Source organism: Mesocricetus auratus, unplaced genomic scaffold (genome assembly GCF_017639785.1).
Source record: "Mesocricetus auratus isolate SY011 unplaced genomic scaffold, BCM_Maur_2.0 Super-Scaffold_100020, whole genome shotgun sequence".
NCBI lineage: Eukaryota > Metazoa > Chordata > Mammalia > Rodentia > Cricetidae > Mesocricetus > Mesocricetus auratus.
Window position 1 is genome coordinate 18,066,992 of NW_024429201.1, and position 72,089 is coordinate 18,139,080.

The window sequence follows — 72,089 nt, forward strand, 5'->3', positions numbered from 1 at the left end:
TGATAAATATGGATCTGTCTGCTGTCTCCTATATACCAGCATCCAGACACCAAATAATCTAATTTAAAAAATGGGCTACAGTACTAAATAGAGAATTCTCAGTAGAGGAGTCTAAAATGGCTGATAGACACTTAAGAAAGTGCTCAACATCCTTTGCCATCAGGGAAATGCAAATCAAAACAATTCTGAGATACCATCTTACTCCTCTCAGAATAGCTAAAATCAAAAACTCCAGTGACAGTTTATGCTGGAGAGAATGTGGAGAAAGGGGAACACTCCTCCACTGGTGATGGGAGTGCAGACTTGTACAGCCACTTTGGAAATCAGTATGGAGATTCCTCCGCAAAATAGGAATCAGTCTACCACAAGACTCAGCAGTTCCACTCTTAGGCATATGTCCAAAAGACGCAAATTCCTACAACAAAGACACCTATTATTATTTGTAATAGCCAGAACCTGGAAGCAACCTAGATGCCCCTCAACTGAAGAGTGAATAGAGAAATGTGATACATTTACACAATGAAGCACTACTTAGTGAGAAAAAAAAACAATGGAATCTTGAAATTTGCAGGCAAATGGATAGCACTAGAAGAATCCATCCTGAGTGAGGTAACAAAAAGACAAACATGGTATGTACTCACTCATATATGGATTTTAAACATGGAACAAGGAGCTGCCAGTCTACAATCCTACTGCCAGAGAGTCTGGGAAACAGGGAGGATCCTAAGAGAGATATGCATGGTAACCCAGAGAAGGGGAATGGGACAGAGTCTCCTGAGAGGATTGGGAGTGGGGGGGGAGCAGGGAGAAAGAGAGGGAGAGAAGAGGAGAGGAGGACATGAGGGAGCAGAAAAGTTGAGTCAGGGGAAAAATAGAGGAGAGCAGAATGAGACATAGCATAATAGAAGGAGCCATCATAGGTCTGAGGAGAGATCTGGCGCTAGTGAGATTTCCAAGATCTACAAGGATGACACCAACTGGCAATCTAACCAATAGTGGGGAGGCTACCTTAAATGCCCTTCCCCGATAATGAGATTGATGGCTACCTAGAGCCTTCATCCAGTGGCTGATGAAAACAGAGGCAGACACACACAGATAAACACTGAGCTGAATTCCTGGAACCCAGTAGCAGAGAGGAAGGAGTGATGAGCAAAGGGGTCAAGACTGGGCTAGTGAAACCCACAGGGACAGCTGACCTGAACAAGGGGGAGCTCATGGACCCCAGACTGATGGCTGAGAGGCCAGCATGGGACTGATCCAGACCCCCTGAATGTGGGTGTCAGTGAGGAGGCCTTGACAATCTATGGGGCCTCAGGTAATAGATCGGTATTTATCCCTTGCATACAAATGGATTTTGGGAGCCCATTCCACATGGAGAAATGCTCTCTTATCCTAGACACATGGGGTAGGTCCTAGGCCCGGGATGATATGACAGACTTTGGAGATCCCCCATGGAGGGCCTCACCCATCCTGTGGAGCAAAGTGGAGGTGGGGTAGGGGTTTGGGGAGTTGGGGGGGGACATGGGAAGAGGGGAGAGAGAGGGAGCTGGGATTGACATGTGAAGCAAGCTTGTTTCTAATTCAAATTAAAAAAACAAAAAGAAAGGATCCCCCATTTGGGTTTATAAGTCTTTCAGTGCCACACTGAGGATAGCCTTGTAGACCCCCTGTGGCCCCTCCCCAAAGGAGCAGAGGCCAGCACACTAAGGCAAGCCCTCTGCTCTAGAGGTCTGCTGCCTGGGCTCAGCTCTGTTCCTTACCTTACTGAGCCATAGCACTGCAGACAATAGGCAGCAGAGCTGACTCTGCCACCCACCTGACCCACACACATTAGCATTCTCACATATGTGGAAGCATGATCGGGACTCCCGAGAAATGTGTCAGCCCAGATCGTGGCCCAGACATCAAAGAAACTTCTTACTGCAGGAAAACAGACATGAAAATTGAAGTCGGTTTCAGGAAAAGTTGCACCCTTTGACATTGCCTTTTGTTTTCCTTATTTTTGTGTTTTTAATAACTCTGTCTTAGGATGCTAGGTCTTGATTATTAACTTGATATAATTTACAGCAGTTCTCAACCTGGGGGTCAAACGACCCTTTTCACAGGGGTGGTCTAAGACCATCAGAAAACAGATATTTGCATTATGATTCATAACAACAGCAAAATTACAGTTATGAAGTAGCAATGAAAATAGTTTTATGGTTGGGGGTCAACACAGCATGAAACTGCATTGAAGGGTCACAGCATTAGGAAGGTTGAGAACTGCTGATCTAGAAGACATATCTCTGAGTCCATCTGCCAGGGAATTTCTTGAAAGGACTAACACAAAGGGGAAGACCCACCCTCAGAGGGGGTGGTACCTTCTCATGCATATCCCAGATAAGAAGAAGCCCAAGGGAAAATAGGGTGCAGCAACCTGCCTGCACTTCTTCCTGCAGGAGCCTTGCTATTGAGGTTGACTCCAGCTTCTGAGACTTCCCACTGTGAACCCAGTCCCAGCAACTCTCTGGGAAGTCAGCCCTTCAGCACCAGACTGCAACTGCTGAGATATCCACCTTTGTAAAGTGGGCAGCTGCCAGGTTCTCAGCCTTTCCAGCATGTCCACAGCCACTGCCAGACTGTCTAGCCCTTAGTCAGTCAATCAAATCCCCCCTCGTTATATATTTATAACTAATATATAATAATATGCACACATGCACATTCTTGGTCTGTTTCTCTGGAGAAACCTCTCTAATAAAGTATATCTTCTAAATTATACCTCTTTAGTAAAATTAGAAAATACAGCTAAGAGAGACAGGAAGGAAAAAGGAACCCTATCATTTAGAGTTAATCACTATATTTTTACATTTGGCCTTCTAGATTTGTATTTATATTACCACACAAACTACTGTAATAAAAGTAAGCTCAGCTTGTATTTCATCATTATTATTGTGACTACTTTTATATAGACATATATATCCATACTTACAATTTTATAACATCCTCTTTAATGGCTGTATTTTAATCCACCAAATGGGATACACTACAATTTATCAGCAACTCCCTATTGACTCTTCCTATGGCTTGTAGTACTATTATTATGAAAGGGGTTTTGTAACAGGCTAACTTCAAGCATGGCATGATTCAAGCATGAAAGTGACATCATCAAGACTTAACCTATCTCCAAATTTTGAGTTTCCAGTGGACTACTTTTATCGTTACCTGGGATTCATGTGACAACATAGCCGCCTACAGTCCTGCCCTAAAATATCATGACTAAACTAGTGTCAGGGCACACATCCACGTAACTGGTTAAAGACACAGGCCATGCCTCACTGATTTCTGTGGTCAGAGAATATAATACTCCAATAGCTAAACCTCAAACACAAACACATCACTGCTTCCTGGGGATAAAAGCAATCTCATTCAAACTACATGAACATAAAATTGTGGAGGAGGGTGGAGGATAGATACTAAAGCCATTGCAACTAACTCTCTCAAAACACCTCTCTGCTTTTCTGTGATTATGCTGCATCCCCTCTTTAAGTCTCTGAGATCTGAAAAGTCAAACTGAATGACTGTCACTGAAACTGAGTAGCATTGGATCAGAGGAGGAGAAGGCGGAGAAGAGGAGGAAGAGAAGGAGGGGGAAGAGGAGGAAGAGAAAGAGAAGGAGAACAGTGAGGGAAGGAGGAGGGGAGGAGGAGGAGAAGGAAGAGGAAGAGGAGGAGGAGAAAGGAGAACAGTGAGGGGAGGAGAAGGAGAAGAAGAAGGAGGAGGAGAAGGAGAAGAAGATGATGATGATGATGATGATGATGATCACCTTATCCGTCACAGTCAATCTTTACAACCTCAGACCCAGAGGAAACCCTGCCAGGCATCCCACTCTGCTATGACCATTCCCTCCTCTTTGTCAGTGTTTATCATCTGTTCTATTTGCCCATTAATGATGTAACACTCTGTTTCATGCCCTAGATGGTTTTTAACTTTTTTTAATTCTACGTGTGTTCAGAAAATTTTCACCAATTATCCTTTCTTCTCCCCCTTGCCCTCCCTCTGGGCCTCTTTTTCCCAGCAAGTCCCTTTCCTGCTTCTGTGTCTTTGCGACTCACAGGGTTTAATTTGGGTTGCTTTCATGGGCATCGATAGTATGGGGTTACTTACTGGAGCATGGGCAGCTTAAAACTGGCTATACCACTGAAAAAAAATGACTCCTCTCCAGCAGTCATTAACTGCCAATAGTACCTCAGGGAGTGGGTAGGGCCTCTGGAGCCTCTTCCTACCAATGATGGATTGTTGACAGCCCGATTCTTCAGGAGGTCTTAACCAGGTAACCACAGTTGATATGAATTCGTGGGTAAAGAAGCCACATCATATTGAAAAGACAGTATCTCACAGTACTCTCCTGCATCCTCCAGTGCTGGGGAATATTCCTTTACACTGTGTGAATATATGTCACTGTGGTTGGTTTAATAAAGAATCTGACTGACCAATAGCAGAACTGAATAAGGTTAGGCAGGAGAGCCAGACTAGGAGAATGCTGGGAGAAAGATGGGTGTAGCCTAGAGTCACCAGCCAGACACAGAGGAAGCAGGAGATGAACATGCCATGCTAATAAAGACACTGCCATGTGGCAGAATGTAAATAAGCAATGTGGGTTAACTTAAAATATAAGAGCTAGTTATTAATAAGCCTGAGCTATTGAATGAGTGTTTGTAATTAATATAAGCCTCAGTGTATTTATTTAAGAGCAGCTGAGGGACAGTAAATTTCCACCTACACTCCAATTTTTATATTTCCTTCCACCCTTTCTTCTCCAATGTTCCCTACCCTCTTTTCAATATTTATGTGAAAACAGTGAAGTTAATTCTATATGAGTCTTGTTTCCCCGTAGTCTATAGCATTCAGAGTAAAAGGAAGGCAAGGAATGGTTCAGTGGGCAAAGCACATGGTACTTAGCATGAAGTTCAGATGTACCTGCTCTTCAGCACCCATGTAAACCTGGACATGAGAGCACAGGTCTGTAACCCCACTACTTTTGTGACAAGATGAGAAACAAAGATAGGAGAATTGCAGGAAAGCTAAGCTGGCATACACAGCAGTGAATAATAAGAGACTCCCATCTCAAATGAGATAGAATTCGAGGACTGACACTTGCAATTATCAAAGGTACACTATGGCATGCACACACACACACACACACACACACACACACACACACACAAACCTTTTAAGTTGTAAATAGACATTGATTTCAAGAGCTGGAGAGAGTCAGTGATTAAGAGTACTTGCTGCTCTTCCACAAGACCCAAGTCCAGTTCCCAGCATCCTCGTTAGAAGCTTACAACCACCTGTAATAGCTCCAGGAGAACTGGTACCCTCTTCTGACTTCTGCACTGTACCTATGTGCACAAACCCAACCTCAAATACATATGTATTATACATAATTTTAAAATATAAGATCATAAATAAAAAATAAAAGTAAAAAGAGAGAGAGAGAGCAGATTAATCAGACATGAAATCACCCCAGCCCTTAATCTCTGTCTCTCTCCTTTTCAGTCCCTACCATAGGATGTACTGCAGTTGACTCTCACCAGCTTCTAAAAGCTAATTGTTAAATAATGACAAACTTTTCAAGACATTTGCTAAATCACTGATAGCTTGAAAATGGTCATAGTGGGAATATTTACACTGCAGAAGTTGGCAAACATTCCTCTGTGCTCATTTCTAAGGCTCATCCTGCATGTATCTGATGTTTTAGTCCCATCAGAACCTGTGTGTTAGGAAGCAAAATAGGCTGAGGTAGGTTACAACCAAGAAGGATCCAAAGCCCATAACAAGAAGTACTGGGGATTACAATATGGTTCAGTAGGCGAAAGCACTTGCCACCAAGACCGATGACCTGAGTCTGATCTCTGGTACCAACATGAAAGAAAGATCTGACTCCTACAAGTTGTTTTCTCACTTACACTCATGTTGTGTCATGTACACACACATGCATACCTACACACACAAAATTATTTTTAAAAAAGTACCCACGTGCATATATGAGAAACAGCTTCGGATGCTAAGACTTGATTGAATATGTACACCAAATTTCATGTGTTGGAAATTTGCTCCCATGAGTTATATATTGATAGTATTTGAGAGCTGGGATTTTTGGGAGGACTCTAGATTAATTCATTTATGAATTAATGGGTTATATTATAATAAGAATGTCTTTATTATAAAAATGTACCCTGTGGTGTGCTTGCTGTAACACATTTATGGTATTCTCCACTATGACATAAGGTAGCAGGATGGCCCTCTCCTGATGCTGAACACGCCAGTGCTATGTTCTTGGACTTCCCAGCCCACAAAACCATGGGTTAAATAAACTTCTAGTCTTTGTTAACCACCTACTAGAGTGATTGAATGTAAAATGTCCCTCCATAGGCTCACATATGAGAACACGTAACACGTGGTCCCCTGTTGGTGGTGCTGAATAGAAAGATTGTGGACCCTTCAGGAAGTAGAGTCTTCCTGGAGAGAGTGGCTCACTGAAGGTGGACCTTGAGGCTTCCTAGACCTGCCCCATTCCTTGTTCACACCCTTGCTTCATCAGTTTGGATGCAATGTGACCAGCCAGCCTTCTGCTCCCACCCCCAACCTTCCCTGCCTACTGTCGTGTCTTTTCCTCCGTGACAAACTTTATCCCTCTGAAACTGGAATCCAAATGAATCCCTTTCTTCCTTAAATTGCTTTTTTCAGGACATTTTATCATAACAACAAGAAAATAAGACACTCAGTATCAGGTGATCAACAGAAATGAACTAAGACAGTGGGAAGAGGCCAGAGGCATTTCTTGCTTGACAGGGTCTTCTTGGTTAATGGCCAGGAAAGGTCTTTGATGATCAGATGATCCAGGCCTCCAGACTGTGCCATGGCTTTAATTCCAAGCCGGTGTCTGCAGGCTGTCCTTCCTGCTATTGCTTAGGCGTCTTTTGATTTTACTGCGGGCAGTTTTTATTCCCAAGCTGCACATATGGAACATGACTCTGGAGGCTCTGTGTCAGCCTAGACTGTCTTTATGCTTCCTTCATTTGAGGTATAGATTTTTCTCAATATAAATCTATCCCTTTCTCAAATCTTTGTTCAGTAATCTGAGACTTCACCATGCTTCCATATGCTCCATCATTTCCCTTTAAGTATATTCATGTGGAATCTTATCGGAGCCCTGTGAAAACTACAAGACAGAGGCCTGGAATATAGCTCAGTTGGTAGTGTTTGTCTATCATGCATGAGGCCCTCAGTTTAAACCCCAGCATCCCATAAAATATGGCATGGTGGCCCACTTGTGAAATCCCAGCACTTAAGGAGGTAGAAGCAGGAAGGTCAGAAGTTTAAGGTCACCCTCAGCCACATAGTAAGTTGAAAGTTAACTTGGGTACCTGAAACCTTGCCTCAAAAAAAAAAAAAGGCAGATATTGAGACCACTTGACAGGTATGGAGATAGACACCCAGACATTTACTTAGGCTCCCATCAGAACTTAATGGCAAAGCAAAGACTGGAACTCAGCACTCTAGATGCTTCATTCATTATTCACTCACTCAGTGATACTTAGTGATGTGCTTTAATGGATGTTAGTTCTTAGCTAATAAGATGTCACTTGGCTTTATTATAGCAGTCTGATTCCTAACTGCTGAGAAAAAAAAGACATACATACATACATACATATACACACACCCCAAACATATTCCATAAATATATACAACTATTATGTGTCAGTGCGAGAAAGAAGCTCAGTCCTTGGCCCTGTGCAAAAGGAACTACAACTCCTCTCACAGAGCTTGGGAGTACTCCACATCCAGAAAACCTGCTCTGCAATCCACAGGTAAACAGAAGCAACAGCAAGCCAGAAAGCTGTGGCAGTGCCAGGCTCCGGCTAATCCTGAGCCTGGATAAATATCCAAGGTGTTTTTAGAGTAGTGAGGCTACCAGCAATAGAAAGCAATTCTGACAACCTCGGGAAAAAGGGACTTGCTCAGGGGATGAAGGATAACCTAGCGAATCAAAGCACACTGGGAGACCAGACTTTAAACCACAGCAAGTCCAGGATATGGAAAACAGGTACTCTTGCCACACACCTAAACATTTTCAATGATGATGTCACAGAACCTGTGACCAAATTCCAGGGCACCAGTTCATGTGTGTTCCCACAGGGAAAGAAATAATCAGGTCTAGAGCAAAATTCGGGTGTTACTGATCTAGATAAGGACCCAGCATCACTCATGGCAAGAGCCATTAACATCTGTATGTTCTTTAGACCCCACAGATAGTAGTCGGCAAACTTCTTTCCCAAACAGAATCTTCTAAAAGGTCTCGTTGAGGTAGGCTACACAATTGGCTTTCTCTATCTTACAGGATCAAAGGTTTCAGAAAAGTTAAGTGTCTTTACTATATTCTCTTTCCTTTTTTCTTAAAAATCTTCAATTCAATTAGGATCCATTAAAAAATACAAAAAAAAATACACAAGTATTTCCAAAGTCCTTGCATCTTGGCCAGATCAATGCGATAAGCATCTGTTGCTCTGACCTCCTTTCTCTCCCAATAGCCTATTCTCCACACTCCAGCCACAGTGATCCTTGCTATTCATACATCAAAGCAGAGGACCCAAGTTCAGTTCCCTGCACCCACATCAGGCAGCCCACAACCTCTTATACTTCCAGCTTCAGGGGAGTGGTTAACCTCTGGAGGCACCTGCACTCACATGCACATACCCACATATATACATATTAAAAATAAAGTAAACCATGCACACACATTGCAGTGGTTCTTTTCATCCTGCCAACCTGGTCCCACAACTGCTCTCAGCCCCAAATGAACACACAGAGATTTATATTAACCATGAAACTGTTGGCCCATGTTTTGGACTTCTTATTGGCTAGCTCTGTCTTAGTTATTAACCCATTTCTATTAATCTAAGTATTTCCATGTGGTCTTATCTTACTAGAGAATGCCTTGTGCATCCTCTCTTCCTGGGCCCTACTTGACAACTCCGTCTGCCTACGTTTCCCAGAATTCTCCTCATCTTCCTGCCTGGCCAATCAGCCAATCAGTGTTTTATTCATCAACCAATAAGATGAACACACACACACACACACACACACACACACACACATACACACACACACACTAAAATACATCCGTCTGGCGTTCAAAGCCTTTCTAAATAAATGCTTCTGTGATCTAACCCATAGGTCCTTCTTCTACCTTGCCTGTTGTCATCCAATCACTGCCTCCCACAATCAACGTGCCCCTTGTCTGCTGTCATTCCACCAGCCATTGTGCTCCAACAACACTAGACTCCTTTATGGACTTCCACAGGCAGATATTGTCACTTAATGACAGACCCTTACCTTAAGAACTTCATACATACTGCTGGGGGCACACTTCCCTGGCTATCCAAAAGGCTCTGCCCCCTGTCCAACAGAGATCTTACTACCTGCATAAGTTAAACTGCATATCTTAAGGCTCTCTGATGTCGTATGAAAAACTTAGTTTAAATACAAGTACTGTAGACGGTAGACAAAGACAATACTGACAATTAGCTCAAGATGAGGTAAAGTAATCTGAACTAATTGGTTGCCATGGCATTTACCAATATTTATAATATTATACATTTATTTGTTTGTTCATAGACAAACTTCTCCTATAATGCTGTGTCTGGACACCAAGGCCTCCGTTTCATTCATTTCTGTATTTCAGAACTTAATACAGTGCCAAGTGCATCATTAGCCTTCAATTCACACCTACCCAATGACTGAATGGACAAATGAGTCCTTGTTACATGCTTAGCAATGTATTTAGTGTGTGCATGTGTGTGTATGTGCATACACGCGAGCTCACATGCATGCGTGTGTTTTAAACATCTAGAAAATTATACAATTTCACACTGGATGGAATTGATCACAGGTCTTACGGATGGTTAATCTGAGTTGTCACTATTAAGAAACTGGATTTAGATAAAGGAGAAACATGGTTATCTTGAAGATGATACTTTAGAAAGATGAGATCTATGTTGGGATTTAAAGTGTGGGTGGATTTTAAGTGAGAAAGAAGAAGAAGAAAGTTTTCTCAGGTTGTTAACATATAAATCAATGGGAATACCATCCCTGAGTTTCTCCTCCCTGCATAGCCTCCTGGCAGTTCAACTTGGGGTGTGTTGGGTTTGAAGTCACTGTACCACACATTACCTGTACTAGGAAATTTGAACTTGGAGCTTCATCTTGAGATCTAGAAGTGAAAATCTCCCATAGAAAGTTAATACTTGCCACAAACACTATCTAAGAAGTCACAGCTTCCCTAGACCATAGCCTATAACCCTAGAGCTTGTGCTTTCAGATAGATGATAATATTCACATTCTATTTCAAGCTCAACTTAGGAGCCACATTGCAAGAGTCGGTGTACACTCAGGCTGTTCCTTGAGGTTTGCATACCCAGTCTCCCCCAGGAGGGGCCAGCTGACCTGACATGTCAGACAGTTCTGGTTTATTCCTATGCTCCAGCATAGTTATTAATCATACCCCATTCACTCTCCGAATCGCCCCAATGTAAATGACAGATTAGTCAGTCTGTAATTCCCCAGATGAAAAACTGCCCAAATAGTCAATTTATTTAATGACCCATTCCCCAGATGACCACTTTACATAATGTCATTATTCCCTTTAACTTTCTACTGTAGTCAGTTTTTTATTTTACGTTCATAGCACCACTTTTAAAAATATTTGAACAGTGGCTAGGGAGTTAGTGCAGTCACTGAAGTGCTTGCCATGTTAGCACAAGGACCTAAGTTCAACCTGAAGAACTCACACCAGAAAAGCTAGAAGTGGTGGTGACACCAGTGTTGGGAGGCAGAAACAGACAGACCCCTGGAACTCGCTGAACAGACAGTCTAGCCCATGTTGCCATCTCTAAGCCACTAGGAGCTCCTGTCTCAAAAACCAAGATGTATAATAACATCCAAAGTTTCCCTTTGGTCTCCACACATACACACACCACCCACTCACACATGTAATACACACAAAAAGAAACAACAAAAAGGTAGGAACTAGAGAAGTGGTTCAGCAGTTTAGAGTTCTGGCTTCTCTTACAGAGGATCCCAGTTCAATTCCTAGCACCCACATGGGCAGGGGATCTGACACCCTCACACAGACATACATGCATGAAAAACACCAATGCACATGAAATAAAAATAAATCAATGTTTTTAAAAAGTCTCCCTGCTCTCTAACAGATGCTTAAGCCTCACTCAACTCCCAACCCTGCCATGACCCCATCCCTGCCACCCTGCAAACCTTCTCCAAGTAACACCGCCTACTACCTGTATAATACCCAATCACTGCTACCCAAAGACCATCCATAGAACCCCATGATCTGCCCACAGACTTCTAAGAATATAGAACAGGAACATAACTCAACAGAAAGTTTGCTATTGTGTCAGTAGTTGCACCCAGGCTGAGCTGAACTAGGACCACTTCTATAACACACTCACACATCAATACCCACCGAGTGACCCTAAGACCAAACCCAAATACCATCCAGCTGGTCCAAAATGGGTGTGAAAGTAGACAGACATCTAAATACCCAATAAATAATGAGACACCACCATTGACCTACTTCCAGATATGCAGATCCCATCATATACACGCAAGCATATATAACCAGGGCAATATGTCCCATCCAGAAATTAGTACTGTTTTAGTAATGCTCCCTAAGAAAACCATCTTAAATGGTAGATAAGACAATGAATTCAAATAGCAATTATAAAGGAACACAAAGAAGAAATGAAAGATGCTTGAAGGAAGATCACAAAAACATAAATAGTTGAATTAAACAAAGAAAAATCAAGACATGAAAACAGTATTTAATAAAAAAAATAGGAGAGTAACTATGGTGGAACTGTCTGGGAAAGATTAGGAACTATGGCCTCGTTCAAGGAGGTATGACATGGGAGGGATGTTGAGGTTTCAAAAGCCTACACCATTTCCAGTTAGTTTGCTTACTCTATCTGTCTGTCTGTCTGTCTGTCTGTCTGTCTGTCTGTCTCACCTTGTGGATCAGATACAAGCTCCTAGCTACTGTTCTAGCTCTACACCTTCTTGCTACCATGTTCCTCACCATGATGGCATGGACTCTAACCCTCTAGAACCATGAGCCTCAAATTAAATGCTTTCTTTTGTAAGTCGCCTTTGTCATGGTGTTTCTCCACAGCAATAGAAAATAACAAAGACAGTAACCGACAACTTTATGACTGGATTTTAGGCCCTCTCCAACAAATGGAATTCATGCCTGGCACCATTAACAGGGCTAAGATCCCATGGCTGTAGGTCATTTTCCCTATATTCTGTTTATGAATATAATACTAAATCACCTCCTAAAGTATTTCTCTTTATACACAGAGATCAGTGCATCTCTCAGTCCTCCTAAGACAAGCTTCTCTTTGTAGTAGATGGCAACTAAGACAGAGACGCACAACTGGCCAGTGTGCAGACAATAACACACTGCAGAGTGTTCATCCTTAAATGCATCATCTATATCAGGTCGTTCTCTCCCATGATTAGGGTATCAGGATTATAAGATCTGAGACAGTAGATGATTACAATGAGAAGATGCTTCCTGGACATGACAGAAAAGTCACACACACAAGCTCAAAGTAGCTGTGACTGAATGTACAAGACCTGTGCAAGATCAAGCCATACAAAATGCCAACGTGGTTAGGAAGAAGGTCACAAAGTTCTATCACTAGCTGAGCTGCTATAGGCAAGTTGATGACTGGTTGGAAAAGGAGGTGTCAGTTTTCTCCAGAGAGGTAGCCCCTGAAGTGCTACTCATGCCCCAGTAGACAGCCCTACACCCACTGAGTAGAACTCAGTGGGTTCATAAAAAAGGAACACATGAAATTGGGATGGAATAGTGGCAGTGTGAATTACAAGGGAGGGAATAGGGAATGAGTTTGATCCAAATGCATTATATGTACATATGAAACTCATAAACAATAAAACACAAATAAGTAAATAAAAATAAAATTTTTAGAAAAGAAATTTAAACCTCTCTGTTTTTCTCTCTGTTGTTGCCTCAATTTCTCCCTCCTCTGCCTCTAATTCTATCCCTAATCCTCCAGCAATAACAGTGGGGAGCAGGGCACAGAAAAACTAAATGTGTTCTCATGAATATATTCTCCTCATGAATATATCATTTTATGAATACATTCTTTATAAATGGTGTCTTCTTGCATATATCCCTAAATGTGAAGAGTTCATATGAACGTATTTCCCTTATGAATGATAATAACAAATATATATGTGTATATACATACGTATATGTTTATAACATATCTCCCTGTTTGAGTATTTACTTTGTAAATATATTTTCACCTCAGTCCTTGGGACCCTGTCTCTACCTCTCAGTTTTCCTTGATTCCTGTCCCCCAGGCTATTAAACCTGACTAGGAAAAGTCTGTCGAGAACCCCTCAAAATACTAATAAATCAAAATGAAAACCAAAACTAAGTAATACAGATGACATGAATTAGGTTTGGTGAATTAGTCTTTCAATGAATTGAACCATAAAATGAATTCACTCTCTGGGAATTGGCTTTTAACTAAGTGACATTTAGTGACCTTACCTATTGCCTTCCTAACCAGCTCATTTAAAATGGGACTTCTATTACCTACTCATGACCTCCTATACAACCAAAACTCTCTAACCGATAGACTTATTTCTTCCACAGTTTTATCAATATCAAAAATACTTATATTTGTTCATTGCTGTCCACTATTCCCACTTAGATTATCCACATGGGGGCCAGATGTCCTTGAGTTCTGTTCACCAGGTTTACTGGGCCCTATCACAATTCTCAAGAATGAGCAAGTACTCATAAATATTTGATGAATAAGTAGTCAAGAATGAAAGAAAGAAATAAAGAAAGAGAAAGAAAAAAAGAAAGAAAGAAAGAAAGAAAGAAAGAAAGAAAGAAAGAAAGAAAGAAAGAAAGAGCTTCTAGGGTCAAAAAGGAGAAAAACTGCATAGCAACCATTACCTCAGTTCAAACTAACATCATTCCAAACTACATACAAAAATAAACAGGTTAGCAAAAGAAAATTTAATAGGGTATAAAAGGAATAAGTTTCAAGAAATAAACAATTATAAACCAATTTTTAATCAGACTGAACCACCTCAGATGAGAATGCACTGAAGAAAACTTTATCCCAGATGTTACAGCATTGCCCGTTTATACAGCGTACTTGAGAGCAGATGGCATTGAGTCAGGATTTTACAAAGACTTTAATGGCTCTCTGTCAGCCCTTGGGCCATCATTTGCATAGGAAGCAGATATTGCTGGACTGCCAATGGTGACTGCCTATTACCCACTTGGACATGACCTCATCTTCATGTCTCCATTTTCCATTCTTACCACGTACAGTCATAACCTTCTGGGAAATTCTGTGCAGAAAACATAAAATGAAAACAAGACCAGATCAGTCTAAGCACTGTGTTAATTATGATTTGACTGACAAGTATCCTCATTCAAAATTCATCTCTAATCAGTCTAACACATTTGAGTGAGAGTGATGTGGATTCCCTTTCACCCATTTAATATCTCAAGTCAAAAGTTTACAGCAGTTGCATCAGAGCAATTATATGAAGGGAAGCCATTTTTAAAGATACATGTAATTTTATTCTGGATCTGCGCTGATTATGAATTAGGTTGTAGGACCTCTAGAGACACTTAAAATCACTATGGGAGAGAGCAGAGACATTTCACAATGAAAGAATAACCTCTTCCCCAGTTGGAAACAAATCATGCAATCCTCACAAGCATGCAAGCACTTTACTTACACTCCGACAACTTATCTGGGGCCTGGAGAAGGGGAGTATGTTCTTTATTTATCTGACATTTCCAATCATTGAGACCTAAAGAGCTCACTTCCTCAGGAAAAGGCAGAAGAGAAAGGGGCTGTGGAGTGGTGCATCACTACCCACTCTGGGAGCAAGAGTTGGACAGACAGACCCAGAATCTCAGAAGGCCCTGCTTTCTTCCTCTCTCCAGACCTCCAGAATTCCCAACCCAAAGTTCCAGGAATCAAGTCCCATCATTTTTGCAGCTATCAAAAATGTAACGGTTGAGCCAAGCCCTTAAGCATTAGCATATTCTTCCTTTGATTCTGGATGTCCTATTTACCGAGTTAGGGGAACAGGTGAATTACAAACATTTGAATAAAGTCTCCTGTGCCACCATTGCTGTTCAGATGGTTGCTGAGGGTACTGGTGTTTAGGTTTGCTTTGGGTTTTTTGTTTGTTTGTTTTGCTTTGCTTTGCTTTGCTTTTGAAACAGGGTTTCTCCTTATACCCCAGATTGGCCTTAAACTCAAACAAATCCTCTGGCCTCAGCCTCCAGCACTTTGTAATCCTAAATACTGGGATTACAAACAAGAGCCACTATATTCAGTGAAATGCTGTTTTGACAGTGTAATTCAAAATCCAGTGAAAAATAGAACTGGAGAGATGGCTCCATGGTCGCTCTTTCAGAAGACCCAGGTTCAATCCTCAGCACCCACACAGTGGCTCACATCTGGTCTTTGAAAGACACTAGGCATACATATGGTACACAGACATATATGCAGGCAAAACACCCACACACATAAAATAAAAATACTTTTTTTTTGGTTTTTCAAGACAGGGTTTCTCTGTGGCTTTGGAGGCTGTCCTGGAACTAGCTCCTGTAGACCAATCTGGCCTCAAACTCACAGAGATCCACCTGCCTCTGCCTCCTGAGTGCTGGGATTAAAGGTATGTGCCACCACAGAGATGGCTCAGGCTAGGCTCACAACCAAAAATATAAAATAAAAATAAAATCTTAAGAACACTAACAATTGGCTAAGTATGTTTAAGAGAATCGAAGAATAAAATAGAATGTATCTGTGTGTACTACTCATGATAAGCTCTGTTTTACTTGTGTAAGTGTATGCATATAGGATCTAATGTAAAGATATCATTAGCTAACACACATATAATCCTCACTATTTGCCAGGGACTGCAAAGTACTTTCACATGCATTAGCACATTCTATCTGCATGGGCATTCCATGAGGTAGAACTACTTTCACACCAGTTTTATAGTTGGAAGAACTGACACACAAAAAGCTTATGTAGTGTACCTAAGACTAGCAAATGGAGAGAGGATTTGGCTACACTCTATCCTCTTAATTACTGGACTATCCTGTTTTCTAAATACATTTCTTATACTGGGTTTTATATTTAAGAAAAGTTTGGTTAATATAAATTTAAGAGGATTATATATAATGTATATCCTATGTTAGTTCCTATTTCAAATATCCAAATAATGGTCACACACCAGACCACATGAGGTAATGTTTGACTCAAAAAATATGGTTCCAATGTCAAATATTCTAGTGTCACTAACAACACCACCCTTGCCTCCAACCATGAACTAAAGATCTCCCGCCTTGATCATCTGTCCCTGGAATGGTGTCACTTTTTACATGGAGCAATCTCAAACCCACAGTGCCAAAGTTAATAAAAAAATACATTTGCTTATATTCTGGAAAAGCCATTACATTATAAGGGATAAAATCTAAAGCTTTTGAGAAACTTGGTCTTTGAAGGGGGTGGAGTAGCTGTAGAATTACATCACAAAATAGCCATTGCAGAGTTTATTTTCCTTATCCTGATTTACAAAAAAACTGTGCTAACTACAATGAGATCACATAATTCAATGAAAACATCCTTAAGCTTCCAGTCATAATATCTGATCTTCATCCTACTCTAGTAACATAACCAGGGCAAATCATTTATTAATAACAGCTTACAATAGTTGAGATTTTATAAGTTCACATTCATGGTTTTTAGGTCCAACAACCACTCTGAGGAAGGTGCAGGGGACTATCAGACAGACAAATACCACACAATTCTGCTATCTGCTTGCCTCCCTTCTGTCCTGTCCAAAGACTTCCCTATTCCCAACAAGGAGAAGCAACCACGTGGGTCAGAGCTCAGAGCAACCACTCACTGGTGAAAGGTGAAACCATAACTTCACACTTCCTGGTCCCTCTCAGGAGAGCCCTCTGAAACTCTGCCTTCCTTATTGTGCATATCCTCCAAGCCTCTGCACATCCTCTCCACTCACTTGGGTCCCCTTGACAGCTCTGAGCTGACAGCTCTGAGCTCTGTGTGCCCCCGCTTCTCTGGGATGCATTCCTCCTAACCCGTGAGTCTCCCTCCTCCTTCAGAAGATTAAACTAGAGACACCTCATGCAAACATATATAGAGACATAGGGATTGATCCCTTAGCTGATGTCTTACCACACTGCCACGACCCTGGTCAAGCCCTAACGAGTGACTGAATGTGCATGAATACACAGCACAATACCCTCACCTCTGTTTCAACAAGTTCAGCAACGTCAATCATATCTGCCCTCCAGCTCCTTACAAGACCAAGCCTGTTGCATGCAGCTGGAATTACACCTTTGCTTGGCTTTTTCACCTTCCCTATTTTCTTCCTCCACTGCTGTGCAAGCTTCCCCTAAGGGCCTCTCCTTAATAAATCACTCGTAACTATCTCCTAACCCCCGCATCCACCTCTAGACATCTGACCTGAACCCTTGCCCCCACCACACCCTCTATTGCAGGCCTAAATCTTTTGAAAAGGCTGATCTCATCAATTTTCTCTCTAATATGTTTAACACATTCTTCACATGCAACTACTTTAGGGCAGGGACCACTCTACACCTATGGTGGCTGTCTTAAATCCAAAGATGAGAAGATAGGTGCCTCATGGAAGTCCTCTGGCCTCAGGTAGACTCTCAGCTTCCACCAGGGGCATTCTTTGTGGGAGTCCAGACTCACTGGTCAGCCATTGATACAGCAGGGCTTTGATATTCACTTAGTTACCATTGTCAAACAGCCCTTTCTGCTGGGAAATTTAAACAAAGGTTGGTAAATAGATATAGGTATCTCTGGTTACCAGGCCCTGTGACTATCATGGGCACAACAAAGATCTCACAGCTATGCTACAGGCTTTCAGACAGTCAAAGTCATCCCATCCATGTAGTTTAACAGCCAGAAGAGACCTTTGAGTTTTGTCTCCTGCTACTTTGATAAAGGTATTAGCCTTAGGCTACTGTAACATTTATCTGGGAGAAATCAAATAATAAAGAGAAAGATTTATCTTGTATCACAGCTTTGAAAGTTTCAGTTATCATTTGGTCTGCTGTTTGAGGGCCTAGATAAAGCAACACTTCATAGTGGGGCATAGATGGAAGCCACCGCTCAGCATCCAGGAGACAAGGAAAGGGATGGGAAAGGGCTGTGTCCAATATCACCTTCAACCGCATGCTTCCAATAACATGATCTCCTCCAACTAGGCCCCATATCTTGAAGTTCCACCATCTTCCACTAGCACCACGGTTTGGGGATCAAGCCCTTAACACATGGGTCCTTTGGCGCATTTCAGATCTAAACTATAGCAGTAATGAAGCCAAAACCAAGCACTTCCCCAGGGTCGCAGCACTGACAGTAAGTCTTTCTCTGAAATCTCAGCCCGTTGACTTGCTGTGGAGGATGTTGACTACAGAACCAGCCCACAGGCAGAGCAGAAAGGAGTAGAGAGTTCACCACTGTCGTTTCAAATCTGGCCTCTGAGGGTCTCTGGTTATCTCCAATTGATTGGTTTGAACTTCTTGATCTTCTACTCACAGAGAAAAACAGTATGAAGTATAAACTAACATTCACCATGTGTCCAGAGGAAAACTAACCAATACAGTGAATTCTTTAAGATGCTTTCTGTGTCACACTACAAGTACACCTAGCCTAGTATCTGCCACAACTGAGACAATTGGATCACCACTTTAGTTGATTCACTGAACCAAAAACTCATATCACACACTCAGCTATGACTGCAAAGACTCATTTTATATATGATGTTACCAAAAGATAATGAAATATGTAAGTGAATGTTCATAAGTACATGTATAAACTAAGCATACATTTATGTTAATTCATGTTATTTATATATGTCTAATTCAGTATATATGGAATTAGCTCACAAAGAATAATTTAGCCAGCAATAAAATTTAAGATATTTTTATATTTAAGAAATAGATTACAGGCTAGCCTTGTCCCTGAGGCATGATGGTGAAGATCAGAGTGAATAAATTTGGTCACATTGGGCACCTGGTTACCAGGGCTTCCTTCATGTCTGGCAACATGGATTTTTTTTACCATCAATGACCCCTTCACTGACCTCAACTACATGGTCTACATGGTCCAGTATGCTTTATCCACGGCAAGTTCAACGGCACAGTCAAGGCTGAGAATGGGAAGCTTGTCATCAGCAAGAAGGCCATCACTACCTTCTAGGAGTGAGACGCTGCCAGCATTAAATGGGATGATGCTGGTGCTGAGTGTGTTGTGGAGTACTGGCATCTTCACCACCATGGAGAAGGCTGGGGCCCACTTGAAGGGTGGGGCCAAAAGGGTCATCATCTGCCCCTTCTGCTGATGCCCCATATGTAAGATGGGTGTGAACTATAAGTATGACAACTCACTCAAGATTGTCAGCAATGCTTCCTGCACCACAAACTGCTTAGGCCCCCTGGACAACATCATCCATGACAACTTCAGCATTGCAGAAGGACTCATGATGGCAGTTCATGCCATAATTGACACCCAGAAGACTGTGGATGACCCCTCTGGGAAGCTGTGATGTTACAGCCATGGGGCTTCCCAGATCATTATCCCTGTATCCACTGGTGCTACCAAGGCTGTGGGCAAGGTCATCCCTAAGCTGAATGGGAAGCTCACAGGCATGGCCTTCTGTGTTCCTACCCCCAATGTGTCTGCCATGGATCTGACATGCTGCAAGGAGAAATCTGCCAAGTGTGAAGACATCAAGAAGGTGGTGAAGCAGGCATTTGAAAGCCCACTGAAGGGCATCCTGGGCTACACTGAGGACCAGGTTGTCTCCTGCAACTTTAACAGTGATGACCACTCTTCCACATTTGATGCTTGCGCTGGCATTGCTTTCAATGACAACTTTGTAAAGCTCATTTCCTTTTTATGACAATGAATATTGTTAGCAGGGTGGTAGCCAGCATGGCCTACCTGGCCTCCAAGGAGTAAGAAGCCCTGGACCACCCACCTCAACGAGGACACAAGAGCAAGAAAGAGGTCCTCTGGGGCTGAGGAGTTCCTGTCTTAATTTAGTCCCCAACACTGAGCATCACCCCCACAGCACCATCCAGACCCCCCAGAAGATAGGGAAGAGCTCCAACAGTCCTACTCTCTTGACAGTCCTACTCTCTTGACAGTCCTACTCTCTTGACAATCCTACTCTCTTGACAGTCCTACTCTCTTGAATACCATCAACAGATTCCACTGCATCCCACCCCCCAAAAAAGAAAGAAAAAACTGATTACATGCTAAAAATTTAAGAACTAACTTCATAGACAATCTTTCTATTTCATTGTGCATACCTCACTTACCAGCTTGTCCCCACTAGCAGCAAGACAATTGTGATAGTTTGAATGAGAAATATCCACTCTGGGCTTCTGTATTTGAACACTTGATCCCCACTTGATCCCCACAGGGCACCACTGTCCTGGAAAGTTGTAGAACCTGTAAGAGATAGAGTCTGAAGATCGCTGAAGGCAGGCTTTGCCATGCTTTCCCTGCCTATTGCCCCGCCTTTGCCTCCATGACAGACTCCATCCTTCTGGGACCACAGGAAAAATAAACCTTTCTTGCTTAAGTTGATTTTCTATCAGGTGACTTTATCACTGCAACAGAAAAGAAACTACTGTGACAGTGTAATCAAATGAGGGGAAATTCAATTGGGAAAATCACTAATTATTTTTGCTTAAAAGAAAAGAGCATTGTTAGTGTTTTCTTTATCCACAAACTAAGAACCCTGAGTACATCAGTTTGGAAGCTGTCCACTAAAGCAGTCTTCACACAAGTAAACTGTGGTACAGGATTGTATTGTACAATCTAATAACAGACAACTAGACTCCAACAATCTAGTCATAGAAGGATGGAAACCCTGAAACCAAGTTTAGAGATAAATCCCCAAAACACTAAAGACCCCAGAAGTATTTAGATTGGAATTCTAGAGTTCAGAAATAGTTCTTCTCTATAGGCAACTGTGAAATTTCTATAAAGGAATTTATACAGCACATGCACAAGTAGGGTGAGTTATTACTTTTAAATGGTTTCACATTTTAGAAGTATTTTATGTAATGTACATCAAAGAAGAACTGAGTATCTAATGATACTAGTAAAGGGTTGTTGGGGCATGGATCATTCAATTCCCAATCATGGGAAGCTGGGAAGGGTAGAAGCAGTCTAGAATCCAAGGTAAATATAACTAGAAAGTAACCCAGTGAGGCAAGACAGTTAATGTCCATAGGCCATGAGTGACCCCTCATGGCAAGCTCCCCAGTTCACACTGAGGATTAAAGAGATGACTAAAGCCCACCCCCTTTTTGACATGAAATACAACAGCATGAAGCAGACATTGGGAGAAAGAAATAATAAAAGTGTGACAAAGGGGCTCTTGTAAGGACAGGTGGGCAGGCCCAGGTGCCTGGGAAAGATGACCTGTCTGTCCTGAACAGAAGATTCTCACCTGCACCACCTAAGACAGTCACAGCTCTCTATCAATGGCTGTCCTGGATCACTAACTACTAGCCATCCCCAGGAATAGCAGGAGAATAAGATCAGGGCAAAACCACAAGCTCAATGAGATTACCACAAGTCTTCCATGGGCATTGTATGCGTTACTTTTGATTGCTATCACCTAAATCCCTGCCATAGACAAGAGAATGGAAGATTTGTGTGGGATCACGGTTCCAGAGATTCCAGCCCACAGCCCCTGGCTCACTTGATGCTGGCCCTGCAGTGAGGCAACAGGAAGCATGTGGGGGAGGCTGTCCACCCCATAGCAGAGTGAGCTATAGGATGTCCACCCCATAGCAGAGTGAGCTTTAGGATGAGGCCAGGGAAGTCAAGGACACACTCACAGTGGCCTGTTTCCTCCAGATAGGACTTATCTTTTATTACCTCCCACTTATACTATCACATTATGAATCCATCAAGAAATTAACCCAGGGCTAGCGAGATGTCTCAGCAGGTCATAGCACTTGCTGCCAAGCCTGACAATGTGAGTTCAAGACCCAGAACCTATATGGTGGAAGGAAAGAACCAACTCCAAAAGATGGTCAAGTTGTCTTCTGAGCCCCCCACACACTCACACAGATAAATGTTATCTTGAGCCCCCCCACACACACAGAGATAAATGTTATAAAGAAAATACATTAAATCACCGATTATGTTAAAGTGTTCAAGATCTAGTAACGTGCCAAAAATCTCATCAGCTGGCAACCATACACAGCACAGATGAGGGATATTTCATATTCAAACATAATAAACTGTTAGCCCCACTGGACAGATAGATGAACTGAGACTAAAAGTCAAATACTCTAAGCTCATTCCAAAGCTACCAAATTAAAGAACTAGGTAGGATTCAAGTCACCACCTAGATAACACTAAGGTCTATGACCTTCTCTACTCCTACCCCGTGTCCTCATGTAGTCTATGGCTAGTTACATCATGATTTGCCCTGTTAGATCTCCCAGAGAACAATGAGAGTATGGCATTCTCTCTGACTTATGATCCAATGGTTGACTGAGAAGCTTGGCTATAAATCACCAAGCAGGACTTAAGAACTTCTAGGTCCAAGGATTCTAAGACACACCCAGATCAGCTGCCCCAGATGTTCCTCTGTGGAATCTACCCTTGGGGGCCCATACACTGACCTGATCTGCAGCTTCCAAAGAGCTGAGAAAGCTTCTGGGCTTGCTGAGATTGGGATATACCTTATTCTAAGGTACTCTATAGTATATAAAATGGGAGGGGGTGGTTGGTTGGTTGGTTGGATTACTGAAGTCCCTAAATGGACCCACAAACCACCATCTGTCACATAGCACCCATCTAGCACAGACTGACAAATGACATTTCTGGGAGTAGAAAGAGAGCTACCCTACACATTTATTGGGATGATTTGAAACTATAAGTGTCCATGGGTGTGTTAAAAATCATATCAGGGGGCCAGAATGGGACTGATCTGGACCCCCCAAATGTGAGTGTCAGTGAGAAGGCCTGGACAACCTATGGGGCCCTGAGCTGTGGATCAGTGTCTATCCCTGGTATACAATCTGTCTTCATGTGCCTATAGCACAAAGAGAGATGCTCTCTCAGCCTGGACTCTTAGGGGAGTACCTTGACCCTACCAAGAGTAAAATGATAGACTCTAGACATCCCCTATGTGGAAGGATTTGGCAATAGGGTGGGAGGGAGGGTGGAAGGGGAGTGCGGGAGGAGGGGAGGGAGAGGGAACTGGGATTGACATGTAAAACAAGCTATTTAAAATTAAAATAAAAAAAATACACAAAAAAAATCATATCAGGGAACCCAGGCCCAAGAACTGAGGAAAGGGAATAACTCTCTCATCTGGACCCCATAAAGTAATGGACACCTCACACTACAATGGCATGGTCCTCCACCACTCATCATCTCGTAGTTAGTGAATGGGTCAAGGACTAAGGAACAGAGGACTCCCTGACTGTCCCTTAAGCTTCAGCTCAGCATGGTCCCCCACTGTTGGTGTGACCTCCTTGACTGCTTAGCCACCCACAAGTTCACCATGTGGACCTGTCTCGGAACCTGCTGGTTCCTGAACCTGATTCAGCCTTTTCCCTCACAGCTGAACCCTGCAGTTCACTCCCTGCTCCAGCTGCAACTTCCTTCCAGCGCTGGACTCCACATTGCAAGACTCTCGGAGGCCTGCTGCAGCTTCTTAGAGTGATTTTATAAACTGTACTTACACATATAGCTATGTGTGCGGTAAGAGTCCACATTAGTGATTAATACTGGAATAAAAGAACCTGCCTCAGTCAGATTACCGAGGTAGGCTGGATTATGTGACAAATTGTTGTCATTGAAACCACTGCACCTTGTGAATGTATTGTTAGTCAATACATTGTAGAAAGACACAAATGTGTCTGTCTATGTTTCTGGCATATTGCACTCATAACAGGCTTACAAGCCACTTTTAAATTAGCCAGGTCTATTAAGGTGCATCATGGATGCCAGTGTTTAATCTAATTTTTGTGAAGGTAACCCTTCAGTTCTCCTGAGAACACATCCAAGGACACATCCATGACATCCATGAAGCTGAGAATAACTCAGGAAATTTTTCGTTTTTTCATGAACGCTTATTCTGTGAAGGTCTTCAAACATCGTGGCACTTGAGGGAAAAGGCACTCAATAAACTACCCACCAGGTAAAATCATGTCAGAGGTAACAAGCACCACTGAGGTAAATGTTAAAGGCGAAGGAAGAGAAAGGATAATGGGCTGGGGAGACATCCATCTAAATGGAGTATCTGAGAAGGCTCCTCTGAGAAGGGCATGTGACTATAAGCACAAATCACCATCCTTTTTAAAGCTAAGACAGGTCTTGAGGTTCCTCCTGCCTTCATGAAAAAAGTCTTTCCCCCTCAAGGAATCCTTAACCTGTAAACACATTCAACAGGTAAGCTCTGTCATGTCCTGACTGGCTTTAGACAAAAACTAATCTCTCCCTGACAGCAGCAACCTGAGTATCACTGCCACGGCTATCCCTGCAGATCTGCATACCTCCTTACCAACTGCCCCCAAGAAGGGACAGAGATACCAAGCAGGTGTTTGAGCTTCCTAACGCAAAGTAAATAAAAGGGAATCTGGGGAACGCTGAGGTAGGATGGATGGCGGATTAGAAAATGCTTCCATGTGGCCCTGTGAATGAGAGTCAGATAATGGAGAATAATTCCGTTTCGAAGGGAGAATGATTGGAAGAAAATCAGAAGTCACAAAGGAGCAAACAGAACAGTCAGGAAGTACAGAGGGACAGAAAGGCAGTGCAGCTAAGAGCAGCAGAGCATGCAAGTCACCAGGGGGCGGAGGGCAACCAGACTCCTCATCCAAAGAAAGGAAGCTGGAGTCTTGATGAAAAGACTGTCACACCCACGGGACAGGCCCACAGTCCTCAAGCCTCTAGTCCTGGTGGAGGTTTCAGTGAAATGGTGACCCTCCAGGGTGATGGGTCTACAGTACAGAGAAGGTTCATTTTGTCACTGCCCAGCTGAGGGCTGTGGCTGGCTGTCACTTTGAGAGAGATAATCTATTATTTAAGACTGCCCCCACCATGAAACTGGGGCTAGAGGGGACTGGTGACAAGGAAGAAGCACCCATCAAAGGCCCTGACCTGTCAGAGCCCCAAGGTGAGAAAAAGCTAAATGCAAGCACATAGGCGGAGGGGGGGGGGCGCGGGGGAAGGCGGGGGGGGGGGGACACACGACACGACACCAGTACAAAGTACAGTCTGTAGGCTGTTGACTTAGTTAGGGTTCCTTTTGCTGTGTTGAAACACTATGACCACAACAACTTAGGAAGAGAGGGGCTTATTTGGCTTACACTTCCACATTGTAGTTCATCACTGAAGAAGTCACAACAGGAACTGAAACAGAGCAGGAACCCAGAGGCAGGAGCTGATTCAGAGACGGTAAAGGCGTGCCTCTTACTACTGGCTTGCTCAGTCTGCTTTCTTATAGAACCCAGGACCACCAGCCCAGGAATAGCACCACCCACAATGGGCTGGGCCCTCCCCCATCAATCACAAATTAAGAAAATGCCTTTCAGCTGGATCTTATGGAGGCATTTTTTTTTTCCTCAATTGAGGTTCCCTCCTTTCAGATAACTCTAGTTTGTGTCAAGTTGACATGAAACTAGACTGCACCGCTGTGTGGCATGTCTCCCAGCAGATCTGCCACACATTCGTGGTCCTTTATGAATGCAGAGAACTCAAATGTCCCCCTGTCTCCAGGCCTGCCACGTTTAAAAGGCAAGAGATACACTGAGCAGACAAAGCCAAAGCAACCCTACTCACCTGACAGCTGCGCTATTAATCTGGTCTGGTCCTCTTTGTTATGATAAAGCTCGAGGAACCTTGCATGGATTCCATGATGGATTCCATGGCAGGTGAGGGTGACCGAGGCCAGACAGACAGAGTTTAGTGAGAAGTTTTATTAGAAAGGGAGGGCAGGGGGAGGAAAGAGAAAAGAGGTAAAGAGACACAGAGAGCGGACAGAAGAGAAGAGGGAGACGGAAAAGTCCTGTCTGCCCCAGGGGAACCACGGAGAAGAGAGTTGGGAAGAAAGAGCAGAAAGAGAAGAGAATGGAGAGTGGAAAGAGAGCGTAAGTGGGCGGGGTCTGTTTTTTAAGGGGTCCTTTGCACCTGCGTGCAGACTTAGCAACCATGGAACCCTGGGCTGACCAGGGTATTGCCTGAGTGCCTTCTGCCAGGTGACAGGGGCAGGCCAGCATAGTGCCTGAATCCTTACACTCTTGCCTATTGCTGTATGCGGACTGGGCTCTAACTGTGCCCTCCTAGCTAAGACAAGATTTGAAGGTAGCCCAGAGCCCTACATGAGTTCTAACAGAGCCTGCTTCCTTGGGGTGAAAGTTCTGCTATATTAGTGAAACAACCCGGCCTCTGTGGCTGCCTGCGGCTTTGTGGGTGCACAGGAGCCCCGGGAAACGCTGTCTCTAGCACTATATGTGCTTCCGATGAAGCCGGGCTCTCTAGCTGCCTCCTACTCCCTCCTCCTCCCACGTGATCACCACAGGCGGGGCATGAAGGCAATTCTGTTTCTGGTCCTTCCTTAGGAAAAACTCTTAAAGATCAGGGTGCAGACTCCCAAGGGCTTTCCCATATTCCCCTTGGGGGCCCTTGCCTGTTCCATAATCATCCTACTGAAAGCACTTGACTCAAAGGGTTCTGATCCAGTCTTCTTATCCTAAGGCTAGGATGGTGACCCAGCCTAGACAATGAGAGGACCAATCCCCTTGACCCAGTCTTTGTTTGGGTCAGGAGTGAATATTTAACCCCAAATCCCATCAGCAAGAGACTCCTGGGGCTCTGGTTAGGGAGGCTTGCTGGCAGACAAATCTATAGAATCAGAAAGTAGATTAGTGTTTGCCTAGCACTGAGGTGTTGGGGGAAACAAGGAGTCCTGCTAATTGGTATGAGGTTCCCTCTGGGGTGATGAAAATGTTCTAAAGTTGATTGCTGTGATGGTTGCACAAGGCTGTGAATACATTAAAACCACTTAATTGTATGCTTTAAGTGGGTGAATTGGATGATATGCAAATTATATCTCAGGAAAACACTTTTTTAAAATGCTTGTTCTCTCATTCTCTGGGACAACAGGAGGGAAGGATCATGTAAACTGGGATCTGCCCACAGCTCGCTTCACCTTGTAAAGAGCCTAAGAGTGAAGGCAATCAGGCCCGAGATACAAGACACACGGAGAACCACTCACCTACTGGATCCAGCTCTGTATAAAGCCACTCCCATCCTTGAACTTCTCAGTTACATAATCCTCTCCCCCCCCCCCCAAAGCCTTCTTTGTTTAAACTGGTTTAAGCTAAGTCTCTGCCTTACCTCGCAGTCTGCTAGGAAGCATTCCAGAAACCTGTTCAAATTCATTTTGCCACCAGCTATGAATGAGGGTGCTGACCTCTGAACCCTTGATGCCACCAAGATTTTACTTTACTCTTTAATTTGTTCAGAGACCCAAAAATTGCAGATTTTATATTTTCATGGCAGTTGAACATTAGTATTAACTCATCTTTGCCCTTCTGTAAATTGTCTATTTTTATATGAACTTTTTATAGAATGATGTTAATAAGTCTTTTGTCTATGAATTTATTTTCCAGTTTATCTCTTGCCTCTTCATGATGATCTTGATACTCAGAAATATTTTATGCACATAACTCATCTAGTACTTCTCTGTAACTCTCCATCCTGGGATGAGGCAAATCCTCATTTCTTTTCACAGAGATGTCTGCCTCTTGGTCCACCTGGTATTTTGGACTACAGGAAAGGCCTGAGTATATTTTTTTACCAGAAACAGTTCAATGAGTCATCCCAGTATTCATTAAACATTTCTTTGCCAATCTTCCTTATGACAGCTTTATCAGATATAAAATTCATTAACATTTAGCATCTCCTTGACTGTCTGTATTGAACTAAGTATCAGTCGTGACCAATCATTCTGCTGAATTACAGTCTAGAACTCCAATCTTGGTTATTAACTTTTATTTAGGAAACTAAATCACCAGGAAACTAAATTTTGGGTATGTCTGTAAGGGTATTTCTAGAGAGGTTCAACTGAATAGAGAAAACCTACCCTGAATGAAGTTCCAGCTGCACACCCCTGCCACATCAAGCCACCAGCTGTCAAGACCACCCCCTGGTGAACTGTGTACCCTCAAGCCGTGGGCAAAAATAAACCCCACCTCCCTTAACTAACTTCTTCTCGGGCATTTGGTCACAGCAAGAAGTCAAATAGCTAACACAACTCTACAATACAATATATAGTTGTTTATTTCGGTAAAATATACACAGAATGAGAACTATTACCACTAACTATGGTATACGGTTCAGTAGCTTCGAGTATTTATGCCATTGTCCCAGTATCCCAAGTGTCCATCTCCAGCACTTCTCCAACTTCCTAACAGCAACTGTGAACAATAACTCTCATCCCCCCCCACACCCCCAGCTGCCAAACCCCGCCCTTTCCCTCTGTAACTTCCTGTGAGAGGAATCCCACATCTGTGAGGGTTCATCAGGGCTGTGTTTTATTGCTCTGTTGTTTTGTTTCCTGGTGTCTTATTTAAGCCTTTGTTTTGTGCCCCTGGCAGGATTGGACCTAGGACCTCCTGCATACTAAACTAGCACCCTGTCACTGACCTGTATCCCCAGCCATTTCTTTTTTAAGTTCTATTTTTAAGCAGTATCCACAAGCTGCCCAGACTGGCTTCACCCTCACTAGGCCTGGCAGACCCTAAAACTTGCAGTTCTCCTGTTACAGCTCCTATGCTATCTGAGATCATAGGTGTGCCTCACTGCATCTGGCTCTAAGGCTAAAAACTATTCCATTGCTTGCACATATCATATGTTGTTTATTCATTCGCTCTGTGCAATCAGTTTATGTGCCCAGCAGTAGAGGTGCTAAATGGAAGAATAATCTGTGCTTCATTTTTTTAAGCATCAAGTGGGAGGAAGAAAGTATCTAGCATGATGAAAGTGAGAATATTTGTTTCATATTGTAAGCTTAGAATAAAGAATATAAGTAGTGGGGAAATCCCATTTTTGAGAAGTTCCACGTTATTTTCAAGAGAGCTGCACCACCTGACAGTGGTCAACTCCCCTACATGCTTACCCACATGTGATTTCTGGGTTTTTCATGTAATGTCTATACTAACGACTGTTGATGGGCAGTGCAATGTACAACAAACAAGGCTCTACCATTGTGGTTCTTGGTCAACGAGGGGGGGGAGGGGGGAGCAGTGTCCATTTTTATACCACAACAATTTTATTAAGTTCACAAAATAACTCAGGCAAGCAATGTGGTTCTGTTAACTTATTTTGAAAAGAATTAATAAAACTCATGACTTGAAGACATTTGCTATAAAACATGGACTATTTTCTCGTTTTCCTTGATAAAGATTCACGGGCTTTTCATATTGGACAGGAACATTTCTGCTCAGATTATTCCCAGGTATTTCATATTTTTTGCATAATTATAAATGGAATAATCAGCCTCATTTTAGAAAACAATTTTGGATGAAGTCCTGTAATCAACAATAACACTCATTTTGAAACACCTGCTATTTTAAGATCTGTGGTAAAGGTCAATAGCACCTGTCTTCTATGTAGAATTTTACAGTGCTGGAGAAAGAAAACATCAGTTGAAACTCCATTGGATTGCCTCTTTCAGAAACCCACAGCACTTAAATCACTCCCAAGGAGATAAGTGAAAGTGTGGGTAATTTAATGTTTAATCAATGTTTGTTATAGCTATCATTAATTTTGGGACAAAATTCATGATGCATAAGTTTTCTAATTTCCTACATATGCCTTACATTGGCCTCCCCTTGTGGACTTATATCAATTTTATTACTTTATCAATTTACCATCTAAATTATTATTGAAGTCCAACCTGTATCTTTCACGTATGATATATTTATTGTAAGCTCTTCACTTTAAAAAAAAGCGTCTTGAATTTTAATGTAACTCCTAGAAGGAAAGATGAAGTTTTGCTTGTTACATTGAAAGACTTCTATTGGTTTAAAAAAAATCCCTTGTCAAGTGAAATAGATGTCAGCTCTGTTCTCAGTGCTGGGTGAGGAGTAGTTATATAATAGTGCACACTAAAAGATATATAGTTTATGACTGAATATGCCTATAATTGGGAAATGTATGACCACATCCCTTACCTCTTCCAAGCCTTAAGACTGTGGGGAAAAAACAAGGGCACTAGTTAATGGATTGTCCTCCCTGATGTTTTTAGTCTGAACAAAAGAAGAGTTTGGCAAAGAGTCCACAAAGCCATGGATGGAATCACTTGTGATTTGAATACTCTGGAGATGGAGGCAGGAGGGTCAGGAGTTCAAGGCCAGACTCAGCTACATTAATGGGTTTGAGACCAGCTTGGGCTCCATGACACCCTATCTCAACAGCTATAGCCAGGGTTGGGAGATGGCTCACTGAATAAAAGCACTTGATACACACGCATGAAGACCCAAGTTTGGATCCAGCACTCATATATAAAGCTGGCTGTGATACACATACCTGAAACCTCAGGGTGTGGGGTCACAGGGAGGGAGACAAGATATCTCCAGGACATGCTGGCCTCCTGCTACCTAGACAAAAATGGGGAGCTCCGGATTCAGTGAGAGACCCCAACTCAACGGAATAAGGCAGGGAGTGCAAGAGGTAAATATTCAATGTCCTCCTCTAGCCACTGCATGCACGCGCGCACACACACACACACACACACACACACACACACACGGATAAAAAGAAAAGGGGAAGAAGGAAGAGGACGAGCATGAGAAGAGGGGAAGAGGTGGGTTACAGCATTTGGGGTCCCTGTGAGGATGTACACCCAGCCCTATTTGCCCTCATCAGCACTGTCACTTAAGAGGTTGTGGAAAAAAAAACACTTGGATTGCAGCTCCTATGGTTTTAGATTCGTGCTTTGGCCACAAAAGAATACCGAAGGCTATTTTGAATCGCTGGAAACAGAGCCCATCCATGTACACCATGAACCTCAGTCAGGTCACTATAAACCCCTGGCTTATGCCACCACTTAACACCCTGCCTCTCCCCGTCCAGTACTCCACCCACTCAGCACACCTTTGTTTATTCACACAGGTCAGAAACAATAACATACATTCCCTCAGAAGTGATTTAAATATTGAGGTGGGGCAGAGCAATAAATCTATCCTTTGGGATTAGAGGACAATTTCTAACTTAAGGCATCTCAGTGGAATAACCCAGGAGGAAAATATCCAAAAAGTACAAACGCATCTGCTCAAGCTCCAAGTTCAGTGCGCACACACACACACACACACACACACACAATCTTGTGTTTGCTAAATTACATTTTCATGTTCTGTTCTTACAGTCCAAATCCAATCAAAGGGTGGTATCATAAGATGATTGGGGCAGTGTGTAACTTAATTTATCTAAAAGCATAAATCAAATAGTAAAAGGAATAAACAGATAGTCCAGGTGTGGTGATACATGTGTTTAACCCCAGCTGTCTGGAGGCAGAGGCAGGTGGATCTCTGTGAGTTCCAAAACAGCCACAGCTACACAGTGAGACCCTGACTCAAAAAAATATATATACATAAATAAAAGGGTATACACAGCCTTGATGCTTACACTCACCCGTAACCTATAACTATAACTATAAACTGTAAACTAGCATATAAAATTCAGCATTTCTCTTTCTTTTTATGCATGCATCTATATGCAGGTGCCCATGAAAATGTGTGTGTGTGTGTGTGTGTGTGTGTGTGTGTGTGTGTGTGTGTGTGTGTGTGACAACAATTTAGGTGTCATCCTCAAAAAAAAAATGCCAGCAACTCCCCTTTGAAATAGGGCCTCTAGCCAACAGGGGACTGATCCAAACTCCATGAATGTAGTGTCAGTGAGGAGGCCTCAGAAATCTCTGGGGCCTTGGGTAGTAGATTAGTGTTCACCATGGCATACAAAGGAACTTTAGGAGCCCATTCCACATGGAGGGATGCTCTCTCAGCCTGCACACATGGGGAAGGGTCTAGGTCCTGCCCTGGATGAAATGACAGACTCTGGAGATCCCCCAAAGGAGGGCCTCACCCTCCCTGGGGAAATATGTGGGGATTGGGCTGGGGCTGGAAGGGAGAAGGAGGAGGAGCTGGGACTGACATTTGAAGCATGCATGCTTCTAATTTAAATTTTAAAAAAGGAAAAAAAAAGAAATAGGGCCTCTAGTTGGCCTTGAGCTCACCAATTAAGCTAGAATGGCTGACCAATGAGCCCCAGGGATCTGCTTGTGTCTGCCCCCCACCACTCAGATTACAAGCATAGGTTACCACATCATATCATGGAGTTTTATGTAAGGATCTGGGGATTAACCTCGGGTCCTTAAACTGGAAGGCAAGTGCTTTACCAGCTGAGTCAGCCATGTCCCCAAGCCTCGATATGAAATCAGCCTGCCTCTGCTCCCACATCTAGGATTAAAGGCCTGTGCTACCACACCTCCTCAACACTTCTCTTAATAAACATTTCCTACAAGCAATGCCTGTGTCCAAGTGTCCTGAACTATCTCTGTATGTCACCAAAAGCTAAGCTCTGATGTGGTGACAGGTAATCCCTAAATCTCATATGCTGACAACAATGTAAATTAATTTCGCTCATATTATAGGTCTATCTCCGACTGCTATGCCTGTGTCATACTAAGATCATTCTGCCATCAGATGGTAGAATGGCTCTCAACAGAAACATTACAAAGAGGAAATTAGAGTCTCCAAGTAAACACTGACTTTAGCTGGCACTTACCGTTTTGGGTTTCATTTCATTGGCCAAATCAAGCCACATTGTGTCACCTGTATTCAAGGTAGCAAGAATAAACAATTCCCTTCCTATAGCCCAGCCTCTTAATTGATGTCTTGCGAACTACTTCCTATCAAACCATCCCTACTCCTACAGCATCCTGAGGCTGCACATCAAATCTGACCGTATCCCTCCTCAGCCCAGAAACTTCGATAGCTGAGCTTCTCCCATTGTTGTATCACAACTGAAGTGTATAGTGATGGGCCAGAAGTCCAGAATAAACATTTTTCCACTAAGCCAGTTTTACTTGGAGATATAGAAACATGGATTTTTTAATATAAAATAAATCCAGTATATTTAGGGGCAAAGTGAAAATCAGTAAATGTGTCAAAGAAAGCTTATATTTGAAGGCTGGGGTGGTGACTTGGCAGGGGAAGCACTTGCCATGCATGCCTGAGGAATGGGGTCTGGAGCCCCTTAATCCATATAAATTTTGGGTGAGCATAGCAGCTCATTGGTAATTCAGGTACTTGGAAGGAGGGAGCAGGGGATCCAGGTCCTTTAGTTCTGTTCAATTGAGAAACCTTGCTTCAATGAATAAGGCAGAGAGCAATCCCAGTATCAATCTCAGGCCTATGTACACATATGCACATGTGCCCACACTCATAGGAACCTGCATACACATCTGCATGCAACACACACATATGAGAAAAATTAAAATTAAAGATGAAAGTCAGTGTTTGAATTCCTGGGTCTCCTGATGCTGTGCTGAAGGCTCCCCCAACTCTCAAGAGGTTGCTCCCATGGAAGAGGGTGAGAAGAGCCAGGGCCTCCTTGACTGACATTATCTACCTTTCCTGAGCAGAGCTGGTCCTATGGAAACCAACAGCCAACCACAAGCGGCTGTGGCTCCTGAATGGTGACTTTATGTGCACAGTAACTGCTATACTCAGGCAGATACAGAGTGTTTCCATCTGTGCCAGGCAGAATAACGTCCTTCCATTGGCCATACCCTAATCTTGGGTTGTGGGACTGTGTCATATGACATGGCTTGAGACAGCATATAGAAATAAAGTTGCTATAGCTTGACCTTAAAATAAAGCAAATATCCCACATTACCAGTTGGGCTCAATACAATCTCAGAGGTCCTTAAATGGACAAGGGAGACAGAAAAGTCCATGTCTTGGTGCTATTGTTTGAGACTAAACCATTCCTCTGAGGAAGAGGAAAAGATACTAGAAGCCTCTTGAAATTTAGAAAAGGCAAAAAAAAAAAAGGTTTTCCTCCAGAACTCCACAGCAAACACAGCCCTACTGGTAACTGTAGTTGATTTGGTTTATCTTGTTTTGTTCTCTTTACTCTTTGGAGGGGCCTACCATCCAGTTCCCAAAAATACACAGAGACTTACTCTTATTTATTGATGCTGAGCCTTAGCTTGGCTTGTTTCTAGCCAGTTTTTCTTAGCTTAAATTATCTCATCTACCTTTTGCCTTTGGGCTTTTATCTTTCTCTATTCTATAAGCATTTCTTTACTTCTTACTCTGTGGCTTGCTGCGTAGCTGCGTACCTGACCCCTGGTCTCTCTCCTTCTCTCACCCTTCTCTCTTTCTCCTACCATTTATTCTCTCTGCATGCCAGTCCCGCCTATCTTTTCCTGCCTAGCTATTGGCTGTTCAACTCTTTATTAGACCAATCAGGTGTTTGAGGCAGGCAAAGTAACACAGCTTCACAGTGTTAAACAAATGCAACATAAAAGAATGCAACACATCTTTGCATCATTAAACAAATATTCCACAACATAAACAAATGTAACACAGCTTCAACTAATATTCCACAACAGGTGCCTCTATTTTAGCCCAGTGGGGCCTGTTTGAACTTCTGACCTCCAGCGTTACAGTATAATTGGTCTCTATTATCACAAGGCACTGATTTGTGGTAATATTTACAGCAGTAATAGAAAACAAACATGAGACTGCAATTCTAGAACACCTGCATATCCTCGCTGCTGCAGCTCTAAGTTACCTGCCATTCTCTGGCACTGCCCAATCTATGCTGTCACATCTGCCTGGAGTCCTGTCCTAGCCCTCTGCATAGATAGTCCTTGATCGTGTTTGACAACTCTCCCAGGCGTGGGAGCCTTAAGGAATCCTTTCATGATATCCTATCAGGCTAAGTATGACTTTCTCATTCTCTTAAAGTCTATGTATAGATAGCTTTGAAATGAGAATTCCTAATAAAAATGAAACCAAAATTCCCCAAATCTACAAGTGAAAGACACGTGAATCCTATATTTATATTCCCCCCAAACATTTCATAATGCAGATGAAAACATTCTAAATTCTGAAAATATTCAAAATTTGAGGCACTTTTGGCCCTATACATTTCAGATAAGGGATATTAAACTTGTTGGTATAAATTTTAGTCAAAATCAGGCATACCAAAAACAAAATTGCCAGTGTCATCCTTTTGTTGAAATCACACTAACCCTAACACCCAACGTACATCGTGATGCTCTGGCAAAACCTGCCTCGGTTGAGCACAATCTTCTCTTCCTGGTGCTGCACCAAGACCTCTTCAGTATCCTTCCTCTCCTCGCATCAGTTGGTGGCTGCTGAGATGCCACTGTCTCCATCCTCAGGGCACACCTTCCATGCTTGATGCCCTAAAGTCTGTAGCAAGACAAGTGAGCCTCTGTCTGCATGATTCCACCCAGCATCTAGAGCAGCTACCCTCCCTAGGGAGCAGCTGCCATGTCCCATCTGATGTAGGTCCAGCATCCACCGACTTCTTGCTAGTTCCTGTTCCCTTTGAGTCTTCTCTCTAGTAGCCATCATTTAGAATTTCATGAAAATGCAAGAAGATGGCACAGCAAGATGGGTCAGTAGTGCAGGAGTTTGTTGCCAAGCCTAACATCCACAGTTCAGTCCCAAGGATCTACATGGTTGAAGGAAGGAACTGACTCCTGTGGGTTATCTTCTGACCTCTCAAGGTGTACCATGTACTCACGCAAGCATGCATATTACAGTGCGAGCGTGTATGCCCCACACCCTGCGCATGTACACACACACTAAAATTTTTACAAAGTTTAACAATGTGAAAGAGAGGGAATGATTCATACAATCTTTCCTGAAACAAAGGAACAAGAGATGGGCTCAGTCTCTTGTTGGAATGTAAGATCAGGTAAAGACTGGAGGGGAAATACTACCCATGTCCCAATAAACACATCTACTCCACCTCCATTAAAAATGGTACATCGGTTAGGCAGTGGTACCGCATGCCTTTAATCCCAGCACATGGAAGGCAAAGGCAGGCAGATCTCTGTGAGTTTGAGGCCAGCCTAGTCTATAGAGTCAGTTCCAGGACAGCCTCCAAAACAATACAGAGAAACCCTGTCTCGAAAAAACAAAAAGCAGCCAAGAAGGTACATCAATATATGTTCTAGTTGTTTTTTAGCTTGTGGCTTTTGTGGGGCTCCTACCAGTGGAAGTAGGGGTGTCTCTGACTCTTTCACCAGCTGTTGGGATCCTTTCCCTCCTACTGGGTTGCCTCATCCAGCTTGGAGATGGGGGTGTGTCTACTCATTATGCCATGTTTGGTTGATAGTCCTTTTCTGATGGGAGATGGAGGGAGGGTCTAGAAGGAGATGAGGGGAAGGGAACTGCAATAGTGATAGAATAGATGCGTGAAGAACAAATAAACTTAAAAAGAATCTGACTATAGGCAAAGCTTTAGGGCATTTTCTTAATTAATGATTGAGGTGTGAAGGTAAATATTCTAGTATTAATAAAAAACTATTTTAATCTCAGAAATTGAGATTAAAAACCTGATAAATCCAAAGAACATCACAGGAATGACCCAACTCTCCATGTCTTCCAGATTGAAAAACCCATGAATCTTTTTTAAGCCCACCCTTCTTCCTCCCTGTGTGCCTCTCTCTCCTCATTTTAGTCCACCAAAAACTCTGTGGTTTGTTTAGGATAGCTGACTGTGGACTCCACTCTTGGAATTAAGGTTTAATTTTGTTGGCAGTTTTGGAATGGCAGTGCAAATAATTCTCCCACAAAAGGAAGGCCCAGGCTACTGTGGCTGGTGCCATCCCTGGACTGATGGTCCTAGGTTCTATAAGAAAGCAGGCTGAGCAAGCCATGAGGAGCAAGCCAGTAAGCAGGACCCCTCCATGGCCTCTGCAATGGCTTCTGCCTTCAGATTTTTGCCCTGTTTGAGTTCCTCGCCTGACTTCATGCTATGATGAACACTGATATGGAAGTATAAGCCAAATAAATCCTTTCCTATTGGAGGAGAATTGTTTGCACTACCACTCCACTGTTCCAATACAGTTTACCTTGAATCAGAAGGTGGAGCTACTACCTGACCAACATTAGCCAGAGAGGTTTTGGAGGGTTGAGGACATAAAGACAGACACAGGAAGTAGTAGGGAGGGGTTTAGAAAGATGAGCAGCCTTTTGGATCATGGAAGGAGACAGAAAGGAAGTCACTGGTCACTTCTCTGCTGTTTCTCTGATCAATCAGGTTTCAACCCCATATCTGACTCCTGGGTTTTTATTAATAATAGGATAATTTAAATAATCGTTATATTTCCCCCACCCAAAAAAAATGGTGCATCCAAGCAACTTCTCTCACTATCAAACAGAGACTACTATAGAAAAGTACAACCAATCAAAATATAGAGTACAGGTATTCATATGGTGCTCAACCCCAACTAACACATCTACAACACAGCTCCTGAACCTGAGGCTCAGGGAACAACACAGAAGAGAACGCAGAAACACTGTGAAATCCAGAGGAACAGAGTGGCTGCTGTAAGGTTGTGTCTCCTAGAGCTATCATGAAGTTTCAACAACATGGCTGCCTAAACAAGACCTGAACAGTGATAACACAGACAGACATGCTAACATGGAAGGGGAACTCTCATGAGGCCCCACCCCTAGACAAAGAACTACAATCAACCATGGAATGCTGAGCGCTGGAGAAAAAGTTGTTCCAGGGAAAAGCCTCCCAACTGGTTATCCAATACCAAATGGTTAGCCCTGAAACCATATACATGCAAGTAATAACATGCAAACTGACCAGACTGTATTTATATATTTAGAAGTATGTGTGTGTGTATGCATGTGCATGTGTGTGTAAGCAATTAAGAAAGAAGAGGCTGTGAATTTAAGAAGGGGCAATGATGTGAACATGGGAATTTCTGGAGGGGGGAAAGAAAAAGGAAATGATGTAATTATATTCTAATTTCAATTTTTTCAAAGTATTAAAAATAGTGCTAGGCCGGGCGGTGGTAGCCTCTTATTCCAGTACTCGGGAGGCAGAGGCAGGCGGATCTCTGTGAGTTCGAGGCCAGGCTGGACCGACAGCCTCCAAAACAATACAGAGAAACCCTGTCTCGTAAAACCAAAAAAAAAAAAAAATAGTGCTAAAGTGCTGAAATAACAATACATCCAACCAAGAATTACAGCAACTTCTATGCTAACATAAGACCAGCCTCCTTTAAGGAATGACTTGCATTACCTTAGTTCATGTAACACTTTTAATGAGCAAATCCTAAATGGTACAGAGTTTTGGTGATTTTGTCAAAAGCCATTCAGTTATAAAGATACAGCACAGGGTTTCAGAACCCTGGTACTGAGCAGGATGTGGTGGCACATGCCTGGAGTTCCAGCTGCTGGGAGGCTGAGGCTAAAGAATCATTTGAGTTCAAGAGTTCAAAGCCACCCCGGACAATATACATCTTGTCTTATAGCAAAAAGAAACCACCCCGCCTGTACTGCCTTGCCTGTTGTCTTACATAAACACACAGCACAGGCACGGGCCGATGGAATCCAGTCATGCTGACCCACATCTGCAAGCACAGGCTGCATTTCCTCCTGAGTCTGCTTGCTTTTCATTAGTAGAACTAAGGCAGGTAGTGGTATTTACTTTGAAACCAAGATGCTGGGGGAAAGAGGGAAAGAAAGCGTACCAGATCTGACAGGACATCAAGGGGTCTGACCCAAAAGCTTTGATAAAAGCAGAGAAGCTGTTTACGGACCCGAGTAAGCAGTCCTGAGCCCACACCTAAACCAGTGGGCACACCACATACGCCTATCATGGGGGGGGGGCGGGGCACCTTCTTCCCGGTTCCTGGACCACAGCTGTGGTGCGACTCCGGTTTCTCAAACTTTGAGGACTGTCTTTTGATGTGCTCCCTCCCAGGACCACGTTCTAAGCTACAATTAGAAAAATAAATCTAACTTGAGATTTTTCCCCAGAACACAGACGTCCCCCAAGAAATGATCCTACAGAGGCCACACCCCCTCTCTAGATCCGTGACTCATTCTGAAAGTTCCCACCCTTCTACCTTCCCCAGATGACCTTCCCTTCAGGGAAGTGGTCTTTTATAATTACAGTTTTAATATTTAAAATTAGCTTGTCCGTACAGTGACCATAATACAGAGTACAGTAGCATATTCTCTTGCAAGGCTTTTCCTGAGTGTTTGTGCAGGTCCTCTACATATAATAGTCTATTTAATAGGATACCATGTGCTTTAACTCTTTCATCCCTAGAGAGCACCTACAGCACAGTGGAACTCACACCCCACCCATTTCCCACAGAGATTCCCATCAGGCAGTAATGCAAATAGGAAAAAAAATCTTTACCAAAAGCAAACCGTAAAATACACTCAAATACTATTCTTATTTTTGCATACAAAATGTTTATTTCAGTTGTTTTTGCTAAATTGACTTATTTTCCCTCGTAATGAAATAAAACTGATTATTAACACATACATATAGAACCTTACTGTGTTTGGATAATTTTTAAAAGAGTTGAGAATCTGTGCATTAACCCATAATGTCAAGGCCACAGATTGGAATTCCATATGAATGCATGAATCCATTAAGGACTCATTTTCAATTATTAAGAAGCAAGGATCTGTGCTCTTTATAGAAATTAGAAATGGCAGAAAATAACATCAGCATTCATAACTGCTACAATTAGTACCAATAAAAATTTTAAATCAAATTAAAATCAGAGTGATGATAATAAGAGTAATGAAATTTACAGAGCACCATGTGGCTCTATATTTCTTCAGAGAAACCCCAGAGTCCATTATTTCACAGGAATGAAGTCAGTCGTCACTGCTTTTTCTAAAACCTCACTCCCATGAATGAGAATGTCGATCTGGGCAGCTTCTCCATCCTTCATGACAGCATCCCGGCTTCGGTACTCTTATCTGGTTCTGCTATACCGCACTGCTTTTCTGTAGACCCAACATCTATAGGCTCCAGTGGGTCCCCATTCTGAATAGCATGACATGACACTAAGAACAAGAGTCCAAACAGCTTTGAAACTGGAAAGCCAGATCGCTGTAATCTAGCATATCTATGGTGGCTACAAATACTTGTTTTTAAAGGCTTATACTGAAAAATTCCACCATGCCCAATTATTACATGCGTTTCTTGTAATCCTAAAACCTAAAATCAATATTAGCCATTAATCTGCTCATGATCACAAGTAACTGGAGAATCTGATGGAGGGTTCGAATGAAACTTATGCAAAAGCACTTGATTTTTTTCACCTAATTCCAAAAGTTTCACAAACACATTAAAGGCCAGCCAACCCTCAGAGTCTATGAACTCTTCCCAAGATAGCAAACCAGCCTTATGGCTATTTTGCTTTTCCTTAATATTCAGCATTAAAATTAACTGGCTTAATTTTAACCCCGGACTTAAAGTGCTAAATTGACATAGATTATCATTTATTAATGCTATTGTATATATCAGCCTATATCAAGACAGCCAGAACAGAAAGAAACTAGCACTGTGGCATTACCTGTTGTAGGAAGATAAAGCCTATAAGGCCGAGAGCTGAGCCAACCTGGAGTCTGCCTGAGGGCCTAGCAACAGGCGCTGTCATAGGTCCTGATCATGCCTAGCCAATGAAGCGCAACCGCACAATGTCACAGGATCAGGACACGGCCTGGGTGCTGGGAGGAGGGTATATAATAAGGCACTCCAAATTGCTGAATAAACGAGTCTGCCGTTCGCCTTTTATCTGGTGTCTGCCATTGACACGGCGACTTCTCATCCCCTCCCCCGATGGTGCTGTTAGGACTCAGAAACAACCTATAGCCTGACAGCTAAGAACTTACTTCCTAATGCAGCTGGATGGACTGTCCTCAGGACTTTCCTGACATGGCTACAAATATGCAGTCTTCAGCAAAGTGGCGGAGGAGACACATGGATAAACAGCGTGCACTCAGGAGAACCCTTTTGTCTAGAAATAGGAACACAAAAATCTTATCTTCTGAAGGCCTGGAGGTACCATTGGTTCTTAAGAAATAAACATAATGCTTCTTTAGTTTTATTCTTGAAGCATAAAGGAATCTAATTTTTAATGGTACCTCCACGGTATGGGGTCAATACAGATAGCACATGAGTTTGGGATGTCTCACCTGGATTCATCCTCAAAACTAGAAAGCCATGAGTAAGGGTCATGGAAGTAGAATAAGGAGATGGGAATGTGGGTTAACACAGGCTGTGTGCCAGACCATGGTTAACTATGATTACAGAAGTAAGACAGGAATGGTCACCAAGGCCACAGTAGCAGCTGTCTCATTCCAGTATGAGAGGTGGTACCTGCTTTAAGCTCAGCACTCCAGAGGCAGAGGCAGCCTGATCTACATGATGAGTTCCAGACCATCCAGAACTACACAGTGAGAGCCTTCAGGAGGAGGGGGAAGATGAAAAACACTAAGTGCTGGTGAGGATGAAAAGAGAGGGTCAGTCTCTCATACATTGTTGGTGGGTGTGAAAAACAGAGCATCCAGCACGCAAAACAGAACGCAAGATCCTCAGGTCCTAGAGCTACAGGTACCACACAACCCAGCAACCCTGCTGTCGTGTTTACAACCCCAGGAAGTGTAACAAGAACGATAAAGAGAGATCCAGACTCGTGCTTATTAGAGTGCTTTTCAGACTAGCCAAGACAGGGACTCACTCATCAGTGAATAAACAGACAAAATGGTGTGTCCACATGGCAGACCATTAAAAAGGGAAAAAAATCCTTCTATATGCTACGTGAGTGAAACTGGACAACACCATTCTAACTAAAGTAAGTCGGTCACAGAAAAACAAATATTACTTTCACTTTCACGCGGAAGATTCATGTGTGTTAAGGGTTAAATATAAAGCGGAGCCACTCACTATGAAAGAATAAGACTCATCAACGGCCCTCAGGTACAGATTCCAATTAGGCTTCCCAATTGTACACCAAATTATCAAACTACATTCACCATTCTTCATTTTAATTTTAGGAATAAATGTTAAAATTTACACACTTTCAGTTTGGTGGTGTCGTTTTTAAAATAAATGAAAAAAGGAAGGTTGCTGCATTTTGAAAGAACTTGGAATTCCTCAAGAGAGACAATCAATCCTTCAAGTCTGTCTCGGGATCTCCTGGGACACACTTCTAAGGAGTTCTATTTCATTTGGGTGCCTGGGCATTAGGTGTCAGTACTGTGAAAGTTAAGAACTCAGCTCTAGCAGTTTTCTGGTAACAAATATACACTCCCAAATGTTTTCTCTTAATGTCTCAAAAACTGCTCTCCTATCTCTGCTGCTCTTGACATCTTACATAAGATTTCTGTGTCCTCAAGCAGGCAGTGTGACATCTTCCCAGTCTAGTCTGAAGGAGATGATGTGTAGGACAAAGCTTGGTCCCTCTCCTTCTACATCCTTCTACATCCCTGCTCATTCCTGCCCACAGTCTCATGAAAAGGATATGATGGCCAAGACACCTACATCCTCATTATTCCTGTATTCTTGCTGTACGCAAACACCGTCTTCCTTTAATTACGCTTGCCTAAAGAGACATGAAGACAAGGGGAGACAAAAAAGGCCAACGCAGTATTCCAGTAGAGTCACAAAAGCAGACACAGGACTGTCTTATTAACTTTGTTGTAGTGGTGTGTTATAAAATGCAAAATGCAGAAAGGGGGCAGTAATTTGTTAATAAATATGTTAATTAGGCAGAGTAAATGTCTTTTTGGCATGCAGGGGAATCACTGATTGTAAACCCCATGCACAGCACATTTCAGAGGGCAAGATGCAGTTAATAAAACCACCTTTATGTTTTATATTGCTGCTCTTTAGCAGAAACAGCTAATAACCAATTTACATTAATGGTGTGGGCACAAATGTAAATTAGCCCCTTTTTTGGTTTATATTACTGCAATGCAATCCTAATGTTAAAGTGTTGTATTTGGCAATTTCATTAAGGAAAAGATCTGAGAACCCAATACAGACCTAGGGCCCGCTTCAAGGAATTTTAATATGAAATCAAAATTACACTGCACATCCTTGTTCGCCACATGGGAATTTCCAGAAACCCCTGCTATCAAATGTTTTCCCTATCCATGGCAATGTCCACAACCCCGAGCTCCTGTGGGTGTTCAACGCATCCTGCTCGCCAAAAAAATGTCTCACAACTCTACGGCTGCAACAATATGGTCTTGTGCAACTGTAATCTGGACTTCTGGTCAACTCTCTTTGCTTACCAACCAGTGGCAGCCCTAGCTCGTCAACAGACAAAGAGATCCTTGTGTCAGATGGACTTTCATAGGTCCAGGTGGCTGGAGGACAGACCAGAGAGGGACCTGCAAAGCCTCTGTGACTAGGTTCCTGCTAGCCACAAAGAGCGAATGCAAACGTTAGCAGAGCCTAACAACACTCATTTGTGCTGTCTGAGGGTGTAGAAGTTTTCCATTTCTGCCCTCACTCATCTGCGACCTCTCGTACTCACTAAGTCTCTCTTTAGTCATGCTGTGCAAGCAGCTACTGTATGCACCAAAAGTTAATTTCACTACACACTTCAGTGTGTCGCTAGAGGTGCAATAAATCACAAACCAATTTCCAATTTTGTTATGCCCTACTTGATAAGGCCATGAAGCATTCTCTCCCCCGATATACATGTTTTTAAACATGAAGATTAGAAACAGGAACACGTCTCTGGATGCACACTGAAAGTTTAACCTTTTTTAAGAGACGCTGACCCCCTGCAGGTACAGTTGGAATGAAGCATCAACTTGTGCTCTCTTTAGTTTGATTCTTGGATCCAGTAGCTGCCTACAGGCCCTGATGCTGCCAAACACCTTAACAGAAGCTCTGCCTTGGTTTGGGGTTTTTTTTTGCAACTTCAGCAAATAAAGTCTTTCAGATGAAATATAAGTTGTTGGGACTGTGATGCTCAGAATTAGGCTAAGCATTTTAAAGGTGCAGAGTAAAACTTATGCATATTTAAAAGTTCGATGCATCCTACTCCTGGAGGTGGATAAAAAGACTTTAACCTTTTGTACTTTGCACTTCTTTTTTAATTGACAAGTAAAAGTTGAATATCTTAAAATGTAAATTATTATATTTTGCTTTATATGTATTTTTCTGTATGCTATATACATAATATGTATTATTGATTAGCTACATCAAACTATGAGTAATATGTATCATTCACACAAGAACACTTAAAATCTACTCTTTTATGGTTAGGAAGATGTCTTAACCATTAGTGCTTACTACACAAACATGAGGATTTAAGTTTAGCTCCCAGCATCCTGAAAAAGAAAATAAAGCCAAGCATGGCAGCATACTGGTATCTTAGCTCTGGGGAGGCAGAGACCAGAAAATGCCTGTGCCTTACCAGCAGACAGTCTAGCCAAATCAGTAAGCCCCAGGTTCAGTGAGAGACTCTGTCCCAAAACATAAGGTGAATATGCCAGTAAGACGGCACGGCAAGTAAGGTGTTTGCTGCCAAGCCTGAAGACCTGAGTTCAAGCCCTGGGACCCACAGGCTGAAAAAAAAAGAACTAGCTCCCATATGTTGTCCTCTGACCTACACACATACACTCTGGCATGAACCTGAATGAGCACACACTAAAAAAATATATGTACAAAAATAAGAAAAAAGATTGATAGCAATTAAGCAACACACCCAATGTTGACCTCTAGCCTGCACACATGCATATATATACACATATACACACATGTTCATGTGCACCTGCAAACATGTACACACACATGTTATGAACATACTCACAAACCTACTCTTAACTATTTCAAATATATGGTATCTGTTACCAGCAATAATCACTCTGCTCTACCATAGGTCACAGAGCTCATTCTGCTGTCTGTCTGAAGGTTTGAGTTCTCTGACCTGCCCATTGCTCCTAACTCTAGCCTCTGGCAAACATCACTTTACTCTCTAAGTGCTGGATATTTTTGCACTTCATATTTAAGCAGGATCACACAGCATCTGCCTGATGTTGTCTACTTACTATACTGTCCTCCTCATTGCGCATTATTACCAAGACAGAACTTCCCTTTCTTTAAAGCTGAGTGATACTCTATTCTGTTTTCATGCTACATTTTCTTTGTCCATTCAGCCACGGAGGGACACTTAGGTTGATCCCTTATCTTGGTTATTGTGAATGCTCCTTGTCTTAGGCAGGGGTTCCATTGTTGTGAATGACCACAGCAACTCTTACAAAGGAAAACATTTCACTAGGACTCCTTAGAGTTCCGATGTTCAGTCCATTATCATCATGGCGGGACATGGCAGCGTGCAGGCAGACACAGTGCTGGAGAAGGAGCTGAGAGTTCTACATCTTGATCCTCAGGCAGCAGGAGACTGTGTTCTGGGCATAGCTTGACCATATATGAGACCTCAAAGCCCATCCGAACAGTGACACACTTCCTCAACAAGGCCACACTGTTCCAACATGACCACACCCCTAGTGCCACTCTCTATAGGCCAAGCATTCAAACACAAGAATCTACAGGGGCCATACCTTTTCAAATAGACATTATTCATTATAAGCATGGAAGTGAAGATATCTTGACAAACTGATTCACATCTGGGTAAAAGCCCAGGAGTGGGGCTGGAGAATTGGTCTTGTGAAGGACCCAGGTTCAGTTCCCAGCACCCATATGGAGGCTCATCACTTCCTCAGGCACCAGACAGGCATGAGGTGCACAGACATGTGTGCAGGCAAAGCACTCAGATGACAAAATAAATAAATAAACAAATAAATCTTAAAGAAAGCCCAGTTAGGGTAGCTGGATCATACAGCAGTAGTCAGTCTATTTAATTGTGAGAAACCATGCTTTTCATAAAGCCTGTATAATTTGCTTTCTTCCCACCAACTGCATGGGACGGTTCTTTTGCTCTCACTTATTTGCTAATACTTGTTGTTATTCATCGGTGTTACAGCAATCACTCTATCATGTGTGAGGTACAGTTTCCTTGTGGCTTTAACTAGAATTTCCCTGATGATTAGTAATGCTAAAAATTATTTCATATATATTGTCCATTTATTTGTGTCTTGTTTTGTGAATTCTTATCTAGAAAAATTCCAATGTTAGCCTATTACAATTGTGAACTAGTCAAATCCTAATGAGTTTGGGTGAAGGATTTGTTAGACTTGTGTTTGTTTTTTGTATATTGAGCCAGAATTCATAAGTTAGAGGGTAACAAACAGTCTTTCATATTTACTAATTTCATTGTTGTTTTGTCTATACTCACAATATAATTATTAAACCATTTCTAGGGAATTTTTCAGGTTTAAATAAGTTACATATCACCAACTGACAACCTAAATAGCCCTGATTCTTTTAAGCAGTAATCACTGATGGATGCTAGAATTAGTGAGTGAAAGTTGGATGAGAAATAAGATTATCATTGTCTCAAAAATACCCATAAGAAAAAAGACACCCATAAGATACAAGCAAGCTACACATTGAGAAACTGACGGGTACCAGATGTGGTGGCTCACGCCTTTACTCCCGGTGTTCGTGAGGCAGAGGCAGGAAGATCTGTGTGAATTCAAGGCCAGCCTGGTCTACACAGTGAGATCCTGTCTCAGAGAGAAGTGGGCAGGAATGCAATGTGGGAATACAACACTCATGGGTGCTTAGTCCAAGACCAGAATCAGAGCCATTGAACAGGGGCCATATAAAATGTGAACTTCAAAGAAAGTGACTTAGAATATAGAAAGAAGGGGAGGTGGGGACAGCCCATAACAGTGTTGAGAGAAAGAAATCTTTCCTAACCTATTTCCCAGGTATGGCTAAGGAACCCACAGCAGGCAGATCAGACAGGGTGGGAGGTGGGGGACACACATAGAAATTTACTTAATATAAAATTTTAGGGGACACAGAACCTTCCTAAGGAAATGAAGACCTGAAGAGAGGCAAAACTACACAGTGCTGGTGTGATACAGCTGATGAAGAAACAGTTACTGTCAGGAAGGACAGCTGGGAGGGAAAGTGGGTCTGATCCAATAGCAATAGACTGCTATGGGTTTAGCAAGGCCAGCCAGGTGCCTGGAAATAAGAATGTTCCTTCCCTCAATACGTGGGAACAAATCTTACAGTGACCCACTTCTGGGAAAGGTCAAAAGCTCTGACCTAGGCCTCAGAGGAGAACAGCAGGCCACGTTAAGAGTGGCCTTCCTGCTTCTGCCTGTTGGTCAGATGCCAAGATGTTGTATTTTGGGAGAGCATGTCCTGAACCCCATTACCAGGAAGGCAGAGCCTGGGGTCTTCTCTACAATCACATACACAAAATAAAATTCAAGCTACATATGACCTTGTGTTTTCATCTGGCCCAAATTTCACATGCAAGGAACTAGAACACCTTTGGCAGGAGGAGGAGGCAGGATATAAAAGAATAGAAAGGACACAGAGTTTGGCATAGAGGTCCTGGGTTCAAATCCCAATTCATCTCTTCCAAGAAATGAATCTTGACATCTAAATCAGTTCAATTCCAAAATATGACTGTTTTTTGCTTTCTAAGGTAAGTGACTTTCTTATTTAAAAATACATCTTAAAAGGACAAAATCACATTGAAGGACAATTTGTCAATACCTACAGAGATTTATAATACACATACTCCATGATCAAATAATACCATTCCTAGGCACAAAGTTAGAGAAGTAGACACTTACATCAGGAGGGACAATATAGGATCGTTTGCTACAATGTTGTTTGTGTCTCCAAAACTAAAATGAGACTGGATAGATGGTTCAGTGGTTAAAAGCAGTTGCTGCTTTTTCCAGAGGATCCACATCTGGTTCCCAGTACCCAGGAGTGATGACTCACAACTACCTATAACTCCAGCTCCAAGAGATATGACTCACTCTGACTTCCATGGGCACACACACACACACACACACACACACACACACGTCATACACTCGAATAGACATAAACACACATAAATAAAAAATGATAAAAATCTAAAACAACCTAATTACTCATGAAAAAGTGAAGCAATGTATACACTGAGATTCATTCATATACTAGAATATCATATAGCATATTTATCAAATGAAGAAAGGATAGCTGTAGGTGTTTACATGGATGGCTCTTATAATGCTGAGTGCAAAATCACATGAAAGATGTTATAGTGAGCAATGTCATTCCATAAATACACTGTGTTGTGGGATTTCGATCAGTGAGTGTTTACTCCTATTTTATACCTAAATAAATTCTTGAGAACCTTTACCAGACTCTCATGGATTCATACTACAACACTGTTAAAACTTTGACTGCACATTGCTTTAGGAAATATAAAAGCATCATAAAAGCATGAGTTCACATGAGAACCAAGTTCAGAAAGCAATTACCTCCTGGACAGACATGGAACTAGGTATTCCAAAGCTTTGGCTGCAATGGCTTTATTTATTAAATGTGACCGTGAGACACATATTTGTTTGCAGCATTATTCTTTATAATTTTTATATCTTATCCATTCCCCAATCACCTAATTTTCAATAAAAACTACCTATATACATATAAGTATATGCATAGAAGATCTTCATAAAGAATCAAAAATAAAGTAGGGGCGAGCTTGCCCTTGAGAAATGAACTGAGAACATAAGGCGGAAGAAAGACTTTCACCTCTCACTATTATATGACTTTGATGTATGCCATGTGAAAATGTTATTTTCAAAATAATAATTTCATTAACAACACAGAAAACACAAGTTACTTGATACTGTTACCACATGACTTTGTGATAATGGCAGCCTCGCCCAATGCTAAGTGTATTTAAGCAATTAATGAGCTCGGCTTCCCCTCTCGGGAAATGAGACGTTAGCTCCGTAGCTCACCCATGTCATAAACGTGAAGCACATCAGAATTCCCTTTCATTCTGTGTAATATTTTTGCCTCCATAAAGCCCCATGGATGTGATCTTACGAGCTGTCAGAGTAGTGGAAGAAATAGCCTCAGTCCATTATTTTGTGATAGGCTCAGTATAAAAATTTTTGGCTGAGAAATGAAACCTGCTGCCATTTCAAATTCAGTCCAATTCAATTCAACCGAAATCCTACCTGTTGGAGACTAAGGTAGAAATATAACTAAGAAGCAAGTTCCTGACCTCAAGAGTAGAAGCTCATAGTCTAACGAGGTTCAGTTGGCCTTGCTTTGTCCCCAGAAGTAATCATCTAAATTTATGGGGTTGGGAGCAGACAGTAATTATCATTGCTTATCTTTCTCTCTTCCTTCTACCTGTCCATGGACAGCAAGTACGTTCCAGTATTAGCTCTATTGTTTTCAAGGTATGAGGAAAGGCCCATACTGGTAAGCAACTTCCAAACACTAAGCAGATGTGCACAGTGATTAGTATTGCAATCAAATAAATCTTACAACCAAGTTGATCTGGCACACATTTGATGATATGCATAATCACTATCATGCAGCCTGGTAATTAAAGATAATTGGTAAATAATTCATGTAAATTACTGTAATTGATATAGCTCTGCAGTTAAGCCAAGCATTTCTAGGGTCAGTTGAGTGGAGTAAGAAGAAGTTAGTTGGCCCAACTGAAAAGCCCCTGCATCTGCTAACATGAGGATCTCAAGTCTTGCCTTGCCCCTGAGCCTACCCCTAGGGTCCCCAGCTTTTCTGCTTCCTGGGTTTACAAGTGTACTTAGTTTCCTCTGTTACAGAGGACAAGGTGTCAACAAGGTTAGCTCAGACCCCAGGCTTGGGGCTGGAACCGTAGAAGAAGCTTGATTCTTCCTGCCAGCAGAGAAAGTGCCAGAAGTTGGTTTCTGAGAGCTGTGCCTTCCTTTCAACACTCCCTTCTGAAAGCCAGACCTTCTCTGGGGAAAAACATCAAGAGACATGATTCAGAAAAGCCTGCTGCCTCAAGTTTCTCCCCTGAAATTCTCCTCATTAGAGGGGCTCACAGACTAGTGCCCTGGGAATGCCAAGTGAGGCCCCCGGCATTTGCCCACAGGGTACTTCTGTCTACTTGGCTTAGCTTCCCTTGCTAGCTAAGGGTAGAACAGCAGTGAAGGTTTGGTAGATTTCCCACTTATGAATCATGGGTGAGAAATGATTCTGGAGAAAAGAAATGCAGCCAAAACATGACCCAAGATGGGGCGCAGTGCTCACTGGTGACCTTGAGCAGAGAAGCAACGAGCCCCGCTGTAGATACACAGGAAATACACTTCTTAAAAAGAATATACTGGAATACACAGGCAGTGACGAAGGATGATTTCTGACTTCACCCTTCGGCCAGAGTTTATCTCCCTTCTCAGCAAGCTGTGCGACCAAAGTCACAGTGTATGCAGCTTGCTAAAGTGAGAAAGAGACTCAACAGGCTTGTGTGCTAGCCGTCAGGGGTGAGCACAAAGCTTTCAGAGCTGTCCTCATTTTTTTTGTATTGTTGTCTCAGGTTTAGCAAAACTCTCCATATGGATAAAACACCCATCTATGCACTGAATTCTAAGACTGTAATTCAAGTCCCCAGAAATGCTGAGCTTTGTCGTTGATGATGCCTAGGAAGGTCTCAGAACACAGGAACCAAACAGAGGCTGGTGGAGAGAATTCTGAGGACTTAAGCTCTAGACAACAGGAACAAATATCCCTCTGTAAGGTGTCAGAATATAGCCCTAGGGCCTTAAAACATGGGCAGTAATAGATTTGCATAACCCCTCCCCCGGATTACCTGAAGAGCATTCTCCAAAACACTGCCATGGGTGGAGGGGGTGACAGTAAATAAATTTGGGGATCTCCGTTTTAAGTAAGTATAAATACATTTTCGTATTCAGGGACTTCTCCAGAGCCTTGACACTGAAATACAATAGTAGAAATAGATGTACGCAGATGTGCAATGGTTCCCAATCCTAGGTGATAAGACCCTAAGGGAAGTATACTTCCTTCTGGTCTTCTCAATCTTTTTCTCCTCCACACTGAAAGAAAAAGCAGATGTAACTTCCTTGTCTCGGGGGAGAATCTTGGCAAGACCAGTTGGATTTCATTTCCAGATCAGAGCTACAGAAGAGTTGGGGACCGGGAGAGCAGAGACAATATTCCCTGTTCCCAACAGAGTCAAATCTTTAAGGGGGTGATACCAACTTCACCAAAGCTCCTGTGTCCCACAATACAGAAGCAACAGGGAGCCACCCACAGGGGATGTAGGTTGGGCTATTGAGCACCTCTTCAGCAGAAATTGTGTGCAGCATCTCCCACAGCCTCAGTACTCTGTAAGCCCACGGTCTTGACACAACCCTTCTGGGAAAGAAGACTGGAAGGGACCCAAATATGTCCAAATGGAAATTTCCCGTTGACCTGGAAGGATGGCGGCGTATAGAAAATTAGGAAATGAAAGATTTCCTATACAACTAACCAAATTTGCACAATAAAATTCATATTGTTAGATAGAATTATCCATAAAGGCATTTTGTTGATTATCTCATAATACTAGCTTTTCACAGACTACACATAAGGAAACACTGAGGTGGATTGTCCCATTTAATCATAGACACCCTCTGATCAACATCTTGACTCAAGAACTATTACCTCCTGCCATTTTCTGAATAGAATTGGAGGGGGTTCTCCGAGGGGAGGTGGTGGAGGGACCAGGAGGAGAGGAGGAACAGGAAGCTGCAGTCAGGATGTAAAATCAAGTTTAAAAAGAGAAAATATCCAAAAGAAACTTTTAAAAATCCATAGCTGAGAAAGTTGTCTTCTTGGAATCTCTGCTTCCTTACCTAGAAAAAGGGAGTAAGCATGTCTGCTTTACAGCACCTCCAAAGGCTCTTTGAGATAAGGTTTGAAAATGCTCCATAGTGTATCTTAATAGTGCTGCTTGTATAAGCAGAGGCTGAGACAAATGAGCGGCCCGTCTCTCTCTGGAGCACTTGGCAGGTGTTATGCATTGCTAATACACTCTTAAAAATCAGTAAAAAAAAATAGTATTACTCACTCTTAAAGTCGCTATTGCTGCTAGGGATGGGTTCTTACTGTAATCACTCCTTCTAATCTGAATTTTCCTGTAAATAAAATTGCTAGGGCAAAGGGGGGGGAATGAACTATTGACTCTAATAGAAAGCTGAAATGCCTGTGTCAATAATAAAGAAGAAAATACCCAGAATCCCCTCTTAATACACAGACTACCCAGAGAACTGTGAGGAAATGTGTTTGAAGGATCAGTGTTGTTCAAAATTCCATTCTTTGAAAATGTTTTGAAAGTCTAATGAACAGCTAAATATTTCAACAAAAATTCTCGTGAATACGAAAAGATTCACATGAGAAGGAACAATACACTAGAAGGGAAGGAATGATACGCACTGGGGGGAAGAAATGATACACATTGGGGGAAGGAAAGATATATACTTGAAGGAGTTTTCTAGGTCCAGAATTGCCCTAGCAGCTCACTGAACCAGCTCCTCTCAAGCCAGTGAGCACAGATCAAAGAACACCACCACTCAGGACACGTTCTTGGGTCTCTGGCTTTGGCAGCTTCCTCATTTGTGATCATGGGAAGAGTGAATGTTGATGACCCTAACCGTGGAGTATATTCCTATCTGTTCATTTCAGTGTACGCAAAATATTGAGTCAATCCAAGTCTCCATTAATTAATGAGCAAAGACAATGTGTCCTAGCTACTCAATGGAACGCTATTCAGTCTTTTTAAAGAAGGAAATTCTGTGACTTGAACTAGCATGGACGAACCTTGAGGGCACTGTGCAGAATGAACTAAGCCAGGCACAGAAACACAAATGCTACATGATCTCACTTATATTACAGAGTGTTTTTTAAAAAATGAACTTAGAGCAGAAAATAGGATGGTGGTTGCCAGAAGCTGAGAGGGTGTGAGGAAGTGGGGAGAATGGGGAGATGTTGCTCAAAGAATATCAAGTTTCAGTTAGGAAGAATTTGATATCTATTACAGCATGGCAACTATAGTTAATAATAGTCTATTGCACATTTCAAAGCTGCTAAGAGTAGATTTAAACTATTCTCACCCACCTAAAACAAGTATTTGGAGTGATGGATATGTTAATTAGCTTAATTTAGTCAGTCCATGTTGCTATACATATATCAAAACAGTGCATTGTGTTCTATAAATATATATGCAATGATAATGTATCAAATTACACATATTTTAATGTGATAAACTGCATAAAGTATTTAGCAGAATACATTAAATCTTTATCTAATCTATATCAAAAACATGTGGTGGTGTCAGTGGCAATAATGGAAGCATATGTAACCAAAAGTAGTAGAGACATGATTAATGACAGAAACACAGATAATAGGTAAATGAATGTATAGATCATATGTAGATAGATAGACAGACAGACAGACAGAGTTCCTTAGTTACTTTTCTATTTCTATGAAGATATCATAATCAACACAACTTATAGAAGAAAGAATTTATTAGGACTTATAGTTTCAGAGGGTGAATCCATGACAGACACGGTCAGGGAGCATGGCATCAGGTTGGCAGTCATGGTGCTAGAACAGTAGCTAAGAGCTTACATCCTTATCTGCAAGTCACACCTCCTAATCCTTCTTAAACAGTTCCACCAACTGGGAACCATGCATCCAAATACATGAGTCTTCAAGGACTGATGTCATTCAAACCACCACAGACATGCATTCAAATATGTGAGCCTATAGGGGCTGATGTCGTTCAAACCACCACAGATAGACAGACATGCAGATAGGAAAAGAAAAGAGGAAAGAGGAAAACGTGTTGCCAAGTCTCTAAGGGATATGTGTTGAAGTTGGGGAATAATCTGACACACAGGAAGAGAGAAAAGGGATATCTGGGTTGGTTCCAAGTACAGAAGGAAGAGTGTCTAATTAAATTACTCTTTCCAAGAAATATTGCAAGGTGTTAGACTAGCATTACTAATAGCTTCAGATAGTATCATTCATTGCTCAGAAATAAATCTTTTTCTTGGGTACAAAGAAAATGCAAAGGAAGGAAATGTAGGATGAATGTATACATTTTTGAACGACATCTCAAGTCTACCTGCACTCTGTGCAAGCATTCCTCCACCAATGGCTACATGGCAGCCGGTTTCGTTATCAGTTTCTTGTTCTGGAATCTCTCAAAGGCACAGCAATGTCTCACTCTTTTCCAGTTTTTCCAAAGTCCCTGGGACCTTCAGGGTCAGCAGAGTACACACCAGGGACTGCTCTACCACTGAGTTATTCCACAACCCTATTTTACATTTTTATTTGGAGACAGGGTCTTGCTAAGTTCCCCCAAGCTGGTCTTAAATTTACTCTGTAGCCCAAGAGTATTACAGAGGATTGCCATCCTCCAGAGTAGCTGGGATTTCAGCTGTACCTGTGACCAGGCCCACTTCATTCTGTTCTCACCCGGTTCCTGGTTTTCATTTCACGGGTTGTTGCACCTCTAAGTTGATTCTGTCTGAGGAAAGTCTGCCCTGGAAACCCAGGCACTGGGCCCCCCCTTGATACAAGCCGAATTCTCATGTGTAAAGTGCCTGCCTAGGCATGAGAGCTCAGCTTCATGATCAGATTTCTGCTTCTCCTTCACTGATCACAGGACCTATTTCCTAAAGATTCTGTTCCCCTTTCAAAGGTTACCTGTGTTTACTATGAAAGCAACATAACAATCATGCAATGTCTGTGTTTTGCAACAGGGTTTCCTGAGGAGCCTGTGTAGTGCATGACTTAGTGCACAAAACTCTGCACTCCTGAGAAAATACTCCAAAATAAGTAAGGAAAATACATACATTGTATTTATAGTGAAATTCTATATTACCTTATATCATATATGCATCATATTATTATAAAATGTTTTAAAATACTTATATATAAATAGTATGTGTATAATGTATATTATAAGTTTGTATAATGTATGTATTAAAATATAAGTATTTGTGGCATGTCCTTGCAACCAGAAGCAGGAAGATGATTAAATAAATGATTTGTTAATTCAATAGACCATTATGATGTAACTTTAAAGCAATTGACCATCCTTTATGTACTCACTCATAAGTGGATATTAGACATACAGCTAAGTATAACCAGCCTACAGTCCACAACACCAGAGAAGCTAGAAAACAAGACATACATGAACACACACACACCCAAAAGGGGAAAGAGACAAGATCTCCTGAATAAATTGGGAGCATGAGGAAAGCTGGGAGGGAGGAGAAAGAGGAGGGGAGAAAAAGAGGGGAGAGGGATCAGGAAGGTCGAGTTGGGGAAAGAACAGAGAAGGAGAGCAAGGAAAGAGATATCTTGATAGAGGGAGCCATTGTGGGCTTGATGAGAAGCCTGACACTAGGAAAAATCCCAGGAATCCACAGGATGACTCCAACTAAGAATCTAAGCAACCTTAAATGCCCTTCTCCTATAATGAGATTGATGACTACTTTAAATGCCATCATGGAGCCTTCATCCAGTAGCTGATGGAAGCAGAAGCAGACACCACAGCTAAACACTGAGCTGAACTCCTGGAACCCAGTTGTAGAGAGGGAGGAGTGAAGAGCAAAGGGGTCAAGACTATGCTGGGGAAACCCACAGAAACAGCTGACCTGAGCAAGTGGGAACTCACAGACTCCAGACTGACAGCTGGGGAACCTGCATAGGACGGAACCAGTTCCCCTAAATGTGGGTGTAAGTTGGGGGGCTTGTGCAACCTATGGGCCACTGGCAGTAGAATCAGTATTTAACCCTAGTGCATGAACGAGCTTTTGGAGCCCATTCCTTATGGAGGGATACTCTCTCAGCCTAGATACAGGGGTGGGGTGAGGGGGAGTTCGGTCCTGCCCCAAATGATGTGACAGACTTTGATGATCCCCCATGGGAGGTTTCACCCTCCCTAAAGAGTGGATGGGGGATGGAATGGGGAAATAATGGAAGGAATGGAAAGATGGGAGGAAGATGGAACTGGGATTGATATGCAAAACAAGATTATTTTTAATTTAAATAAAAATAAATTTAAAAAATGAACTCGGAATGCAAAAAAATAAAATGCCTCAAATCCCAGCACTCAGCAGCTGGGGTAGGAGGATCACAAATTCTATACCAGTAGGCTACATAATAAGACCCTGTCTCAAAATATAAAAGCAAAAATTTCAAGATAAATCAATGGTTAACATAATTAGAACTGTGTAATAATGCAGAGTTAAGAGAAAATGATGAACATAAATTTATTTTTTTGTATTTTTGCCCAACAAATTTTAATCATACTCTTTCTCCTCCCCCAAGTTCTCCCATTTCCCCTCCCCATTTCCTTACCCACACAACTTCACACCCAACACACATTTTTATTTACTTCATTGCTGCACTGTTTGTGGGAGAAATAAGGAGGCATCTAGATACCATTAATAGGCAGGTAATTAAACACATTGTGATACACACAGGCTGGAAATTACACAGTACCATTCAAAGAATAAGAAAGACTGATGTGTGCTGCCAGAAGAGGGTCTTCAGGACATACTGCTGAGTGAAAATGTAAGGATACATATGAGCATGCATGTGTATGTAAGAAAATAGAATAAGAAATCTGAAGAGTTGCATACTAAATACTAACTGGATTACATCTGGGGAAGAGAGAAAGCATAATGGGATTGTTAAAGACTGCCCATGATGTATTTTGTATTACTGAAACACTTTTTAGTATTATTGCTTTTCTATTTTATTAACATTTGTGTGCGCGCACACACGTGAACACACATGTACTTGCAGCATGTGAGCATCTGGTTAGGTGCAGGTTTTCATGGAGGCCAAAGGTGTCAGACTTGCTGGAGCTGGAGTTACAGGAGATTATAAAACACCTGAGATGGGTTCTGGGAATCAAACTCAGGACCTCTGGAAAAGCGGTATGTGTTCTTAACCACTAAGCCAGCTCTCCAGTCCTGCTTTTACATTTTTAATAATTTTAGAACTTTATTATCACAGCTTAAGTTTTTTAATGCAGACATGTGGAGGGAGAAAAGTAATTTTTATTTTGAATAGGCCATCAACAATTTTTTCTGTATTCTGATTTATTTCTTTTATACCTATTAGATGAGAAGAAAATCAAACTAGAAGAGATGATAATGGCTGCTAATTGCTAATTGTCTACTGTAGTGGTGGCTATTAGCATCCAATTCAGATCCTTTTACCATCCAGTGCTCCCATCCCCACGTTTGCATCCACAGATAGGTCACACCTTCTCCTGTCTCCATGGAGCCACCCTACGGTCCCCACCCAACCATAGGAACAGATCTCAGCTATTAATTGAGTCAGCCATAAAATATGTTCTAGGAGCTCTAGGAGGAATCAGCCAAAGCTGATAAAACTAACATTACATCACTGTTTAGTTTTTTTCCTTACTGAATTATGGTTTTCCAGAGAAATAGAACCAACTGGAGACTCTATAGAGAGAGTGAGGGAAGATAAAGGAGAAACAGGGAAGGAGGGAGAAGCGGGAGTTGGGGAGGAGAGAGAGAATAAGAAATTATCTTACACAATAATAGAGGCTGAGAAGCCCCCCATTTATAGTTGGAGAGCTGCAGATCCAGTATTGACAAAGGTACAATTCCTGTTGTACTGCAAGGACCCTAGATGAGCCAGTGATGTCCATTCTAGTCTGAGGGAAATGCAAGGAAACTGATATCCTGTAATAAAGAGAGTCAAGAAAAGAGAAAGGGAATTCTTTCTTAGCCTTCCTGTTATATTCAGGTATCCAGTGGGTTAGATGAAGCCCAGCCCATTGGGAAGGGCAGTGTGTTTTTCTCAGTATACTCATACATAATTTATCTCATCCAGTCTCACCCTCTCAGGCACACTATACTCAGAATAATGCCTGTTTCTGGGTAGCAAGTCAAGCTGCCGCATGAGATTTAACATCACCCCTATTCTGTTCTCTTCTCCTTATGTTTTCTGAGAGGTTACCCATAACAAGTTGCTTGAACTAGAATCTTCATCCCATTATAGGGATAATGACAAAATCAGCTGTATAACAAGAATATTAAACATCAATATCCATCATTTTTCATCAAATAAGACAGAATAACCTAGTGGGAATCAATCTACCATAACAATTAACAGAATGAGGTATGAGATGAGACATGTCTTAAAATATGTCTATGTGCATGTGTGCACACATGCATAAATATATCCTGGGTGAAGTTAGCCCAGTTACATAACCTCTCTAAAGTTCAGTTTCCTCATTTTTGAGATAAGAGTGACTGTGGTACCCTGATATTTCATTGACTTGCTGTAAAGATTAAACCGGCCTCTCAATGAGTGACTGAAAGGAGATAGTACACACTGTGTTCATATGTCAGTATCTGGATCAGAGTAAAAGCTCATATTGTCTGGTGACATTGATATACCAGTGTAAACCTGTCCCCTTGAAATCTAGTCAGCTTGGAGACAGACACAAGACCTCACTAGTATCCTGGCACATTGCCGTGGTCATCTCACCTTCAAATGCATGACATACATAAAACCTGTCACAAACAAAAGCATTAGTGAATTTCATAGAGTTTACCAAAGGCTGGACCAGGGACAGGGGTGATGAGTAGACTATGAAGACAAAAAAATGAAGAAGGAGTATGGAGATTCCTCAGGAAAATGGGAATCAGTCTACCACAAGACCCAGCAATTCCACTCTTAGGCATATACCCAAAAGATGTACACTCATACAACAAGGATGTCTGTTCCACTATGTTCATAGCAACATCATTTGTAATAGCCAGAACTTGGAAGCAACCTAGATGCCCCTCAACAGAAGAGTGGATAGAGAAAATGTGGTACATTTACACAATGGAGTACTATTCAGTGGGAAAAAACAATGGAATCTTGAAATTTGCAGGCAAATGGATGGCACTAGAAGAAACCATCCTAAGTGAGGCAACCCAGTTACAAAAAGAGAAACATGATATGTACTCACTCATATATGGATTTTAGACATGAATCAGGGGAGTGCCAGCATACTATCCCACTGCCAGAGAATATGGAAAATAGAACCTTCATCCAGAGACTGACAGAAGCAGAGGCAGACACCCACAGCTAAACACTGAACTGAACTCCCTGGAATCCAGGGAGAAATGATGAGCAAAGGAGTTAAGACTGGGCTGGTTTAACCCACAGAAACAGTTGATCTGAACAAGGGCCGGGCCTAGGTCTTCCCCCAAGAGACCAGGCTGAGAGAGTATCCCTCATTGTGGGATGGGCACTCAAAGTCTATTTGTATGCCAGGGGATAAATTCTACCCAAGGCCCCATAGATTACCTAGGCCTTCTAACTGACACCCATATTCAGGGGGTCTGGGTCAGTCTCATGCTTTCCACACAGCCATCAATCTGGGGTGAGTTTCTCTTTTTGTAACTGGGTTACCTCACTCAGGATGGTTTCTTCTAGTGCCATCCATTTGCCTGCAAATTTCAAAATTCCATTGTTTTTTCCTGCTGAATAGTACTCCATTGTGTAAATGTACCACATTTTTCTCTATGCACTCTTCAGTTGAGGGACATCTAGGTTGCTTCCAGGTTCTGGGTATTACAAAAAATGCTGCTATGATGATAGTGGAACAGACATCCTTGTTATGTGAATGTGTATCTTTTGGGTATATGCCTAAGAGTGGAATTGCTGGGTCTTGTGGTAGACTGATTCCCATTTTCCTGAGGATTCTCCATACTGATTTCCAAAGTGGCTGTATCAGTTGGCACTCCCACCAGCAGTGAGGGAGTGTTTGTTCCCCTTTCTCCGCATCCTCTCCAGCATAAACTGTCATTGGAGTTTTTGATTTTAAGCTCTCTAATTATTGTGACACAATGCTTGACAAAAGCAGCTTAAGGAGTAAAAAGGTCCTTTGGGCTCATAATTTTAAAGGTTACAGGCCACTATGGTGGGGAAAGCGTGGCAGTGAGAGCATGAGGTCACAATGTATGTGCCGTCAGGAAGCAGGAAGATAGATTCTTATTGGAAGCTTGCTTTCTCCTTTTCCAATTTTTCACTCGTTCTAGGACTCCAATCCATGAGGGTGCTGCCTACATTCAGGGAACACTTCCCTGCTGTGTCAAACCTCTCTGGAAACCCACCCCCAGGTGACTCCAAAGGCAGTCAAGTGGATGATAAAAAGGAAGTGTCAAAGCCTCACTGTTCACGATCCCTTCCTTCCTACTGGTTCCTCCTGCCTCTTCCCACTCTAGTCTTCTTCCCTGCATCCGCCTAACCCCAGCTTCTGTTCGTACATTTTTCTCAGCCACATCCAAGGCATTAACCAGGAAGGGGCTTTCCCTTTAAACCAACTTGACCTCCTTAAGAAGGAGCTTTAACTAACTCAATGCATTTTTTTTTTGCCTACAACAGAAACATAAATCCAAATGAGGATGAATGTTTGCCTTCGTTTGCCTATGAAGATATGGAGACTGGTAGAATTACTTGCCCAGGTCAAAGAGTAGAGCTGGTATTTGAACCCAAGCTTGCTTAATTCCACAGCCAGTATTCTCAAATGCTGTACTCCCCTCCCCTCAAACTGCCCAGAAAGGGCCATTTGGCAACATGCAAGTATGTGGTAACAGTCTGCACCATAACCTCAGCCAGCTGTCCCTCAGAAATGCCAGTGCTTTCAGGGGATGTGGGCAAAACAGCATGAATTATTCAGCACAAATCATCAATCCCATTACAGAAACAATGCAATAGACATAAGCCGCCATCTTCTATGAAGGGTGATTTCCATGCTCATTTGAGAGGCCATATTCTTTTGAGTTCTTTCTTCACACAAGTTGTTTCTGCATACAAGCTCTTAGATTCTCTCCTACTGGAATTATAGAATGTAATGACTCTGTGCATAATGGGTTATGTGTTCAATGAGTTATTTAATGATTAACTACATGAATGACAGTGCTTGTTTCAGTAGTGTGCAGCAGATGGTGGGTAGTGGGAGGGTTAGAGACCACAGAATGGGGAGATATCTATTGTTGAAGAGATTTTTATCTCAGTTCCAGTTCCATTTGAACCCAAAGAAGGTGGATCAGTCTTCACTACTTATTAACTGCCCCACAGATCTAAACCCATGTCCATTTTACTGCTCTTCTATGAAGGCTAATTTATTCAAAAGGACTAAGTGTTTGCTTTTGTTGCTTTTGTTTTGTTTTGTTGTCAAAGAAACCCCTTACTCATTGAGTTGTTTCAGGCCCTACCAAAAAAAAAAGGAAGAAAGGAATTTTCAAACGACAGTGAGTCAAGCTTCCATGGGTCTAAGATCAGTTTTGAAGATTTCAGAGAAGAAATACCCCTACCTGGACAGAAGTTTGGGGACCAGTGAGGAGAAAGCCCTTTGCACATGAGCCTGATGACTGAGTTTGACCCCTGGATCCTATGGTAGGAGAACAGAATTGACTCCCTAGAGTTATACCTAATCTCTGCATAGATGGCATGGTAACCACACACCTGCATTCACATGTACACATTGTATATAAATAATAACAATAATAATACACTTAAGTATGTTAATTGTTGTTATCAATTAAAATTAAGGGGGAAATATCAGGGACTGGAGAGATGGCTCAGAGGCTAAGAGCATATACTGCTCTTTTCTGAGATCCACGTTCAGTTCCCAGCACCCACACTAAGTGGCTCACAACCACCTATAACTGCAGCTTCACACAGATCCAAGGCCTCTGACTTGCATGGGCACCTGAACTCAAGTGGACATATCCACACAGAGACATAGCCACATGCATGATTAAAAATGAAAGAAATCATTTTTTGAAAAATTAGAGTGAATATCAGTCCTTACCACACATCACTACTGTTCTCTAGGTAGTCGATCAATCAGCACAACAATAAATATGTGTTGGTATTCATAATCACAATTGTAGAAACATTTACAAAATGTTTATTGGCAAAAATTTTAAATCTCAAGACCCCCAAAGTTAAAATGTGTAAAGAAGTTTCCCTTACAAACTAAAACCGGGTAGGGACCAGATTATCAAATATGAAGATCTTGATGTCTCAGCCCTAAAGAAGACATTTAAACCAACCCCTCTAAGGCTCAGGGAATATTGTGGAAGAGGGGCAGTGAGTATGTAACAGCCAAGAGATAGGGTGAAGAGCTGCAAAATGCCATCATCTAGATTCAACACAACCATTGTTGTGTAGTCACAACTGGCATTACCTATTCCAGACCTGGATAAGACTGACCTCATCAATAATCGGTCACAGGAAGGAAGAGGCTCATGTGGTCCTACTCGTCATTCCTGAACAACTGGAGAGTGGGAGAGGTGGAGTCATTGTACTTATTCAATTGTGTAGCCACTGCTGAGCTCACAGGACAACAACAGATAACTCCAAACCCACAGTCACACAGATGGCCCTGGTTAAACTCAGGGGGTCACAACACAAAATGAATAGATAAGGATAAGACAGGAACTTGTACTGAAGAGGGGATCGGATGGTGTTAATAAGGAGATGGGAGAGGGTGGGTGAGAGTGGTCACTGTGCATTGTATACCTGAATGAAATTGCCAAAATGCAAATGTGATTAATACAATAACAACTATTGTTAAAGAGAAGCCTCCCTTAAGGTTCCCTAACATATTTTCACACAATAACAAAGCCCCTCCTTTTTCAATTTTCTGAAAATTATAAGAATCCTAGGCACAAATTAACCTTACTGACGACATTTTGTAAGAGTACAACTGTGGTTTGACCATGCATTAGAAACTCAATCCCCAGTAAAACACTGGTGGGACATGGAGCCTAGGAAGTAAATAGGTCATGATTGCTCTGCCTTCACTGGGTCAATGTTATTATCAAGGGAGTGATTTGGTTATCACAAGGTGATGTTAAAACTGGCTCCTAGGGACTGTAGAGATGGCTCAGTGGTTAAGAGCACTGGCTGTTCTTCCAGAGGTCCTGAGTTCAGTTCCCAGCTCCCACACAGTAGCTCACAAACATGCTTGCACACTTCTTGTTTTCTCTGGCCTGCTCCTCCCCTTCTGTTTTCCAACATGGGAAAAAACAGCAGGACAGCCCTCGTCACATGCTGATGTCCTGATATTGAGCTTCTCAGCCTCCAGATCTATGAATTGTCACTTTAGAAATCCTCCAGTGTGTGGCATTCTAGAAAAACAACATGCAGAGGGTTGAGACAGGCACTAAACCCATTTGTGGAAACTCTGTTCTCAAACTTCGTCATCTCTAATGGCTCCACATCTTATGACTGCCACATTAGGAGTTCATTTCAACATGAGAATTTAGGAGAATACAAACATTCAGACCACAGCGAGTTCCTAGTGTTGATACTCCATATCAATCAAGCTCAAAGAGGAGAAATTGCAAACTCTACTGCCTAGGCTTAGAGTTTTGTTCAAAGGCTGGCTCTCAGAACTTGTAACAGGCGAGTCGCAGACAACTTCTTTCCTAAACTGGATGACTTGGGTCCTGCACAGGCAAGGGCACAGAGGCTGCCTTTCAAAGCCTTCTCCAGGCAGAGGGGTAGCTTCTTCTCTAACTCACCCAAAGCGATTCTCTAGCCTCCTTTAAAACAGTGGTTGAGTATAAAATGTTCCTTTGTATACCCTTCCATTTGGTAAGAGAATAGAAAATATATGTATGAGACAGTCTAGAATTCCATCTTCGTTTCTTCATTTAAACAATAACAAAACAAAACTGATACATAAGCTATAGGAAGAATTCTCCTTTAGATATTTGTGAAAGAAAGCAACAGGATATTGAAAGAATATTAGTGAGAAAACAGGGCCCACAACAGAGCACTGGGAACTGATTCAGAAAAGACAGTCTTAATTTCAAAGGTTTGCCTGATGTTTGTCAGGTCTTCTGATACCCAGACTCCATGTTCCTTCTCTCAGCCCTGCCATTAGGCTTTCATAATGCCTTAAACAACGACTTAGATACTGGTAACATTCAGGATAGGTACAAACTGCACAAAGAATGGGCACAGCCTGGCACAGTGTAGGCTACATGTGACCTCACCACTCCTCCTGTGGAGACGAACTGCTTTCCAGGATATCGGGCTATGAGGAGGTGCCATCCAGTCAAAAGGCAGCCTGGTGGGGAGAGACGCCCCAGAAGCCTGGAACACATAACTGGTGCAAATGAACACAAACACAAGACACAGCTAGCAAATGAGAATGTTCAAGAAGACACATCCTTTGACAAGGTCTCCAAAATGATAGGCATGTCGTTTCCGAAGGGAAAAAAAGTAAGCACATGCCTTAAATCCCAGAACTCAGGTGATTAAGGCAAGGAGGACTGTGCCTTCTAGGCCAGCCCGGGTCACGTGGTAAGACCCCGTGTAAGAGAATGAGAGACAGTGGTGGAGAATAGCTAGAAACAGTTTTGTCGGGTAGGACAGAAGTGTAAGATACAGGTGGAAGAGGGGTACAGGCACCATATCTAACAAGGACATTCGATAATGTTGGGGTCCCAGTAATCAGGGTATGATCAAGGACTTGAAGCAAAGTATTCTGAAGGAAACACAGAAAGAAGAAAGAAAACTAGAACCGGAAAGTGAGACTGGACAGGAAGGGAACAGCAGAAGGTATACTCGTGCACTTTTTCCATCGCAGGCTCCTGTGGCTGAGTCCCTCAGGAGGGCTCTGGAAGCTGCATAGAGCACACATCAATACCCTCCCACTGGAGGGGAAAGACAGTCAGGTATATGTGCACCAATCTTTGCCCATGATGGCTGGACCCAGAGATGCTCTGCTAGGAGCCAAAAGATGAAGCACTCCAGGCGGCTGCACTGAAAAGCAGTCAGTGGATCTCAATGGGAACAGAGGCACGCTGTGGATAGGTCCTGCAACAGCTTCATTGACAAAGTTCGGGGCCCCGGGTTCTATTCTGAGTGCAATAGTTTGCACTGAAGTGTTCTGGGCATTTAGCTCAGCATAGGATGCCCATTCTCGCTGCTGTATAGAGAATGGTTGGAAGAAGGCTAGCAGCCCAGAGTGGAGGTGCCACTCATCCCAAAGCCCTGAGCAGTTTAAAGCTCAGCAGTTCCTACTCTTGTTTTAGAGAGGTAACCCTGAGCACTTCAGAGACACCACAGCGTTTAGCCACCTGCCCCAGAGCGTCCCTCCTTGCTCTCCAATGGGCAATTAATCTCATCAGTGACCATTTTGACCTGGCTTCCAGGAAGACACCTAGCCCAGGCTTTTCCTTTACTAAGGAATCTCATAACTTGCATTTATATGAAGATGAGGGGCCATCTGGCCACAAAGAAACATTCTGTATTCACTGGCAAATGGAAAACTTGGAGAAAAACTATGCCTTGAAAAGCAACAAGAAGCCAGTCAGTCCATTCAAATCTTGGCCTTCCTCTTACTTCCCATGTGACCTGTGACAAACTACTAAAGGTTGCCAAGACTGTAAAACAAAGATTAAATTCCTTTCACCAAGAGTTTAGGACAATAACTGAGATATTAAAAAGTACCTGGCACATAACGTACGCCCACAATTTTGAGATTGTTGATATTTATGTACAATAGATATTCAAGTTTGGCCTTCCCACAGAGTATCCCTGACAAAAGAAAGATGTCAACATGAAATAGAGCTAAAATGCGCCCACACATGCATTCCCCCACTTTGTTTATTCTGATGATCTGCCTGGTTAAGAGAAATTCAAGCCAAGGTTTTCTCCCATTATCCTGGAGGAAAACAGTGACTGTCTGAATGCAATGTTCCCTGAACATCTAAGAAATCATTTGCCTTATTGTCTGGGCACTTCAGACTGTCAGATGAGAATGCCAAGCAAAATTTAAGGAATACTGAGAAATGCCTGCTCTGCCAATGCCAAAGTCAAAGAGAAGTGTTTCAGATTGATTTTAAGGACATTGTATGGAGAAAGTGGCGATTTTCCTGGAAATACAAGTGCTTTGATGAACAAACATTGATGTGATGTCAAGGAAAAGGTACCACTAGCTCCTGTTCACTGATGTGAACAGCATGACTCATGGCAATTCAAAACTAGTGGTTTGCCAATCATGAGCTCCTCAGCAAAAAGATAAGTTATAAGCTTGTTTTACTTGTCACCATTCCCTGGGGACTACAGGTTAAAATGGGCCAAAGTTGGAGGCTGGAGAGAGGATGGTAATAATTTTTTTAAAAACTTAATAAGACAAACTCCACAATTCTTATTTATACAACAGTAGAATACAAAAATACTGACCTACATATATGTGGTCTTTTTAACAGGTATATTGGAAGAATGATCAATCCATGATGACTCTTGTCCCTCCTTGACTACAAACCTTCATGATCACCAAGCTTGAGAGTGCATAGAGTCGCTTCTGTTACAGAATAGCTTAAAGAGCATCAAAGTCAGGTTCGGGAGACTGCATCTCTGACCCTTAACAATACTGTTGAGTTATAACCAGAGCCTTTGGTCCTAACCATTCTATGCTTCTTGACATACTGAAAACTGGTCAGTGTTTCCCACTAAAAAGGGAAATATGTGGCATAAGGGTTAATAGATCTAGAGTCACCCATGAGCTAAGGGGACACCTATTTTTCTTAACTAGAATAATTAAGATGTAAAGAATGACGCGTGAGAGGGAACATTTGCTTTTTACCAGGTTGCCTTTACATCTTGCTGGCACGTTCATCTACCATGTTTGCCTTTTGCTGGCACTACTGCTGCTACGGTCACTGCCATCCATCCCTGACATCAAATCCCAGCTTCTTTGACCTCCCAACATGGACTAAATACAAGCAGCTCTCCAGGATTCCCCAGGCCTTCAGGGCTAGATCAGGTATGCTGAGAATCCAGCCATGGGGACATCCACCCACATGCACACTCAGCCACGTGGACATTCTGAGTCTGTCCAGTGTGAAGACAGCCATTGCTAGACCATATCATATAAGTCAATCTAATTAAGCCCCTTTTAATGTTTGTTTCTATCAATTCTGTTCCTCCAGAGAAACCTAACACAGAGAGTGGGAATGCAGAGTAGGAAACTGCAATGATTCTCACTCAGCTCTCCAAAGTCAGTGAAGCTACGGGACATAAAGGAAGAATTAGCCATAGAGGAAAACCGCCACCTTTATTTGAAAAATGAAGACCAAAGTTAATCTCCACTTTCTAAAAATAGCCAGACTTCCTACCACATGCTCAGCTTCCACAGTAGATCTCAAATCATTTCAGCATCATCAACAACACTGTAAACATCTTTAAGAATAGTAAGTAAATTCAGCATCTCCCACAGTTCTTATTCTGGTGCTCAAGGCCTCCCCTCCTGCTTTCCTTCTAGGTGTCCTGTTACTGCACACTCCAGCATTACCATCTACTCATTCACAGCTGGCCATCTCGTCTATTAGCTCCATATACCCTATGGCATGTTCTTTGTGTGAGATATATATATATATATATATATATGTATGTATGTATATGAGTATTTTTTGAAACATGGTGTCATGGTGTCTCATTGACCTGGGACTCACCAAGTAAACTAGGCCAGCTAAAAGTCAAGCCCTGGATCTTCCCTTATTGGCCTCCCCAGTGCTGAGTTTACAACCACATTCTACCAAGGCCAGCTTTGATTACTTGGATTCTGGGGTCCTTGTGTTTGTAAAACAAGTATTTTACAAACTAAACTCTCTCTAGTCCCCTTATGGCATTTTCATATGTACTTTGTTGATGTTTGCTTCTCTTCCTCACAGTCCTCCTCACTGGCTGCCCACAACCCCTGCCTCCTGTTGGGTTTTTTTTTTTTTTTTTTGGTTTTACGAGACAGGGTTTCTCTGTTTTGGAGGCTGTCGGTCCAGCCTGGCCTCGAACTCACAGAGATCCGCCTGCCTCTGCCTCCCGAGTGCTGGGATTAAAGGTGTGCGCCACCAACGCCCGGCGTCTTGTTGGTTTTTGAGGAGTTGGAGGGTTTTCTGTTTGGTGTTGTTGATAGGGATATATGTGTGTTGTGTGTCTGTGTTGTGTGGTGTATATGGTTATGTACCTGTCAGTCTGGGTGTGTGTGACATGCTAAAGCTTCTTTCTCAGAACAACCTCCTATGACTGTTGTCATCCTCATTTTAAAGAGAAGCAAACTGTGAAATTAAGGAACTTCCCAAAACCACAGGTAGACCAGAACTCTACAGGGTTAGGGAACTCCAGATGTGGCAGGCAACCTGTCATGCTGCAAAGACTCTCCAGGAGCAGGACAGGAGAGCTGGAGTATAAGTTGTAAATGGCCAAGATGGAGGATGGATGGATGGCTCCTGCAGAGCCCTCCAAGGGACAGTAAAGGAGGGCTCATGCACATCTGGCTAAGTCGGCTAAGACAAACCAGATCACTTCACTGCACCTCAGTTTTGCCGATTGCAAAACCAAAGACCAGAATAGTTACCTCCCACCACCCCCCAGCTTGTTCCCGAGAGATAGATAAGAACTCTTAGCTATTATATAAGACGCAGCTTTCTCTCCAGCCTCTTGCTTGCTGACTGGTGAGAAAATCTCCAAATCTCCTGATAGTCGGGGCTCACCTTTTCCCTGGAACCTTCCATCTTCCACTCTCAGCCCCGTCTATCTCTCTGGCCCTATCATTGACACACTGGGAACTCTAAGTTCCAAAACTGTTCCTGGCATGATGCATGTATTTTAGACCCTCCATTTGTTCCTGCGGAGTGACTCTCTGACAGCTCAGTTGGACACATTTTTAGGTGTTCTTCAGATTCCGCCCTCAGCCTCTACCTCACAGGCCCCAAAGGCATATGCTGAAGCCTTTGCCTGCTGTGCAGCTGGCAGGAGTCATGTCACACCTACTTTGTAAGCTTAGGAGGGTTCCTGTCAAGAGCTCCATCTTCTCAGAATTAAGAATCTTCCGCAGGCTTTTGCTGCTTCAGCCAATGACGAAACCTTCCAGACAATACACAAATGCCCCGGAGTCAAAGCAAGCAAATAAAAGTTGGTTCCTTTTTATCTCCTTTTCTTGGCTTTGCTTATGGAAGGGAGAGCCAGCCTCCCTCCCCCTCCCCCATCTCTTCTCCCTGGTGTTTGTTTATTAACGGAGTGGAGCAAGCCCCCAAGAGCTGCACCCTTGCTCTGAAGCTCTGACTGCGATGGGAACAGTCACCAGGGGGTGAAGTGTCACCGTGGCTATCTAATGATCAAGGACAGCATGCCTGTGAGAGTGCAGCCAGGGTCCCTGGCTGTCACCACATGCCTTATTCTGTCTCTGCTCTCTGCCCTGCCAGCGGCTAATTGATTTGTGAAATGCTCAGAGGTAGTTTTGAGTGGGAAAGACACTTTATATCTGCTTACAACAAATCCTCAGAGGGACAGAAAAAAATCCATTCCATGCCCAGACTCCTCTGTTTGACTCTTTCTTCTGTTCAATTCCCAATTAGCTAAAAACCTCAGCACCCAAAGAAGCAAGTGAAAGAAAATTCTTCTGCGAACCCGCCCCTGCCTGGTGAAGAGGCAGGATGTGAACAACCCAGCATCAATAGTGGAAATGAGGATTGGGGAGGCAGGCAAGAAGGAAGGACGGCGACTTATGAGACTCACTACATCCAAAAGCCAATAAGTGTGCCAGTGACCAGAGATGAGCACAACGCATGAGAAGCCAGAATCCTGCCATGCCGCCTCCTGGCAGATTCATTCAGTGCACACAACGTCTAGTAAACTGGTTTGTATCCTCCAACAGCCAGTCTACAGTTTCTACACATAGACTCAGAAATGCTGTCAAACTCCTCTAGACCCTTTACCCCAACGAGGACCAAAGAGCTACTGGGGTGTTCTCGATGCCTGGGTGGAAATGAGTCTTGTCTCTGACCTTCCAGCTCAGCTGCTGCCTTCAATGCCTTTTGCTTTTCCAGAACCTGTTTGTGAGGGTGGTAAGCGAGTTGAGGGGATATTGATAGCAGAATGGAGCTTTTATCAAAAGATGCTCCTTGTAAGTAAATTTGGCACGAGCTCAGAGTTCTTCCCCTGCGGCTGATGATCTCAGAGTATCTTGAATAAAAGCCAAAAAAAAGTCAGTCCTGGAGCATTTTCCCCCGCTGCAGATATTAAACTTTTGAACAGTCAAATTAAGGCTAATTTCATTCATTCACACCATACTCATTTAATTAGAACCCAAAGTGTACTAAATTCACAAAGATAGATAGATAGATAGATACAGACAGACAGACAGACAGACAGAATATCTTATCATGTATCTCAAGCTTCCTTGCAGCTTGATATGCCTTGCACACTGGCTTCAAACTTACCCAGACTCCCTTAGCCTCCCAGTTACATTACATGTATGTATTCCCACACTCCGCTTATTCTTTATTAGATCATAATGTCTGAATTTACCACCTTTGTCAAAAGTTCACACAGCTTAAACCAAGCATTCATCTTAATGCTCATTCTGCCTAAATAACTAGCCCATTTTGGAACAGCATGCAATGAGGTGGTACACAGGGAGAAAGATGAGAATCTTACCCTTCTTTGAAAGTACGCAATTCCATTAGATGGTGGTGGTGGAGAGAATTCTAGAACGCTGAGCCATTTTCAACCCTATGACTCCATCTGACTGCTTTAGCCATTTTATTCCATTGGCTTACCTATGGTACAACACAGAACATGATGTACGAGCTTTATGTTTCTACCTACTGCTGACCTCACTCAATCCTCACAGGGAAGTCATGATCAGAAACTAGTCAAATAGCATGGCTGATGATTTTCATTTAAAATGTGGACTAATTGTCGTCATCATTGTTTTATACAATGGACAGGTGAACATTTCTTGTCCTTTGAAAGAGGATTCAAATCTATACTTCATTGTCGTATACATAAACTAATACAATTATCACTTTCAAGCTTGCATTTCTAAAGTCCTCATAGATTTATAAAACACTTCATAATTTACAAAAAGAAGTTTCTCACTTATTTAAATGAGCATTCGATAAGATACAGTCTCTGATCTTGGAGGCTACTGGGTGAGAAAGACAAGTTGTAATAGGTGGAAACATAATAGAGAAATGTAAAGACAGACTGGTGTACAGAGGAGAGAGGGTGGATGGTCAAGAATCCAACACTTAAAATTGTTTACTGGGGATCCTACTTGCTCGTAAGTCCCAGACATCGAGGATGTCTAGGGATACACGCACAGCTGGAAACATAATAAGATAGGCTTGATGGCAGCAGTAAGAAAGACTGAGAGTGGCAGCCACTGTGGTCAATGGGTCTCTGATGGTGGGGATGGCAATGGCGGTAAGTTTTTAGGAGACTTGCATAGTTTAGTGCCCTTAACTGTCACCAAGCCAGTTCCCAGCCTGGCATTCCAGTGGTTCACCATAGAGCCAATATTCGCCCAGCCACAGAAGCAACAACTGACAGTCTGTGACCACTCAGAGACGCACTTAAGGCCAAGAAAGCAAAGAGGAGGCCCATGGCTCACACCTGCCTTCGATTAATTGGGTTCCAACTGCACTGAGAGGAGAAGCAGCAATAACTTTGAGGAGGGTGAAAAAGCCAGGAAGGGGAGGACCAAACCCAGAGTGAATTAAAAGCAGATGACACAAGTCCCTGACTCATGGAGGCCAGCAAGGAAGAGCAGGAAGTAGTTTCTCGGAGAAGGACGGCTATCAGAAAGAAAAAATAAGATGGCTGTAATAAATCCTAACAAAAGCCAACAAAAGAAAATGTTGGACAATGTGTTAGATGGTCTGTGAGGCTGATCCACCTCACTGAGTCGTTGTAAAGAGCAGCTAGTAAAAAAGATTGTCAAGGACACTGCAAACAGAAGAACTGACCAATAATAAGAACATTAATAATAAGGGAGGACCTAGG

At 42.4% G+C, this 72,089-nt stretch overlaps 2 long non-coding RNA genes across 3 annotated transcripts; one reads left to right on the forward strand and one right to left on the reverse strand.

The window, feature by feature from the left end:
• Positions 1-14,158: 14,158 nt before the first annotated feature.
• On the reverse strand, positions 14,159-26,181 carry LOC110339545. 2 transcript variants are annotated; one of them, XR_005869895.1, is made up of 3 exons: positions 26,022-26,181; positions 20,522-20,654; positions 14,159-14,463 (listed from the first exon to the last, which is right to left on the reverse strand). It is a non-coding gene; the product is annotated as an uncharacterized LOC110339545 (long non-coding RNA). The 2 variants fall into 2 exon arrangements; XR_002381604.1 differs by lacking the exon at positions 26,022-26,181 and adding an exon at positions 25,550-25,666.
• LOC121133142 lies at positions 22,811-28,133 on the forward strand. The gene is made up of 3 exons (XR_005869894.1): positions 22,811-22,923; positions 23,800-23,939; positions 27,345-28,133. It is a non-coding gene; the product is annotated as an uncharacterized LOC121133142 (long non-coding RNA).
• The last annotated feature ends 43,956 nt before the right edge of the window (positions 28,134-72,089 follow it).